The sequence below is a fragment of the Aulonocara sp. 'chitande type north' Nkhata Bay genome, linkage group LG15 (genome assembly GCF_057382095.1).
Source record: "Aulonocara sp. 'chitande type north' Nkhata Bay isolate Kocher_YH1m ecotype deep benthic linkage group LG15, A_spYH_male_GT1.1, whole genome shotgun sequence".
Classification (NCBI taxonomy): domain Eukaryota; kingdom Metazoa; phylum Chordata; class Actinopteri; order Cichliformes; family Cichlidae; genus Aulonocara; species Aulonocara sp. 'chitande type north' Nkhata Bay.
The window spans coordinates 28,652,322-28,724,410 of record NC_141358.1 but is presented as its reverse complement, the minus strand read 5'-3'; the positions used below and the strand labels follow the sequence as shown (position 1 = coordinate 28,724,410).

Genomic DNA, 72,089 nt, shown 5'->3' with positions numbered 1-72,089 from the left:
AGTGCGTTTCTCACTGTTACATGCATTTGAATGGGGAACTCGCCCGAAACAAAGTATAGGTTTTCATTATGTGTATAACTTGGAAATCTTAGCTCAAATGGCTGCAAAACCTGTTTTCTCAGCACAGGGACCTTGAGTTCTATAAGATAAAGCCATAAACATGTTTGTCTGAGTCTTCTATCTAAAGTTACAGCTATTTATATGAAGTTGTACAAAAACGCTTTCTTTTGCCAAGACAGTGCGTTTCTCACTGTTACATGCATTTGAATGGGAAACTCGCCTGAAACAAAGTATAGGTTTTCATTATGTGAATAATTTTAAAATCTTAGCTTAAACGGCTGCAAAACCTGTTTGCCCAGCACGGGGATATTGAGTTCTATAAGATAAAGCCATAAACATGTTTGTCTGAGTCTTATATCTAAAGTTACAGCTATTTATATGAAGTTGTACAAAAACACTTTATTTCGCCAAGACAGTGCGTTTCTCACTGTTACATGCATTTGAATGGGGAACTCGACCGAAACAAAGTATAGGTTTTCATTATGTGTATAACTTGAAAATCGTAGCTCAAACAGCTGCAAAACCTGATTTCCCAGCACGGTGACCTTGAGTTCTATAAGATAAAGCCATAAACATGTTTGTCTGAGTCGTATATCAAAAGTTACAGCTATTTATATGAAGTTGTACAAAAACGCTTTCTTTTGCTAAGACAGTGCGTTTCTCACTGTTACATGCATTTGAATGGGGAACTCGACCGAAACAAAGTATAGGTTTTCATTATGTGTATAACTTGAAAATCTTAGCTCAAACAGCTGCAAAACCTGATTTCCCAGCATGGGGACCTTGAGTTCTATAAGATAAAGCCATAAACATGTTTGTCTGAGTCTTCTATCAAAAGTTACAGCTATTTATATGAAGTTGTACAAAAACACTTTATTTCGCCAAGACAGTGCGTTTCTCACTGTTACATGCATTTGAATGGGGAACTCGCCCGAAACAAAGTATAGGTTTTCATTATGTGTATAACTTGAAAATCTTAGCTCAAACAGCTGCAAAACCTGTTTGCCCAGCACGGGGATATTGAGTTCTATAAAATAAAGCCATAAACATGTGTATCCGAATCTTCTATCAAAAGTTACAGCTATTTATATGAAGTTGTACAAAAACGCTTTCTTTCGCCAAGACAGTGCGTTTCTCACTGTTACATGCATTTGAATGGGGAACTCGACCGAAACAAAGTATAGGTTTTCATTATGTGTATAACTTGAAAATCTTAGCTCAAACAGCTGCAAAACCTGTTTTCCCAGCACGGGGACCTTGAGTTCTATAAGATAAAGCCATAAACATGTTTGTCTGAGTCTTCTATCAAAAGTTACAGCTATTTATATGAAGTTGTACAAAAACGCTTTCTTTCGCCAAGACAGTGCGTTTCTCACTGTTACATGCATTTGAATGGGGAACTCGCCCGAAACAAAGTATAGGTTTTCATTATGTGTATAACTTGGAAATCTTAGCTCAAACGGCTGCAAAACCTGTTTTCTCAGCACAGGGACCTTGAGTTCTATAAGATAAAGCCATAAACATGTGTATCCGAGTCTTCTATCAAAAGTTACAGCTATTTATATGAAGTTGTACAAAAACGCTTTCTTTCGCCAAGACAGTGCGTTTCTCACTGTTACATGCATTTGAATGGGGAACTCGCCTGAAACAAAGTATAGGTTTTCATTATGTGTATAACTTGGAAATCTTAGCTCAAACAGCTGCAAAACCTTTTTTCTCAACACAGGGACCTTGAGTTCTATAAGATAAAGCCATAAACATGTTTGTCTGAGTCTTCTATCTAAAGTTACAGCTATTTATATGAAGTTGTACAAAAACGCTTTCTTTTGCCAAGACAGTGCGTTTCTCACTGTTACATGCATTTGAATGGGGAACTCGACCGAAACAAAGTATAGGTTTTCATTATGTGTATAACTTGGAAATCTTAGCTCAAACAGCTGCAAAACCTGTTTTCCCAGCACGGGGACCTTGAGTTCTATAAGATAAAGCCATAAACATGTTTGTCTGAGTCTTCTATCAAAAGTTACAGCTATTTATATGAAGTTGTACAAAAACGCTTTCTTTCGCCAAGACAGTGCGTTTCTCACTGTTACATGCATTTGAATGGGGAACTCGCCCGAAACAAAGTATAGGTTTTCATTATGTGTATAACTTGAAAATCTTAGCTCAAACAGCTGCAAAACCTGTTTTCTCAGCACAGGGACCTTGAGTTCTATAAGATAAAGCCATAAACATGTTTGTCTGAGTCTTCTATCTAAAGTTACAGCTATTTATATGAAGTTGTACAAAAACGCTTTCTTTTGCCAAGACAGTGCGTTTCTCACTGTTACATGCATTTGAATGGGGAACTCGACCGAAACAAAGTATAGGTTTTCATTATGTGTATAACTTGGAAATCTTAGCTCAAATGGCTGCAAAACCTGTTTTCTCAGCACAGGGACCTTGAGTTCTATAAGATAAAGCCATAAACATGTTTGTCTGAGTCTTCTATCTAAAGTTACAGCTATTTATATGAAGTTGTACAAAAACGCTTTCTTTTGCCAAGACAGTGCGTTTCTCACTGTTACATGCATTTGAATGGGGAACTCGACCGAAACAAAGTATAGGTTTTCATTATGTGTATAACTTGGAAATCTTAGCTCAAACAGCTGCAAAACCTTTTTTCTCAGCACAGGGACCTTGAGTTATATAAGATAAAGCCATAAACATGTTTGTCTGAGTCTTATATCAAAAGTTACAGCTATTTATATGAAGTTGTACAAAAACGCTTTCTTTTGCCAAGAAAGTGCGTTTCTCACTGTTACATGCATTTGAATGGGGAACTCGCCTGAAACAAAGTATAGGTTTTCATTATGTGTATAACTTGAAAATCTTAGCTCAAACAGCTGCAAAACCTGTTTTCCCAGCACGGGGACCTTGAGTTCTATAAGATAAAGCCATAAACATGTTTGTCTGAGTCTTCTATCAAAAGTTACAGCTATTTATATGAAGTTGTACAAAAACGCTTTCTTTCGCCAAGACAGTGCGTTTCTCACTGTTACATGCATTTGAATGGGGAACTCGACCGAAACAAAGTATAGGTTTTCATTATGTGTATAACTTGAAAATCTTAGCTCAAACAGCTGCAAAACCTGTTTTCCCAGCACGGGGACCTTGAGTTCTATAAGATAAAGCCATAAACATGTTTGTCTGAGTCTTCTATCAAAAGTTACAGCTATTTATATGAAGTTGTACAAAAACGCTTTCTTTCGCCAAGACAGTGCGTTTCTCACTGTTACATGCATTTGAATGGGGAACTCGCCCGAAACAAAGTATAGGTTTTCATTATGTGTATAACTTGGAAATCTTAGCTCAAATGGCTGCAAAACCTGTTTTCTCAGCACAGGGACCTTGAGTTCTATAAGATAAAGCCATAAACATGTTTGTCTGAGTCTTCTATCTAAAGTTACAGCTATTTATATGAAGTTGTACAAAAACGCTTTCTTTTGCCAAGACAGTGCGTTTCTCACTGTTACATGCATTTGAATGGGAAACTCGCCTGAAACAAAGTATAGGTTTTCATTATGTGAATAATTTTAAAATCTTAGCTTAAACGGCTGCAAAACCTGTTTGCCCAGCACGGGGATATTGAGTTCTATAAGATAAAGCCATAAACATGTTTGTCTGAGTCTTATATCTAAAGTTACAGCTATTTATATGAAGTTGTACAAAAACACTTTATTTCGCCAAGACAGTGCGTTTCTCACTGTTACATGCATTTGAATGGGGAACTCGACCGAAACAAAGTATAGGTTTTCATTATGTGTATAACTTGAAAATCGTAGCTCAAACAGCTGCAAAACCTGATTTCCCAGCACGGTGACCTTGAGTTCTATAAGATAAAGCCATAAACATGTTTGTCTGAGTCGTATATCAAAAGTTACAGCTATTTATATGAAGTTGTACAAAAACGCTTTCTTTTGCTAAGACAGTGCGTTTCTCACTGTTACATGCATTTGAATGGGGAACTCGACCGAAACAAAGTATAGGTTTTCATTATGTGTATAACTTGAAAATCTTAGCTCAAACAGCTGCAAAACCTGATTTCCCAGCATGGGGACCTTGAGTTCTATAAGATAAAACCATAAACATGTTTGTCTGAGTCTTCTATCAAAAGTTACAGCTATTTATATGAAGTTGTACAAAAACACTTTATTTCGCCAAGACAGTGCGTTTCTCACTGTTACATGCATTTGAATGGGGAACTCGCCCGAAACAAAGTATAGGTTTTCATTATGTGTATAACTTGAAAATCTTAGCTCAAACAGCTGCAAAACCTGTTTGCCCAGCACGGGGATATTGAGTTCTATAAAATAAAGCCATAAACATGTGTATCCGAATCTTCTATCAAAAGTTACAGCTATTTATATGAAGTTGTACAAAAACGCTTTCTTTCGCCAAGACAGTGCGTTTCTCACTGTTACATGCATTTGAATGGGGAACTCGACCGAAACAAAGTATAGGTTTTCATTATGTGTATAACTTGAAAATCTTAGCTCAAACAGCTGCAAAACCTGTTTTCCCAGCACGGGGACCTTGAGTTCTATAAGATAAAGCCATAAACATGTTTGTCTGAGTCTTCTATCAAAAGTTACAGCTATTTATATGAAGTTGTACAAAAACGCTTTCTTTCGCCAAGACAGTGCGTTTCTCACTGTTACATGCATTTGAATGGGGAACTCGCCCGAAACAAAGTATAGGTTTTCATTATGTGTATAACTTGGAAATCTTAGCTCAAACGGCTGCAAAACCTGTTTTCTCAGCACAGGGACCTTGAGTTCTATAAGATAAAGCCATAAACATGTGTATCCGAGTCTTCTATCAAAAGTTACAGCTATTTATATGAAGTTGTACAAAAACGCTTTCTTTCGCCAAGACAGTGCGTTTCTCACTGTTACATGCATTTGAATGGGGAACTCGCCTGAAACAAAGTATAGGTTTTCATTATGTGTATAACTTGGAAATCTTAGCTCAAACAGCTGCAAAACCTTTTTTCTCAACACAGGGACCTTGAGTTCTATAAGATAAAGCCATAAACATGTTTGTCTGAGTCTTCTATCTAAAGTTACAGCTATTTATATGAAGTTGTACAAAAACGCTTTCTTTTGCCAAGACAGTGCGTTTCTCACTGTTACATGCATTTGAATGGGGAACTCGACCGAAACAAAGTATAGGTTTTCATTATGTGTATAACTTGGAAATCTTAGCTCAAACAGCTGCAAAACCTTTTTTCTCAGCACAGGGACCTTGAGTTATATAAGATAAAGCCATAAACATGTTTGTCTGAGTCTTATATCAAAAGTTACAGCTATTTATATGAAGTTGTACAAAAACGCTTTCTTTTGCCAAGAAAGTGCGTTTCTCACTGTTACATGCATTTGAATGGGGAACTCGCCTGAAACAAAGTATAGGTTTTCATTATGTGTATAACTTGAAAATCTTAGCTCAAACAGCTGCAAAACCTGTTTTCCCAGCACGGGGACCTTGAGTTCTATAAGATAAAGCCATAAACATGTTTGTCTGAGTCTTCTATCAAAAGTTACAGCTATTTATATGAAGTTGTACAAAAACGCTTTCTTTCGCCAAGACAGTGCGTTTCTCACTGTTACATGCATTTGAATGGGGAACTCGACCGAAACAAAGTATAGGTTTTCATTATGTGTATAACTTGAAAATCTTAGCTCAAACAGCTGCAAAACCTGTTTTCCCAGCACGGGGACCTTGAGTTCTATAAGATAAAGCCATAAACATGTTTGTCTGAGTCTTCTATCAAAAGTTACAGCTATTTATATGAAGTTGTACAAAAACGCTTTCTTTCGCCAAGACAGTGCGTTTCTCACTGTTACATGCATTTGAATGGGGAACTCGCCCGAAACAAAGTATAGGTTTTCATTATGTGTATAACTTGGAAATCTTAGCTCAAATGGCTGCAAAACCTGTTTTCTCAGCACAGGGACCTTGAGTTCTATAAGATAAAGCCATAAACATGTTTGTCTGAGTCTTCTATCTAAAGTTACAGCTATTTATATGAAGTTGTACAAAAACGCTTTCTTTTGCCAAGACAGTGCGTTTCTCACTGTTACATGCATTTGAATGGGAAACTCGCCTGAAACAAAGTATAGGTTTTCATTATGTGAATAATTTTAAAATCTTAGCTTAAACGGCTGCAAAACCTGTTTGCCCAGCACGGGGATATTGAGTTCTATAAGATAAAGCCATAAACATGTTTGTCTGAGTCTTATATCTAAAGTTACAGCTATTTATATGAAGTTGTACAAAAACACTTTATTTCGCCAAGACAGTGCGTTTCTCACTGTTACATGCATTTGAATGGGGAACTCGCCCGAAACAAAGTATAGGTTTTCATTATGTGTATAACTTGAAAATCTTAGCTCAAACAGCTGCAAAACCTGTTTGCCCAGCACGGGGATATTGAGTTCTATAAAATAAAGCCATAAACATGTGTATCCGAATCTTCTATCAAAAGTTACAGCTATTTATATGAAGTTGTACAAAAACGCTTTCTTTCGCCAAGACAGTGCGTTTCTCACTGTTACATGCATTTGAATGGGGAACTCGACCGAAACAAAGTATAGGTTTTCATTATGTGTATAACTTGAAAATCTTAGCTCAAACAGCTGCAAAACCTGTTTTCCCAGCACGGGGACCTTGAGTTCTATAAGATAAAGCCATAAACATGTTTGTCTGAGTCTTCTATCAAAAGTTACAGCTATTTATATGAAGTTGTACAAAAACGCTTTCTTTCGCCAAGACAGTGCGTTTCTCACTGTTACATGCATTTGAATGGGGAACTCGCCCGAAACAAAGTATAGGTTTTCATTATGTGTATAACTTGGAAATCTTAGCTCAAACGGCTGCAAAACCTGTTTTCTCAGCACAGGGACCTTGAGTTCTATAAGATAAAGCCATAAACATGTGTATCCGAGTCTTCTATCAAAAGTTACAGCTATTTATATGAAGTTGTACAAAAACGCTTTCTTTCGCCAAGACAGTGCGTTTCTCACTGTTACATGCATTTGAATGGGGAACTCGCCTGAAACAAAGTATAGGTTTTCATTATGTGTATAACTTGGAAATCTTAGCTCAAACAGCTGCAAAACCTTTTTTCTCAACACAGGGACCTTGAGTTCTATAAGATAAAGCCATAAACATGTTTGTCTGAGTCTTCTATCTAAAGTTACAGCTATTTATATGAAGTTGTACAAAAACGCTTTCTTTTGCCAAGACAGTGCGTTTCTCACTGTTACATGCATTTGAATGGGGAACTCGACCGAAACAAAGTATAGGTTTTCATTATGTGTATAACTTGGAAATCTTAGCTCAAACAGCTGCAAAACCTTTTTTCTCAGCACAGGGACCTTGAGTTATATAAGATAAAGCCATAAACATGTTTGTCTGAGTCTTATATCAAAAGTTACAGCTATTTATATGAAGTTGTACAAAAACGCTTTCTTTTGCCAAGAAAGTGCGTTTCTCACTGTTACATGCATTTGAATGGGGAACTCGCCTGAAACAAAGTATAGGTTTTCATTATGTGTATAACTTGAAAATCTTAGCTCAAACAGCTGCAAAACCTGTTTTCCCAGCACGGGGACCTTGAGTTCTATAAGATAAAGCCATAAACATGTTTGTCTGAGTCTTCTATCAAAAGTTACAGCTATTTATATGAAGTTGTACAAAAACGCTTTCTTTCGCCAAGACAGTGCGTTTCTCACTGTTACATGCATTTGAATGGGGAACTCGACCGAAACAAAGTATAGGTTTTCATTATGTGTATAACTTGAAAATCTTAGCTCAAACAGCTGCAAAACCTGTTTTCCCAGCACGGGGACCTTGAGTTCTATAAGATAAAGCCATAAACATGTTTGTCTGAGTCTTCTATCAAAAGTTACAGCTATTTATATGAAGTTGTACAAAAACGCTTTCTTTCGCCAAGACAGTGCGTTTCTCACTGTTACATGCATTTGAATGGGGAACTCGCCCGAAACAAAGTATAGGTTTTCATTATGTGTATAACTTGGAAATCTTAGCTCAAATGGCTGCAAAACCTGTTTTCTCAGCACAGGGACCTTGAGTTCTATAAGATAAAGCCATAAACATGTTTGTCTGAGTCTTCTATCTAAAGTTACAGCTATTTATATGAAGTTGTACAAAAACGCTTTCTTTTGCCAAGACAGTGCGTTTCTCACTGTTACATGCATTTGAATGGGAAACTCGCCTGAAACAAAGTATAGGTTTTCATTATGTGAATAATTTTAAAATCTTAGCTTAAACGGCTGCAAAACCTGTTTGCCCAGCACGGGGATATTGAGTTCTATAAGATAAAGCCATAAACATGTTTGTCTGAGTCTTATATCTAAAGTTACAGCTATTTATATGAAGTTGTACAAAAACACTTTATTTCGCCAAGACAGTGCGTTTCTCACTGTTACATGCATTTGAATGGGGAACTCGCCCGAAACAAAGTATAGGTTTTCATTATGTGTATAACTTGAAAATCTTAGCTCAAACAGCTGCAAAACCTGTTTGCCCAGCACGGGGATATTGAGTTCTATAAAATAAAGCCATAAACATGTGTATCCGAATCTTCTATCAAAAGTTACAGCTATTTATATGAAGTTGTACAAAAACGCTTTCTTTCGCCAAGACAGTGCGTTTCTCACTGTTACATGCATTTGAATGGGGAACTCGACCGAAACAAAGTATAGGTTTTCATTATGTGTATAACTTGAAAATCTTAGCTCAAACAGCTGCAAAACCTGTTTTCCCAGCACGGGGACCTTGAGTTCTATAAGATAAAGCCATAAACATGTTTGTCTGAGTCTTCTATCAAAAGTTACAGCTATTTATATGAAGTTGTACAAAAACGCTTTCTTTCGCCAAGACAGTGCGTTTCTCACTGTTACATGCATTTGAATGGGGAACTCGCCCGAAACAAAGTATAGGTTTTCATTATGTGTATAACTTGGAAATCTTAGCTCAAACGGCTGCAAAACCTGTTTTCTCAGCACAGGGACCTTGAGTTCTATAAGATAAAGCCATAAACATGTGTATCCGAGTCTTCTATCAAAAGTTACAGCTATTTATATGAAGTTGTACAAAAACGCTTTCTTTCGCCAAGACAGTGCGTTTCTCACTGTTACATGCATTTGAATGGGGAACTCGCCTGAAACAAAGTATAGGTTTTCATTATGTGTATAACTTGGAAATCTTAGCTCAAACAGCTGCAAAACCTTTTTTCTCAACACAGGGACCTTGAGTTCTATAAGATAAAGCCATAAACATGTTTGTCTGAGTCTTCTATCTAAAGTTACAGCTATTTATATGAAGTTGTACAAAAACGCTTTCTTTTGCCAAGACAGTGCGTTTCTCACTGTTACATGCATTTGAATGGGGAACTCGACCGAAACAAAGTATAGGTTTTCATTATGTGTATAACTTGGAAATCTTAGCTCAAACAGCTGAAAAACCTTTTTTCTCAGCACAGGGACCTTGAGTTCTATAAGATAAAGCCATAAACATGTGTATCCGAATCTTCTATCAAAAGTTACAGCTATTTATATGAAGTTGTACAAAAACGCTTTCTTTCGCCAAGACAGTGCGTTTCTCACTGTTACATGCATTTGAATGGGGAACTCGCCTGAAACAAAGTATAGGTTTTCATTATGTGTATAACTTGGAAATCTTAGCTCAAACAGCTGCAAAACCTTTTTTCTCAGCACAGGGACCTTGAGTTATATAAGATAAAGCCATAAACATGTTTGTCTGAGTCTTATATCAAAAGTTACAGCTATTTATATGAAGTTGTACAAAAACGCTTTCTTTTGCCAAGAAAGTGCGTTTCTCACTGTTACATGCATTTGAATGGGGAACTCGACCGAAACAAAGTATAGGTTTTCATTATGTGTATAACTTGAAAATCTTAGCTCAAATGGCTGCAAAACCTGTTTTCTCAGCACAGGGACCTTGAGTTCTATAAGATAAAGCCATAAACATGTTTGTCTGAGTCTTCTATCTAAAGTTACAGCTATTTATATGAAGTTGTACAAAAACGCTTTCTTTTGCCAAGACAGTGCGTTTCTCACTGTTACATGCATTTGAATGGGGAACTCGACCGAAACAAAGTATAGGTTTTCATTATGTGTATAAATTGGAAATCTTAGCTCAAACAGCTGAAAAACCTTTTTTCTCAGCACGGGGACCTTGAGTTCTATAAGATAAAGCCATAAACATGTGTATCCGAATCTTCTATCAAAAGTTACAGCTATTTATATGAAGTTGTACAAAAACGCTTTCTTTCGCCAAGACAGTGCGTTTCTCACTGTTACATGCATTTGAATGGGGAACTCGCCTGAAACAAAGTATAGGTTTTCATTATGTGTATAACTTGGAAATCTTAGCTCAAACGGCTGCAAAACCTGTTTTCTCAGCACAGGGACCTTGAGTTCTATAAGATAAAGCCATAAACATGTTTGTCTGAGTCGTATATCAAAAGTTACAGCGATTTATATGAAGTTGTACAAAAACGCTTTCTTTTGCTAAGACAGTGCGTTTCTCACTGTTACATGCATTTGAATGGGGAACTCGACCGAAACAAAGTATAGGTTTTCATTATGTGTATAACTTGAAAATCTTAGCTCAAACAGCTGCAAAACCTGATTTCCCAGCACGGGGACCTTGAGTTCTATAAGATAAAGCCATAAACATGTTTGTCTGAGTCTTCTATCAAAAGTTACAGCTATTTATATGAAGTTGTACAAAAACGCTTTCTTTCGCCAAGACAGTGCGTTTCTCACTGTTACATGCATTTGAATGGGGAACTCGACCGAAACAAAGTATAGGTTTTCATTATGTGTATAACTTGAAAATCTTAGCTCAAACAGCTGCAAAACCTGTTTTCTCAGCACGGGGACATTGAGTTCTATAAGATAAAGCCATAAACATGTTTGTCTGAGTCTTATATCAAAAGTTACAGCTATTTATATGAAGTTGTACAAAAACGCTTTCTTTCGCCAAGACAGTGCGTTTCTTACTGTTACATGCATTTGAATGGGGAACTCGACCGAAACAAAGTATAGGTTTTCATTATGTGTATAACTTGAAAATCTTAGCTCAAACAGCTGCAAAACCTGATTTCCCAGCACGGGAACCTCGAGTTCTATAAGATAAAGCCATAAACATGTTTGTCTGAGTCTTCTATCAAAAGTTACAGCTATTTATATGAAGTTGTACAAAAACGCTTTCTTTCGCCAAGACAGTGCGTTTCTCACTGTTACATGCATTTGAATGGGGAACTCGACCGAAACAAAGTATAGGTTTTCATTATGTGTATAACTTGAAAATCGTAGCTCAAACAGCTGCAAAACCTGATTTCCCAGCACGGGGACCTTGAGTTCTATAAGATAAAGCCATAAACATGTTTGTCTGAGTCGTATATCAAAAGTTACAGCGATTTATATGAAGTTGTACAAAAACGCTTTCTTTTGCTAAGACAGTGCGTTTCTCACTGTTACATGCATTTGAATGGGGAACTCGACCGAAACAAAGTATAGGTTTTCATTATGTGTATAACTTGAAAATCTTAGCTCAAACAGCTGCAAAACCTGATTTCCCAGCACGGGGACCTTGAGTTCTATAAGATAAAGCCATAAACATGTTTGTCTGAGTCTTCTATCAAAAGTTACAGCTATTTATATGAAGTTGTACAAAAACGCTTTCTTTCGCCAAGACAGTGCGTTTCTCACTGTTACATGCATTTGAATGGGGAACTCGACCGAAACAAAGTATAGGTTTTCATTATGTGTATAACTTGAAAATCTTAGCTCAAACAGCTGCAAAACCTGTTTTCCCAGCACGGGGACATTGAGTTCTATAAGATAAAGCCATAAACATGTTTGTCTGAGTCTTATATCAAAAGTTACAGCTATTTATATGAAGTTGTACAAAAACGCTTTCTTTCGCCAAGACAGTGCGTTTCTTACTGTTACATGCATTTGAATGGGGAACTCGACCGAAACAAAGTATAGGTTTTCATTATGTGTATAACTTGAAAATCTTAGCTCAAACAGCTGCAAAACCTGATTTCCCAGCACGGGAACCTCGAGTTCTATAAGATAAAGCCATAAACATGTTTGTCTGAGTCTTCTATCAAAAGTTACAGCTATTTATATGAAGTTGTACAAAAACGCTTTCTTTCGCCAAGACAGTGCGTTTCTCACAGTTACATGCATTTGAATGGGGAACTCGCCCGAAACAAAGTATAGGTTTTCATTATGTGTATAACTTGGAAATCTTAGCTCAAACAACTGCAAATCCTGTTTTCCCAGCACGGGGACCTTGAGTTCTATAAGATAAAGCCATAAACATGTTTGTCTGAGTCTTCTATCAAAAGTTACAGCTATTTATATGAAGTTGTACAAAAACGCTTTCTTTTGCCAAGACAGTGTGTTTCTCACTGTTACATGCATTTGAATGGGGAACTCGACCGAAACAAAGTATAGGTTTTCATTATGTGTATAACTTGAAAATCTTAGCTCAAACAGCTGCAAAACCTGATTTCCCAGCACGGGGACATTGAGTTCTATAAGATAAAGCCATAAACATGTTTGTCTGAGTCTTATATCAAAAGTTACAGCTATTTATATGAAGTTGTACAAAAACACTTTATTTCGCCAAGACAGTGCGTTTCTCACTGTTACATGCATTTGAATGGGGAACTCGACCGAAACAAAGTATAGGTTTTCATTATGTGTATAACTTGAAAATCTTAGCTCAAACAGCTGCAAAACCTGTTTTCCCAGCACGGGGACCTTGAGTTCTATAAGATAAAGCCATAAACATGTTTGTCTGAGTCTTCTATCAAAAGTTACAGCTATTTATATGAAGTTGTACAAAAACGCTTTCTTTCGCCAAGACAGTGCGTTTCTCACTGTTACATGCATTTGAATGGGGAACTCGACCGAAACAAAGTATAGGTTTTCATTATGTGTATAACTTGGAAATCTTAGCTCAAACAGCTGCAAATCCTGTTTTCCCAGCACGGGGACCTTGAGTTCTATAAGATAAAGCCATAAACATGTTTGTCTGAGTCTTCTATCAAAAGTTACAGCTATTTATATGAAGTTGTACAAAAACGCTTTCTTTTGCCAAGACAGTGCGTTTCTCACTGTTACATGCATTTGAATGGGGAACTCGACCGAAACAAAGTATAGGTTTTCATTATGTGTATAACTTGAAAATCTTAGCTCAAACAGCTGCAAAACCTGATTTCCCAGCACGGGGACCTTGAGTTCTATAAGATAAAGCCATAAACATGTTTGTCTGAGTCGTATATCAAAAGTTACAGCTATTTATATGAAGTTGTACAAAAACGCTTTCTTTCGCCAAGACAGTGCGTTTCTCACTGTTACATGCATTTGAATGGGGAACTCGACCGAAACAAAGTATAGGTTTTCATTATGTGTATAACTTGGAAATCTTAGCTCAAACAGCTGCAAAACCTTTTTTCTCAGCACAGGGACATTGAGTTCTAGAAGATAAAGCCATAAACATGTTTGTCTGAGTCTTATATCAAAAGTTACAGCTATTTATATGAAGTTGTACAAAAACGCTTTCTTTCGCCAAGACAGTGCGTTTCTCACTGTTACATGCATTTGAATGGGGAACTCGCCCGAAACAAAGTATAGGTTTTCATTATGTGTATAACTTGGAAATCTTAGCTCAAACGGCTGCAAAACCTGTTTTCTCAGCACAGGGACCTTGAGTTCTATAAGATAAAGCCATAAACATGTTTGTCTGAGTCTTCTATCAAAAGTTACAGCTATTTATATGAAGTTGTACAAAAACGCTTTCTTTTGCCAAGACAGTGCGTTTCTCACTGTTACATGCATTTGAATGGGGAACTTGACCGAAACAAAGTATAGGTTTTCATTATGTGTATAACTTGAAAATCTTAGCTCAAACAGCTGCAAAACCTGATTTCCCAGCACGGGGACCTTGAGTTCTATAAGATAAAGCCATAAACATGTTTGTCTGAGTCGTATATCAAAAGTTACAGCTATTTATATGAAGTTGTACAAAAACGCTTTCTTTTGCTAAGACAGTGCGTTTCTCACTGTTACATGCATTTGAATGGGGAACTCGACCGAAACAAAGTATAGGTTTTCATTATGTGTATAACTTGGAAATCTTAGCTCAAACAGCTGCAAAACCTGTTTTCTCAGCACAGGGACCTTGAGTTCTATAAGATAAAGCCATAAACATGTGTATCCGAGTCTTCTATCAAAAGTTACAGCTATTTATATGAAGTTGTACAAAAACGCTTTCTTTCGCCAAGACAGTGCGTTTCTCACTGTTACATGCATTTGAATGGGGAACTCGCCTGAAACAAAGTATAGGTTTTCATTATGTGTATAACTTGGAAATCTTAGCTCACACAGCTGCAAAATCTGTTTGCCCAGCACGGGGATATTGAATTATATAAGATAAAACCATAAATACGTAAATCTGAGCCTTCTATCAAAAGTTACAGCTGTCTTCATGAAGCTGTACAAAAACACTTTATTTCGCCGAGACAGTGCGTTTCTGACTATTACATGCATTTGAATGCAGTTCTCGCACGAAACAAAATATAGGTTTTCATTATGTGAATAACCCGAAAATCTTAGCTCAAACCTGTTTGCTCAACACGGGGATACTGAATATTATAAGATAAAGTCATAACTACTTAAATCTGAATCTTCTATCAAAAGTTACAGCTAACTTCATGAAGTTGTACAAAAAGGCTTTATTTTGCAAAGATAGTGCGTTTCTGACTATTACATGCCAGACATGTGTCTCTTTACTGTGTTTAAGACACTTTACAGGTCCCTCCCCTAATGAAGAGTAGTGAGCAGCTGATTGGACCATGGAACAGGTGACCACGTTCAAAAAGCCGCTCTGACAGCTCCAGAGGGGAGAGAGAGAGAGAGTGTGTGCAACGAGCGAGTAGCCTGACAGCCTTCGCGGTTCTTACCATGGTTTTCCCAGCCTGTGCTTATCTTGTGTATTTGTGTGAGGGTGAATTGTAAAAGCCGCTCCTAGTGCATTAGCTGAGAGCTTAGGCACTCGTGGGCTGAAGCGGAAGGGGTGAGCTGCCTTTTCTTTTGGAATCGTTTTCTCCTGTTTTCTTGGTCAGGGAGCGAGGGATAGCTCTGTCATTTGTTTGTTATTTTTCTTTCCTAGGGTTTAGTTAGTCTTTTCTGGTCGGTCTTAGTTGGTTTTGTTTATTATTTTGGCCTGGGCTCACCCTGGAGCTATGCTTCTTGTCCTTAAATAAAATCACCTTTTTTTACTCACAACTGGTTTGGATGTTTGGCTTGGGAACCAGGGCGGGGATTTGTCTCTCTCTCCTCCAACCTTATGTGCGTCCCTACACGCCTAGATTAGGGGCGTAACATAAATGGAGTTCAAACACGAAACAAAGTATAGCTTTTTATTTTGTGAATAACTTAAAAATCTTAGCTCACATAGCTTTAAAACTGTTTGCTCAACGGGGATATTGAATTCTATAAGATAAAGCCATAAATACGTATATCTGAGTTTCCTATCAAAAGTTACAGCTGTCTTCATGAAGTTGTAAACCCTTTATTTCGCCGAGACAGTGCGTTTCTGACTTTTACATGCATTTGAATGGAGTTCTCGCACGAAACAAAGTATAGGCTTTCATTATGTGTATAACTTGGAAATCTTAGCTCAAACAGCTGCAAATCCTGTTTTCCCAGCACGGGGACCTTGAGTTCTATAAGATAAAGCCATAAACATGTTTGTCTGAGTCTTCTATCAAAAGTTACAGCTATTTATATGAAGTTGTACAAAAACGCTTTCTTTTGCCAAGACAGTGCGTTTCTCACTGTTACATGCATTTGAATGGGGAACTCGACCGAAACAAAGTATAGGTTTTCATTATGTGTATAACTTGAAAATCTTAGCTCAAACAGCTGCAAAACCTGATTTCCCAGCACGGGGACCTTGAGTTCTATAAGATAAAGCCATAAACATGTTTGTCTGAGTCGTATATCAAAAGTTACAGCTATTTATATGAAGTTGTACAAAAACGCTTTCTTTCGCCAAGACAGTGCGTTTCTCACTGTTACATGCATTTGAATGGGGAACTCGACCGAAACAAAGTATAGGTTTTCATTATGTGTATAACTTGGAAATCTTAGCTCAAACAGCTGCAAAACCTTTTTTCTCAGCACAGGGACATTGAGTTCTAGAAGATAAAGCCATAAACATGTTTGTCTGAGTCTTATATCAAAAGTTACAGCTATTTATATGAAGTTGTACAAAAACGCTTTCTTTCGCCAAGACAGTGCGTTTCTCACTGTTACATGCATTTGAATGGGGAACTCGCCCGAAACAAAGTATAGGTTTTCATTATGTGTATAACTTGGAAATCTTAGCTCAAACGGCTGCAAAACCTGTTTTCTCAGCACAGGGACCTTGAGTTCTATAAGATAAAGCCATAAACATGTTTGTCTGAGTCTTCTATCAAAAGTTACAGCTATTTATATGAAGTTGTACAAAAACGCTTTCTTTTGCCAAGACAGTGCGTTTCTCACTGTTACATGCATTTGAATGGGGAACTTGACCGAAACAAAGTATAGGTTTTCATTATGTGTATAACTTGAAAATCTTAGCTCAAACAGCTGCAAAACCTGATTTCCCAGCACGGGGACCTTGAGTTCTATAAGATAAAGCCATAAACATGTTTGTCTGAGTCGTATATCAAAAGTTACAGCTATTTATATGAAGTTGTACAAAAACGCTTTCTTTTGCTAAGACAGTGCGTTTCTCACTGTTACATGCATTTGAATGGGGAACTCGACCGAAACAAAGTATAGGTTTTCATTATGTGTATAACTTGGAAATCTTAGCTCAAACAGCTGCAAAACCTTTTTTCTCAGCACAGGGACCTTGAGTTCTATAAGATAAAGCCATAAACATGTTTGTCTGAGTCTTATATCAAAAGTTACAGCTATTTATATGAAGTTGTACAAAAACACTTTATTTCGCCAAGACAGTGCGTTTCTCACTGTTACATGCATTTGAATGGGGAACTCGACCGAAACAAAGTATAGGTTTTCATTATGTGTATAACTTGAAAATCTTAGCTCAAACAGCTGCAAAACCTGTTTTCCCAGCACGGGGACCTTGAGTTCTATAAGATAAAGCCATAAACATGTTTGTCTGAGTCTTCTATCAAAAGTTACAGCTATTTATATGAAGTTGTACAAAAACGCTTTCTTTCGCCAAGACAGTGCGTTTCTCACTGTTACATGCATTTGAATGGGGAACTCGCCCGAAACAAAGTATAGGTTTTCATTATGTGTATAACTTGGAAATCTTAGCTCAAACGGCTGCAAAACCTGTTTTCTCAGCACAGGGACCTTGAGTTCTATAAGATAAAGCCATAAACATGTTTGTCTGAGTCTTCTATCAAAAGTTACAGCTATTTATATGAAGTTGTACAAAAACGCTTTCTTTTGCCAAGACAGTGCGTTTCTCACTGTTACATGCATTTGAATGGGGAACTTGACCGAAACAAAGTATAGGTTTTCATTATGTGTATAACTTGAAAATCTTAGCTCAAACAGCTGCAAAACCTGATTTCCCAGCACGGGGTCCTTGAGTTCTATAAGATAAAGCCATAAACATGTTTGTCTGAGTCGTATATCAAAAGTTACAGCTATTTATATGAAGTTGTACAAAAACGCTTTCTTTTGCTAAGACAGTGCGTTTCTCACTGTTACATGCATTTGAATGGGGAACTCGACCGAAACAAAGTATAGGTTTTCATTATGTGTATAACTTGAAAATCTTAGCTCAAACAGCTGCAAAACCTGATTTCCCAGCACGGGGACCTTGAGTTCTATAAGATAAAGCCATAAACATGTTTGTCTGAGTCTTCTATCAAAAGTTACAGCTATTTATATGAAGTTGTACAAAAACGCTTTCTTTCGCCAAGACAGTGCGTTTCTCACTGTTACATGCATTTGAATGGGGAACTCGACCGAAACAAAGTATAGGTTTTCATTATGTGTATAACTTGAAAATCTTAGCTCAAACAGCTGCAAAACCTGTTTTCCCAGCACGGGGACCTTGAGTTCTATAAGATAAAGCCATAAACATGTTTGTCTGAGTCTTCTATCAAAAGTTACAGCTATTTATATGAAGTTGTACAAAAACGCTTTCTTTCGCCAAGACAGTGCGTTTCTCACTGTTACATGCATTTGAATGGGGAACTCGCCCGAAACAAAGTATAGGTTTTCATTATGTGTATAACTTGGAAATCTTAGCTCAAACGGCTGCAAAACCTGTTTTCTCAGCACAGGGACCTTGAGTTCTATAAGATAAAGCCATAAACATGTGTATCCGAGTCTTCTATCAAAAGTTACAGCTATTTATATGAAGTTGTACAAAAACGCTTTCTTTCGCCAAGACAGTGCGTTTCTCACTGTTACATGCATTTGAATGGGGAACTCGCCTGAAACAAAGTATAGGTTTTCATTATGTGTATAACTTGGAAATCTTAGCTCACACAGCTGCAAAATCTGTTTGCCCAGCACGGGGATATTGAATTATATAAGATAAAACCATAAATACGTAAATCTGAGCCTTCTATCAAAAGTTACAGCTGTCTTCATGAAGCTGTACAAAAACACTTTATTTCGCCGAGACAGTGCGTTTCTGACTATTACATGCATTTGAATGCAGTTCTCGCACGAAACAAAATATAGGTTTTCATTATGTGAATAACCCGAAAATCTTAGCTCAAACCTGTTTGCTCAACACGGGGATACTGAATATTATAAGATAAAGTCATAACTACTTAAATCTGAATCTTCTATCAAAAGTTACAGCTAACTTCATGAAGTTGTACAAAAAGGCTTTATTTTGCAAAGATAGTGCGTTTCTGACTATTACATGCCAGACATGTGTCTCTTTACTGTGTTTAAGACACTTTACAGGTCCCTCCCCTAATGAAGAGTAGTGAGCAGCTGATTGGACCATGGAACAGGTGACCACGTTCAAAAAGCCGCTCTGACAGCTCCAGAGGGGAGAGAGAGAGAGAGTGTGTGCAACGAGCGAGTAGCCTGACAGCCTTCGCGGTTCTTACCATGGTTTTCCCAGCCTGTGCTTATCTTGTGTATTTGTGTGAGGGTGAATTGTAAAAGCCGCTCCTAGTGCATTAGCTGAGAGCTTAGGCACTCGTGGGCTGAAGCGGAAGGGGTGAGCTGCCTTTTCTTTTGGAATCGTTTTCTCCTGTTTTCTTGGTCAGGGAGCGAGGGATAGCTCTGTCATTTGTTTGTTATTTTTCTTTCCTAGGGTTTAGTTAGTCTTTTCTGGTCGGTCTTAGTTGGTTTTGTTTATTATTTTGGCCTGGGCTCACCCTGGAGCTATGCTTCTTGTCCTTAAATAAAATCACCTTTTTTTACTCACAACTGGTTTGGATGTTTGGCTTGGGAACCAGGGCGGGGATTTGTCTCTCTCTCCTCCAACCTTATGTGCGTCCCTACACGCCTAGATTAGGGGCGTAACATAAATGGAGTTCAAACACGAAACAAAGTATAGCTTTTTATTTTGTGAATAACTTAAAAATCTTAGCTCACATAGCTTTAAAACTGTTTGCTCAACGGGGATATTGAATTCTATAAGATAAAGCCATAAATACGTATATCTGAGTTTCCTATCAAAAGTTACAGCTGTCTTCATGAAGTTGTAAACCCTTTATTTCGCCGAGACAGTGCGTTTCTGACTTTTACATGCATTTGAATGGAGTTCTCGCACGAAACAAAGTATAGGCTTTCATTTTTTCAATAACTGGAAGCTCTTGGCTCAAACAGCTGCAAAACCTGTTTCCCCAGCACGGAGATGCTGAATTGTATAAGGCAAAGCCATATTGATGTGTGTCTGAGCCTTCTATCAAAAGTTACAGGTAACTTCATGAAGCTGTACAAAAAAACTTTATTTCGCCGAGACCGTGCGTTTCTGACTATTACATGCATTTGAATGGAGTTCTCGCACGAAACAAAGTATAGGTTTTCATCTTGTGAATAACTTGAAAATCTTAGCTCACATAGCTTTAAAACTGTTTGCTCAACACGGGGATATTGAATTCGATAAGATAAAGCCATAAATACGCATATCTGAGTCTCCTATCAAAAGTTAGAGCTGTCTTCATGAAGTTGTAAACGCTTTATTTCGCCAAGACAGTGCGTTTCTGACTATTACATGCATTTGAATGGAGTTGTCGCACGAAACAAAGCATAGGTATTCATTTTGTGAATAACTTGAAAATCTTAGATCAAACAGCTGCAAAACCTGTTTGCTCAACACGGGGATATCGAACTTTATAAGACAAAGCCATAAATATGTTTATATGCGTCTTCTATCAAAAGTTACAGCTGTCTTGAACGAAAGCATTATAGCAGCTTACCTCGATCATGTGGTAGAACAGACACATGGGCCACCTACGTGTCCTTCTATGGCAGGAGTAGTTGCCACAAACCTGCAAAACAAAAAGAAATGATCAGGTGACATGAACAGATTTATACAGCCATAAGCAAGAGATTCTTCCTGCCTGTGGGCGTCAAACTGGACCCCCCCCCCCCTCCTTACTGTAACTATCAAAACTATCATAGTCTAAAACTATCATCTCATATCAAAACTATTATAATCACATTATGACTTTATCAGTTATAACAATGAGAAACGGTAAACAATTTGGCAAATAATACTTATAATTTAAAATAAATAAAATAATAATAAATAATAATAAAAAATAATAATAAAATGAAAATAAATACTTATAATTGTGCTTACCTGGTCCAAATGATCCACAGTCCCTTTGCATTTGTTATAATCCAGGATGATGTGGGGCTTTCTCTTCCCAGAGTCCTGGACTTGTAGCTCACGGTGCCTGGTGCTCAATAAGACAACCTTTTTTCTTTGCTTGGGGATGTAGGAAACCACAGCCTTGCCCCCCCCCCTGTAGCGACCTGGACGGGAGAGACGATCATCGAATCTTACTGCCCGATTAATTTGCTCAAATCTTTTCTTTTTTTTTTTTTGACATGGTAGCATGAAACAGAAGAGCCCTGTCTCCCCATTTCACAGGCTTGTTGTCGTTTCATGTTGAGACCTGTACAGGCCAGCCAGCATCACAAGCCCCATGTAAGCCTGCAACTCCTCATCTATGTCCTTCCAGTCTTTTACTGACCTGTTGCCCCTGCAGGTTGGTGAAATGCAGGATTAGCTGCATAATGTCCTCTGCAAAAAAAAAGATGGAAAGTGCTCACAGGGCTGCTGATCCTATACGATTTGCATAATGGGTTGGTCCTGGGGTTAAAATGGGGGGAGGAAAAAATGGCAGGACCTCTTCGTGTGTGGGTTGCCACATGATTTCTCCATTTTTAGATCTCCACTGGCCATCCTCCAGTCTTGTCTCTTCCTCCTGCTCTTCTTCCTCCTTCTCCTTCTCCTCCTCCGCACATGAGCTGCAAAGCTCCTTGGTGCCTGGCAAAAATTCTTCTTCGCTGTCAGAAGTATCTCCACTGCTTGTGGAGAGTGCAAAACTGCAGCAACAGCCTCCTCTAAACTGAGTGCACGCTTCATTGTGTCTGTGCAGAAATGACCACTCAGACCAGGCTGCAAAGTATTCTCATAGACTTCAAAGGTGCACCTGAATAAACATGCTATACCATACATCCAATAAGAGAGAGGAGGCACACTCTTGATCAAGAAAAAACATAAGCGCAGGCCTTTGATCTCTTCCCCCCCCCCTCTCTTTCTCTCTCTCTCTCTCTCTCTCTCTCTCTCTCTCTCACACACACACACACACACACATGCACATACATACATACACAATACCATTTTATGGTGGTTAGCTGTTTTATTGTCATGCATTTTACAAGGTAAGATAACCATGTCCTGCATTCAAAACCACTGAAAATGTCTATGGTGGTGCTGTGCCTAATATTGTGCTGGTGTATGCTGGGTAATCGCACAGCTAGCGACTGGGTGACTTTATTCACCCGCTTCGGCTGTTATCAGTCCATATCCCCATAGATATGGACCATCTCCTGCTAGATTGTTCAGAAGGTTGTTATCATCCATCCAGATGGAGGATCACTAACAGGAGCGTGGGAAGACTCCAGAATCCACTCTGGCTGCAATGTGTGTACAGGTAAGACCGTTTAAACGGACAGCATTTATAGAATGACTATTAAAAGTCAGACCAGCGAGTGTCAATAATGTTAATGTGGTTATGTTAGTAATACACCGAGTGCTAATATAACAGCTTTAAGATGCATTTGTAGATGTTATTACGTGTTTTACCGTCTTTATGGTGCTAGCTTAAAGTTACGGTGTAAACGTTAGCTTATATTGGAGTAAAGCTGTTACTGTTTAAACGATGTTAGCACAGAAATATTAGCTTCTGTCATGACTGACGAAGTTACTAGTTAATAAAGTTTCCAGTAAAGTGTTTAATCGCAGCCACAGACTGACAGCAAATATCTCGATTAGCTTCAGTGCATCTGTAATAAATATGTGCAAGTTTCAGTGCTTCGTTTAAACTGTATGATACTTATACTGACCCAGGGTCAGTGTAAAATACAATCCTAGCTGTGTGAACAAAGCCTGGCTCCTTTAATCCTGCATGAAAAACCTCAGGATGCAGGCTATTATTACTCTTTCCTGCTGGCACACCTGTCGCACCTGAGAGTCAGCTAGAAACTTACAGTGACGTGGACATCATGCAAAGACTGCCAGACTCTGTAATACTGCAAATGATCAGTGACTCAAGTTAACACTAAACTTTAAACGGTACCTCTGTGTCTCTGTGTGCTGAACATTTAGGATTGAGTCAGGCTGCATCTGTGTTAGTCCTCTGACAGACTGGTGACCTGTCCAGGTGTGCTCTACCTATGACTACTGGGACAGGCTCTAGCTCCTGTAATAGAAATTTTATGTTATTCTCATTTAAAGCATTTAAGTGCTTATGCATATGCTTAGTTGTGACACTGTTATAGACTGTTCAATGAAAGTTTCTAAAACTAGATGAACTTACTTCAGCAGTTTGAGAAAACAACTCCCTTTACAGGTGCTGATAACGTCAAGGGCACAAAACAGCATAACCATTGATCCGTTAGGTTTCATAGCGAGACACGTGAAGTGGCAGAGCTGACATGACTGAACTGTGATGTTTGATGTGTGTTTGCTCTCCTGTGCACAGTAATAAATAGCATGATCACAGCTCTTTCTGTGTTGCAGACTTTATTTAAAAAATTCCATGACATCTACTATAACTGAACCAACCTGGTGCTCTTCATTTATGGAGGCTGTTGAGTCTGAATGTTGGATGTTGTGTATCTCGTGTTCTCTGGGCTTTGTTGTCCTCAGTCTTTTTGCAGGATCAGAAAACAAAACCGGGAGGCGCGTAAATGTTTCTTCTCCATGATGTTTCTTCAAATGTTTCTTCTGGATGATGATATGACCGTGACACGGGATGCCACCTTTGGTCTTGTGACGAAGCAAAGCTCAGGAAGAAGTGTGATTAAATGGTACCCACATGTTGAGAAGGATGTACAGGGCACCTGCAGCCAAATCCAAGCTTCAGCTTAGTTGTAGTTGCAGAATGCTATAGGACTGAGACATCTAAGGCATCAAATGTTTGATTAAATGGATGAAAAAGAGAAGTTTTTTCCCTATAATTATCACTTCTTAAAATCTGTAGCAACTTCAAGTCTGTCAGCATGCTGAGCATGCTCAGAATGTGACAATATATTTTTGTTCAATATTTAATTTCTTTCAGTTGCAATTGTTAAATGAAAAAATATATATTCTTATAATTTAGCAAACGAATTTATCAAAAAAAAAAATACATATATCTGTATTAGTTTTAGTAAATTAATTTGACACCTGTATTGAAAATACCATATTGTATTCATACAGAATCAGTATGGTATCATTGTTTGTCTGTTCACTGATTGTTGAAGCTAAGAGCTACTTTGATCTGTTTAGATCTAAAGTATCCAAAGTTGAGTTCTAATGTTTCTTCACCCCTGTGTGTGTGATATGTGATTTCCTACATGCTGGCAGAGCAGAGCAGCAGTTTGTGCTCACAGATGGTGACAGTGTGGAGAGACGGTGGTATTTCCTCAGAAGAACCAGCAGAGTCACAAAGGACACCAGTCCATCTCACCACCTTGACTTGCTGACTGATGTTCGTCTGCACTGCACAGAGGAAATCAACTGACCGAGGTTTGTCCAGTGACATGTTATGAAATGTATATTTGTTTTATGCTTACAGATATGTTTTTCTTGACAGAGGCTCTGCAGAGGTTAGACAAAGCAGAGAAAACATGTGCTTTACATTTTACTGTGATTTATTGAGATATTTGTTGCCTGATGTTCAGCAGGAATGGAGAAATAGAATCAAAGGGAGATGTTTTTCCTGTTTTTGTAATGATGTAAGTAAATCTTCAATATTATTTATTTGCTTGGTTATATTAGGAGCGTTTCTGAGTGAGGGGGAGAGGAGTCATCATCCAGGTAAAGTGACGTGGATCAGTGGATACACTTGTCTCCCCTTTAAAGGAGACGATCCAAGTCATCCTTAAATGTTAGTGCTTTCAAATACACAAACATTTTTAAAGGACAAAAATGAACATCCAACTTTGACTGTAATACAAAATAAATCTTTGCATGTGTGTTTTCAAACTCTCAGATGGGCAGTATATCAGTCTTGGACTGTCTAACCTGCCGGAGCAGCACTGAATGACCACCGCACGAGCATGTTCCTGCAACATTCAGCATCTGATCCTTCATCTGTGTGCTTCTGCTTTTGGTAAGTAGAGTTACCCAACTCCAGTAACTCTAAACACATGCCATCCATTTCTAACGGCCTGGTTACTTCCTGTCAGTTACTTTAGAAACCATGTGGTCACCTGACCTAACACTGTTTCTTCTTCTTCCCCTTAATGTTGAAGTGTCAAATGTCAAACAGCTGGAGAGGAAACTACACCAGTGTACTGGGATGTTTCAGCAACACGTGCCAGATGCTGTTCCTTCATGGTGACATCACCAGAGACAGTCCCGCCCACCTCAGGACCCATTGATTATGATGATCTGATCCATCAAACCCCCAGCAGGTGAACTTTATTCATGACATAACACCGCAACAATGTAAAAAATTAAACAGCAACAGTCTAAATGTAAAGTGCATTCTAAAGTCCTCTTCAATAAATTGTATGCAAAGAGTCATTCAGGTCACTACAGAACCCAGAGTCTTCATCATTAAATCTCTGGTTGCTTCATTTTTTCTATCCTATATCAGATATTTTAAAGGTTAGCTTAGGTAAAGTTCCATTCTCATGGTGAGGCAAAGTGCTTTATGTGTGTGTGTGCGTGTGTCATGAACGGCTATAAAAGGCCTATAATTAAAGAACAAAGTGGGGTTTGAGTTCGAGTTGCGGCAGACTGTCACTACTTGTAAATGGAACGCAGCCTTCCTACGGCGGACAGCTAATAACAGGAATCGGACGCGGTCCAGCCAAGTCCACAGCAACCACCATAGCAACCGCCTAGCATGACCTTAAAAACATATTCTGTCTTCATAACTATCAAAATCGTGAAATGATTTGCAAAGTGTGAAAGTGTTACAGCTGCAGAGAGCTATGGCGGTATCTATGGAAGCTGTTTACATAGCTAATAATATACGATGTAACCATGGAGACAGTCAGTCACTTGAGCTAGCGGTGCATGTTTACTACAGTGAATAAGGTGATTGAGTGCACAGCGTCCACACTCTGCAGGGGATAAAGACATTACTTCAATATTATTTTATATTGATATCTATTAGCCTTCTGTTGACCATCACCTCAGGTTCACCATTATAGTTTCAGCATACAAATGCACACTGTCTAAACACATTCAAAAACTCATGTCTCAGAGATAAGCACAGCTGTTCATGTTTGTCATTAGAGTTTTATTTGTAAGAAAATTATGAACTTCATATTGTGCATTAAATAAAAGAACATTTCACAACTCTGAGTCAACAGAAACAGGTAACAGAAATGTCTCTAATGTGTACAGTGTAGTGTAAGCATTAAAAGATCATAAAGGAAAAACTAACATTTATGTGAAACTAATTGTAATAAAAAATGAGCAGGTGCTTTATAGATTTAAAAGAAAGAATCTGAAAACAACACTTTTTTGGTCTAAGTGATCAAAGTAGAAAACAGAACTGATGTTCAAGAACAAACCGTAGCTGCACTAATATTACACATCTCGATCGTTGTACTGAACAGACATGTTGCTTTTAAAACCACATGCAGTGTGTGACCATGACTGTTCACTGAGACCATGAACGCCACTTCGCTGAAGCATTCTTCTTCTTCTTCTTGCCATTAAATTGAAAGCAGAAGCAGCACGAGCTGATTTGATCTACTGAAAGGAAAAAGCAGAACATCTGAGTTGAAACCAGTCAGCTGAAATCATTAAGACAGGAACAAATTCAATGCAGTGTCTCAAGTGGCTTAGCCTGTTACAACTGTTGATACAAGCTAAATACGGTTAACACACAGTGTCAGGGAGCTCCAGTGTGGGAACTAGTGGCTTTAGGTTTGTAGTCATTTAACTTTCATCCATTCATTCATTTAATTCAGGAGGAAGAAATGCCAGGTTGGTGCAGGCTGGTTACATGCATTTGGTCCCATGCTGTCTTTAATTAAATGACTTGGTTCATTTTATGGCTGGGCTGTATGTGGGGTTATATCAGGTTATTTGGGCAGGAGTACCTGTCCCCTGTTAGACTTAGAAAGTTTCTCCATAAGTAGAGTTTCTAACTCTTCTAGCACATCTGTGGCTGACAGCTTTTTGGTGGCTCTTTTTACCCCACACTGGTTGTGAGTGTGTAAATAGCCCCACTAGTTATTTTGGGTTGCAGTTAACTAGGGAGGAAGGGGTGGGTATGCCATGATTAGGTGAATAACAATTATATGTGATACATAAATTTCACAATGCATGCATATATCTCTATCAATTAAACCTGGCCTGAGGGCTGCCATTTTTTACATTCAGTTATTTATCTTAGAAATGTTGGAACTAAATAATGAATGTGTTACAGTTAAAGTGAAACACTGGTCAGTGTAAATGGCTCATTGGGACACAGAAACCTTTAAATTAAACCTGATATCTAGTGTCAAACAATATCAAAGCTGTAAAAGATGTTTACATTCAGAATTTATAAAACTATGATTGTAAATAAATTCAAACAAGTGAGCTTTTCTCTTTGTGCTGAATATCAACACTGTGGTTTCTTAGACTGTAAGCTTTACTTTAGTGCAACCAGTTGCAGAAGCTGCCACTCCAAATGTCTTTTGATAACAAGAAAAAAATACCTTTTCAGTACACGGCCTGAAGTTCTTCTCCGACATCTTCTGCAATCGGCTTTGTCTGCTGGTTTGAAGACAATAAACCACAAAAAAGATGATTTAGTCACTTTGTCTGCGTCATGCAGCTCGAATGTGTCGTGTAACGATGTTGAATAGCCGTCGTTATCCCTCTGCTTTGAGCCTTTTATCAAAAGTTACAGCTAACTTCATGAAGTTGTACAAAAAGGCTTCATTTCGCCGAGACAGTGCGTTTCTGACTATTACATGCATTTGAATGGAGTTCTTGCACGAAACAAAGTATAAGTTTTCATTATGTGAATAACTTGTATTTTACACTGACCCTGGGTCAGTATCAACTTCATGAAGACAGCTGTAACTTTTGATAGAGGACTCACACACAAACATATTTATGGCTTTGCCTTATAGAATTCAGCATCTCCGTGCTGAGGAAATAGGTTTTGCAGCTGTTTGAGCTAAGATTTTCAAGTTATTCACAAATTGAAAACCTATACTTTGTGTCGGGCGAGAACTCCATTCAAATGCATGTAATAGCGAGAAACGCACTAACGTGGTGAAATAAAGCGTTTTTCCATAAACTTCATAAAGACAGCTGTAAATTTTGAGAGAAGACTCACACACACATTGGGGGGATATTGAAGTCTATAAGATAAAGCCATGAATATGTTTGTCTGAGTCTTCTATCAAAAGTTACAGCAAGCTCTATGAAGTTGATGAGAAACGCTTTACTTCGCCAAGACAGTGCGTTTCTCACTGTTACATGCATTTGAATTTAGTTCTTGCCCGACACAAAGTATAGGTTTTAATTTGTGAATAACTTGAAAATCTTAGCTCAAACAGCTGCAAAACCTATTTCCTGAGCACTGAGATGCTGAATTCTATAAGGCAAAGCCATAAATATGTGTGTGTGATTCTTCTATCAACAGTTACAGCTGTCTTCTTGAAGTTGATACTGACCCAGGGTCAGTGTAAAATACAATCCTAGCTGTGTGAACAAAGCTTGGCTCCTTTAATCCTGCATGACAAACCTCAGGATGCAGGTTATTATTACTCTTTCCTGCTGGCACACCTGAGAGTCAGCTAGAAACTTACAGTGACGTGGACATCATGCAAAGACTGCCAGACTCTGTAATACTGTGAATGATCAGTGACTCAAGTTAACACTAAACTTTAAACGGTACCTCTGTGTCTCTGTGTGCTGAACATTTAGGACTGAGTCTGCATTGACTTTATTTATTGAGACTTTAATGTGCTAAAAGCAGGTTGAAGACAGCTCAGAAACATTTGAAGATTAAAATTTAGCATTATGGCTGCTGGTGGTTTGTAAAGCCTATACTCAGCTGTAGTTTTTGTTACTAATTTATGTTTGTTGTTGTTTAACACAGATTTCAGAAGAGCAAATATGCTTAATAGTTTAACTAGATTTCATTTGTCAGTGTGGGACTGCTGAGTCACCTGAAGAACTCATTTCATTCATTCTCCACATGATGTTCATATACAGAAATGTTTCACAGGAACTGGTTCCTCCCAAACTGTGAACTAGTGTGTTTCCATAGATTATCTCTGTATGAATGTACTTTTAAATGAAGGCAAGTGTTTGTCCTTTTTTGTTCCTCAGTTACAGTACGTGATATCTTGATATCAGGCGGTCAACACTGGGGGAAGACAAGAAGCAGACGTACTTCCAAGAGGGAGCTGCAGTGAGGACACAGCCAGGTCACTGAGGTCAGAGGTCAGAATCTGAAACAGCTCAGGTTTATATTTTAGGGGTTATAAAAAATCAAAATGTATTTATGAAGAAACCTTTAAATAATAGTCATAATTATGATTATTATAAGAAATATCAAACATTTAAGTGGATTTTCTGTTACACATATTGTATTATCCCTGCAATAAACTGGCAGCCTGTCTTTGTCCTGTATCAGCTGGGATAGGCTTCATCCTCCCGCAACCCTGAATTGGATACATTGTATGTAATCTGATCATTTACAAACTCAAGGTATCTAATCAAAATGTAAGTAATAATTATAAAATGGGAAAGCAGAAATAAGTGTGACATAAATGTAAATGTGTTAGCTGACATAGAGGACAGCTACATGTAGTCTGAAAAACCTTTGTTGTCAAGTTTGCAGGTATATCAGCACGAGACATTCTTACATAGAAGAGTCTGTTAAAGTCTCTAACTCAGCGAAGCATTATTGGTCCCGTCTGTTTGGATAAATATAGTAAGTTGATGTTTGTCCATTTATTGACACATTTTCTTAAGTGCTTATCCAGTTCAGGATCACAGTGGAGCTGCAGCTGGATATGTTCATTAAATAAACCTTACAAAAGTTAACAATAAACCTGCATCCATGTACGTTGTTGTCCACAGGATAAGAAAATCAAACTGGAACACTGTGGAACATGTTAATAAATGTTTGTGTGTTTATGCCTGTGTCTTTCACAGGAGGCGCTGGAAGGTTTCCCTAATAGTTCCTGGTGAATCAAAGCAGAACCATAAAGGTTGCTGGATTGCATGATGGCCTTACCCCTGAGCAGTCATCCTGTTAAAGGAGGAACCAGTTAGAAGCTGTTTTCAAAGTAGCTGAGCAGATTTCATCTCAAGTAAGCGATTAACTGTTTGTTCATCTGTTCTGCCACTTAAAGAGCATTTAAGGACGTCTTTCGAGTGTCCAGCTGAATTAATTCTACTGGCTCTCATGGTCATTTGCTATTATAGACATATTTTTCATGTTCATCCAGCTATTTAGTAAATTCTATCTATTTAGTAATATCCGTCAGCTATAAAATGTAATATAGATATAAAAAATATCTAAATATCTCCTGCACTTTATATTTTAATGATGTAAGTCTGTTATCGTGTTACATTAGCATTCCTCACATATCAATGAGATGCTGTACAGTACAATCCTACTGACGCAGCAGAGGGATAACGACGGCTATTCAACATCGTTACACGACACATTCGAGCTGCATGACACAGACAAAGTGACTAAATCATCTTTTTTATGGTTTATTGTCTTCAAACCAGCAGACAAAGCCGATTGCAGAAGATTTCGGAGAAGAACTTCAGGCCGTGTACTGAAAAGGTATTTTTTTCTTGTTATCAAAAGACATTTGGAGTGGCAGCTTCTGCAACTGGTTGCACTAAAGTAAAGCTTACAGTCTAAGAAACCACAGTGTTGATATTCAGCACAAAGAGAAAAGCTCACTTGTTTGAATTTATTTACAATCATAGTTTTATAAATTCTGAATGTAAACATCTTTTACAGCTTTGATATTGTTTGACACTAGATATCAGGTTTAATTTAAAGGTTTCTGTGTCCCAATGAGCCATTTACACTGACCAGTGTTTCACTTTAACTGTAACACATTCATTATTTAGTTCCAACATTTCTAAGAGAAATAACTGAATGTAAAAAATGGCAGCCCTCAGGCCAGGTTTAATTGATAGAGATATATGCATGCATTGTGAAATTTATGTATCACATATAATTGTTATTCACCTAATCATGGCATACCCACCCCTTCCTCCCCTAGTTAACTGCAACCCAAAATAACTAGTGGGGCTATTTACACACTCACAACCAGTGTGGGGTAAAAAGAGCCACCAAAAAGCTGTCAGCCACAGATGTGCTAGAAGAGTTAGAAACTCTACTTATGGAGAAACTTTCTAAGTCTAACAGGGGACAGGTACTCCTGCCCAAATAACATGATATAACCCCACATACAGCCCAGCCATAAAATGAACCAAGTCATTTAATTAAAGACAGCATGGGACCAAATGCATGTAACCAGCCTGCACCAACCTGGCATTTCTTCCTCCTGAATTAAATGAATGAATGGATGAAAGTTAAATGACTACAAACCTAAAGCCACTAGTTCCCACACTGGAGCTCCCTGACACTGTGTGTTAACCGTATTTAGCTTGTATCAACAGTTGTAACAGGCTAAGCCACTTGAGACACTGCATTGAATTTGTTCCTGTCTTAATGATTTCAGCTGACTGGTTTCAACTCAGATGTTCTGCTTTTTCCTTTCAGTAGATCAAATCAGCTCGTGCTGCTTCTGCTTCCAATTTAATGGCAAGAAGAAGAAGAAGAATGCTTCAGCGAAGTGGCGTTCATGGTCTCAGTGAACAGTCATGGTCACACACTGCATGTGGTTTTAAAAGCAACATGTCTGTTCAGTACAACGATCGAGATGTGTAATATTAGTGCAGCTACGGTTTGTTCTTGAACATCAGTTCTGTTTTCTACTTTGATCACTTAGACCAAAAAAGTGTTGTTTTCAGATTCTTTCTTTTAAATCTATAAAGCACCTGCTCATTTTTTATTACAATTAGTTTCACATAAATGTTAGTTTTTCCTTTATGATCTTTTAATGCTTACACTACACTGTACACATTAGAGACATTTCTGTTACCTGTTTCTGTTGACTCAGAGTTGTGAAATGTTCTTTTATTTAATGCACAATATGAAGTTCATAATTTTCTTACAAATAAAACTCTAATGACAAACATGAACAGCTGTGCTTATCTCTGAGACATGAGTTTTTGAATGTGTTTAGACAGTGTGCATTTGTATGCTGAAACTATAATGGTGAACCTGAGGTGATGGTCAACAGAAGGCAAATATATATCAATATAAAACAATATTGAAGTAATGTCTTTACCCCCTGCAGAGTGTGGACGCTGTGCACTCAATCACCTTATTCACTGTAGAAAACGTGACTGACTGTCTCCATGGTTACATCGTATATTATTAGCTATGTAAACAGCTTCCATAGATACCGCCATAGCTCTCTGCAGCTGTAACACTTTCACACTTTGCAAATCATTTCACGATTTTGATAGTTATGAAGACAGAATATGTTTTTAAGGTCATGCTAGGCGGTTGCTATGGTGGTTGCTGTGGACTTGGCTGGACCGCATCCGATTCCTGTTATTAGCTGTCCGCCGTAGGAAGGCTGCGTTCCATTTACAAGTAGTGACAGTCTGCCGCAACTCGAACTCAAACCCCGCTTTGTTCTTTAATTATAGGCCTTTTATAGCCGTTCATGACACGCGCACACACACACATAAAGCGCTTTGCCTCACCATGAGAATGGAACTTTACCTAAGCTAACCTTTAAAATATCTGATATAGGATAGAAAAATGAAGCAACCAGAGATTTAATGATGAAGACTCTAAAACCCACGGTCTTGACAAAATAAAGCGTTTTTGTACAACTTTATATAAATAGCTGTAACTTTTAAAATTATTCACATAATGAAAACCTATACTTTGTTTCAGGCGAGTTTCCCATTCAAATGCATGTAACAGTGAGAAACGCATTGTCTTGGCGAAATAAAGCGTTTTCGTACAACTTCATATAAATCGCTGTAACTTTTGATAGAAGACTCAGACAAACATGTTTATGGCTTTATCTTATAGAACTCAATATCCCCGTGCTGGGCAAACAGGTTTTGCAGCCGTTTGAGCTAAGATTTTAAAATTATTCACATAATGAAAACCTATACTTTGTTTCAGGCGAGTTTCCCATTCAAATGCATGTAACAGTGAGAAACGCATTGTCTTGGCGAAATAAAGCGTTTTCGTACAACTTCATATAAATCGCTGTAACTTTTGATAGAAGACTCAGACAAACATGTTTATGGCTTTATCTTATAGAACTCAATATCCCCGTGCTGGGCAAACAGGTTTTGCAGCCGTTTGAGCTAAGATTTTAAAATTATTCACATAATGAAAACCTATACTTTGTTTCAGGCGAGTTTCCCATTCAAATGCATGTAACAGTGAGAAACGCATTGTCTTGGCGAAATAAAGCGTTTTCGTACAACTTCATATAAATCGCTGTAACTTTTGATAGAAGACTCAGACAAACATGTTTATGGCTTTATCTTATAGAACTCAATATCCCCGTGCTGGGCAAACAGGTTTTGCAGCCGTTTGAGCTAAGATTTTAAAATTATTCACATAATGAAAACCTATACTTTGTTTCAGGCGAGTTTCCCATTCAAATGCATGTAACAGTGAGAAACGCATTGTCTTGGCGAAATAAAGCGTTTTCGTACAACTTCATATAAATCGCTGTAACTTTTGATAGAAGACTCAGACAAACATGTTTATGGCTTTATCTTATAGAACTCAATATCCCCGTGCTGGGCAAACAGGCTTTGCAGCCGTTTGAGCTAAGATTTTAAAAGTATTCACATAATGAAAACCTATACTTTGTTTCAGGCGAGTTTCCCATTCAAATGCATGTAACAGTGAGAAACGCATTGTCTTGGCGAAATAAAGCGTTTTCGTACAACTTCATATAAATCGCTGTAACTTTTGATAGAAGACTCAGACAAACATGTTTATGGCTTTATCTTATAGAACTCAATATCCCCGTGCTGGGCAAACAGGTTTTGCAGCCGTTTGAGCTAAGATTTTAAAATTATTCACATAATGAAAACCTATACTTTGTTTCAGGCGAGTTTCCCATTCAAATGCATGTAACAGTGAGAAACGCATTGTCTTGGCGAAATAAAGCGTTTTCGTACAACTTCATATAAATCGCTGTAACTTTTGATAGAAGACTCAGACAAACATGTTTATGGCTTTATCTTATAGAACTCAATATCCCCGTGCTGGGCAAACAGGTTTTGCAGCCGTTTGAGCTAAGATTTTAAAATTATTCACATAATGAAAACCTATACTTTGTTTCAGGCGAGTTTCCCATTCAAATGCATGTAACAGTGAGAAACGCATTGTCTTGGCGAAATAAAGCGTTTTCGTACAACTTCATATAAATCGCTGTAACTTTTGATAGAAGACTCAGACAAACATGTTTATGGCTTTATCTTATAGAACTCAATATCCCCGTGCTGGGCAAACAGGTTTTGCAGCCGTTTGAGCTAAGATTTTAAAATTATTCACATAATGAAAACCTATACTTTGTTTCAGGCGAGTTTCCCATTCAAATGCATGTAACAGTGAGAAACGCATTGTCTTGGCGAAATAAAGCGTTTTTGAACAACGTCATATAAATCGCTGTAACTTTTGATAGAAGACTCAGAAACACATGTTTATGGCTTTATCTTATAGAACTCAATATCCCCGTGCTGGGCAAACAGGTTTTGCAGCCGTTTGAGCTAAGATTTTAAAATTATTCACATAATGAAAACCTATACTTTGTTTCAGGCGAGTTTCCCATTCAAATGCATGTAACAGTGAGAAACGCATTGTCTTGGCGAAATAAAGCGTTTTTGAACAACTTCATATAAATCGCTGTAACTTTTGATATAAGACTCAGAAACACATGTTTATGGCTTTATCTTATAGAACTCAATATCCCCGTGCTGGGCAAACAGGTTTTGCAGCCGTTTGAGCTAAGATTTTAAAATTATTCACATAATGAAAACCTATACTTTGTTTCAGGCGAGTTTCCCATTCAAATGCATGTAACAGTGAGAAACGCATTGTCTTGGCGAAATAAAGCGTTTTTGAACAACTTCATATAAATCGCTGTAACTTTTGATAGAAGACTCAGAAACACATGTTTATGGCTTTATCTTATAGAACTCAATATCCCCGTGCTGGGCAAACAGGTTTTGCAGCCGTTTGAGCTAAGATTTTAAAATTATTCACATAATGAAAACCTATACTTTGTTTCAGGCGAGTTTCCCATTCAAATGCATGTAACAGTGAGAAACGCATTGTCTTGGCGAAAGAAAGCATTTTTGAACAACTTCATATAAATCGCTGTAACTTTTGATAGAAGACTCAGAAACACATGTTTATGGCTTTATCTTATAGAACTCAATATCCCCGTGCTGGGCAAACAGGTTTTGCAGCCGTTTGAGCTAAGATTTTAAAATTATTCACATAATGAAAACCTATACTTTGTTTCAGGCGAGTTTCCCATTCAAATGCATGTAACAGTGAGAAACGCATTGTCTTGGCGAAATAAAGCGTTTTTGAACAACTTCATATAAATCGCTGTAACTTTTGATAGAAGACTCAGAAACACATGTTTATGGCTTTATCTTATAGAACTCAATATCCCCGTGCTGGGCAAACAGGTTTTGCAGCCGTTTGAGCTAAGATTTTAAAATTATTCACATAATGAAAACCTATACTTTGTTTCAGGCGAGTTTCCCATTCAAATGCATGTAACAGTGAGAAACGCATTGTCTTGGCGAAAGAAAGCATTTTTGTACAACTTCATATAAATCACTGTAACTTTTGATAGAAGACTCAGAAACACATGTTTATGGCTTTATCTTATAGAACTCAATATCCCCGTGCTGGGCAAACAGGTTTTGCAGCCGTTTGAGCTAAGATTTTAAAATTATTCACATAATGAAAACCTATACTTTGTTTCAGGCGAGTTTCCCATTCAAATGCATGTAACAGTGAGAAACGCATTGTCTTGGCGAAAGAAAGCATTTTTGTACAACTTCATATAAATCACTGTAACTTTTGATAGAAGACTCAGAAACACATGTTTATGGCTTTATCTTATAGAACTCAATATCCCCGTGCTGGGCAAACAGGTTTTGCAGCCGTTTGAGCTAAGATTTTAAAATTATTCACATAATGAAAACCTATACTTTGTTTCAGGCGAGTTTCCCATTCAAATGCATGTAACAGTGAGAAACGCATTGTCTTGGCGAAAGAAAGCATTTTTGAACAACTTCATATAAATCGCTGTAACTTTTGATAGAAGACTCAGAAACACATGTTTATGGCTTTATCTTATAGAACTCAATATCCCCGTGCTGGGCAAACAGGTTTTGCAGCTGTTTGAGCTAAGATTTTAAAATTATTCACATAATGAAAACCTATACTTTGTTTCAGGCGAGTTTCCCATTCAAATGCATGTAACAGTGAGAAACGCATTGTCTTGGCGAAAGAAAGCATTTTTGTACAACTTCATATAAATCACTGTAACTTTTGATAGAAGACTCAGAAACACATGTTTATGGCTTTATCTTATAGAACTCAATATCCCCGTGCTGGGCAAACAGGTTTTGCAGCTGTTTGAGCTAAGATTTTAAAATTATTCACATAATGAAAACCTATACTTTGTTTCAGGCGAGTTTCCCATTCAAATGCATGTAACAGTGAGAAACGCATTGTCTTGGCGAAAGAAAGCATTTTTGTACAACTTCATATAAATCACTGTAACTTTTGATAGAAGACTCAGAAACACATGTTTATGGCTTTATCTTATAGAACTCAATATCCCCGTGCTGGGCAAACAGGTTTTGCAGCCGTTTGAGCTAAGATTTTAAAATTATTCACATAATGAAAACCTATACTTTGTTTCAGGCGAGTTCCCCATTCAAATGCATGTAACAGTGAGAAACGCATTGTCTTGGCGAAATAAAGCATTTTTGTACAACTTCATATAAATCGCTGTAACTTTTGATAGAAGACTCAGAAACACATGTTTATGGCTTTATCTTATAGAACTCAATATCCCCGTGCTGGGCAAACAGGTTTTGCAGCCGTTTGAGCTAAGATTTTAAAATTATTCACATAATGAAAACCTATACTTTGTTTCAGGCGAGTTTCCCATTCAAATGCATGTAACAGTGAGAAACGCATTGTCTTGGCGAAAGAAAGCGTTTTCGTACAACTTCATATAAATCGCTGTAACTTTTGATAGAAGACTCAGAAACACATGTTTATGGCTTTATCTTATAGAACTCAATATCCCGGTGCTGGGCAAACAGGTTTTGCAGCCGTTTGAGCTAAGATTTTAAAATTATTCACATAATGAAAACCTATACTTTGTTTCAGGCGAGTTTCCCATTCAAATGCATGTAACAGTGAGAAACGCATTGTCTTGGCGAAATAAATCGTTTTTGAACAACTTCATATAAATCGCTGTAACTTTTGATAGAAGACTCAGAAACACATGTTTATGGCTTTATCTTATAGAACTCAATATCCCCGTGCTGGGCAAACAGGTTTTGCAGCTGTTTGAGCTAAGATTTTAAAATTATTCACATAATGAAAACCTATACTTTGTTTCAGGCGAGTTTCCCATTCAAATGCATGTAACAGTGAGAAACGCATTGTCTTGGCGAAAGAAAGCATTTTTGTACAACTTCATATAAATCACTGTAACTTTTGATAGAAGACTCAGAAACACATGTTTATGGCTTTATCTTATAGAACTCAATATCCCCGTGCTGGGCAAACAGGTTTTGCAGCTGTTTGAGCTAAGATTTTAAAATTATTCACATAATGAAAACCTATACTTTGTTTCAGGCGAGTTTCCCATTCAAATGCATGTAACAGTGAGAAACGCATTGTCTTGGCGAAAGAAAGCATTTTTGTACAACTTCATATAAATCACTGTAACTTTTGATAGAAGACTCAGAAACACATGTTTATGGCTTTATCTTATAGAACTCAATATCCCCGTGCTGGGCAAACAGGTTTTGCAGCCGTTTGAGCTAAGATTTTAAAATTATTCACATAATGAAAACCTATACTTTGTTTCAGGCGAGTTCCCCATTCAAATGCATGTAACAGTGAGAAACGCATTGTCTTGGCGAAATAAAGCATTTTTGTACAACTTCATATAAATCGCTGTAACTTTTGATAGAAGACTCAGAAACACATGTTTATGGCTTTATCTTATAGAACTCAATATCCCCGTGCTGGGCAAACAGGTTTTGCAGCCGTTTGAGCTAAGATTTTAAAATTATTCACATAATGAAAACCTATACTTTGTTTCAGGCGAGTTTCCCATTCAAATGCATGTAACAGTGAGAAACGCATTGTCTTGGCGAAAGAAAGCGTTTTCGTACAACTTCATATAAATCGCTGTAACTTTTGATAGAAGACTCAGAAACACATGTTTATGGCTTTATCTTATAGAACTCAATATCCCGGTGCTGGGCAAACAGGTTTTGCAGCCGTTTGAGCTAAGATTTTAAAATTATTCACATAATGAAAACCTATACTTTGTTTCAGGCGAGTTTCCCATTCAAATGCATGTAACAGTGAGAAACGCATTGTCTTGGCGAAATAAAGCGTTTTTGAACAACTTCATATAAATCGCTGTAACTTTTGATAGAAGACTCAGACAAACATGTTTATGGCTTTATCTTATAGAACTCAATATCCCCGTGCTGGGCAAACAGGTTTTGCAGCCGTTTGAGCTAAGATTTTAAAATTATTCACATAATGAAAACCTATACTTTGTTTCAGGCGAGTTCCCCATTCAAATGCATGTAACAGTGAGAAACGCATTGTCTTGGCGAAATAAAGCATTTTTGAACAACTTCATATAAATCGCTGTAACTTTTGATAGAAGACTCAGACAAACATGTTTATGGCTTTATCTTATAGAACTCAATATCCCCGTGCTGGGCAAACAGGTTTTGCAGCCGTTTGAGCTAAGATTTTAAAATTATTCACATAATGAAAACCTATACTTTGTTTCAGGCGAGTTTCCCATTCAAATGCATGTAACAGTGAGAAACGCATTGTCATGGCGAAAGAAAGCATTTTTGTACAACTTCATATAAATCGCTGTAACTTTTGATAGAAGACTCAGAAACACATGTTTATGGCTTTATCTTATAGAACTCTATATCCCCGTGCTGAGCAAACAGGTTTTGCAGCCGTTTGAGCTAAGATTTTAAAATTATTCACATAATGAAAACCTATACTTTGTTTCAGGCGAGTTTCCCATTCAAATGCATGTAACAGTGAGAAACGCATTGTCTTGGCGAAATAAAGCATTTTTGAACAACTTCATATAAATCGCTGTAACTTTTGATAGAAGACTCAGAAACACATGTTTATGGCTTTATCTTATAGAACTCAATATCCCCGTGCTGGGCAAACAGGTTTTGCAGCCGTTTGAGCTAAGATTTTAAAATTATTCACATAATGAAAACCTATACTTTGTTTCAGGCGAGTTTCCCATTCAAATGCATGTAACAGTGAGAAACGCATTGTCTTGGCGAAAGAAAGCATTTTTGTACAACTTCATATAAATCGCTGTAACTTTTGATAGAAGACTCAGAAACACATGTTTATGGCTTTATCTTATAGAACTCAATATCCCCGTGCTGGGCAAACAGGTTTTGCAGCCGTTTGAGCTAAGATTTTAAAATTATTCACATAATGAAAACCTATACTTTGTTTCAGGCGAGTTTCCCATTCAAATGCATGTAACAGTGAGAAACGCATTGTCTTGGCGAAAGAAAGCATTTTTGTACAACTTCATATAAATCGCTGTAACTTTTGATAGAAGACTCAGAAACACATGTTTATGGCTTTATCTTATAGAACTCAATATCCCCGTGCTGGGCAAACAGGTTTTGCAGCCGTTTGAGCTAAGATTTTAAAATTATTCACATAATGAAAACCTATACTTTGTTTCAGGCGAGTTTCCCATTCAAATGCATGTAACAGTGAGAAACGCATTGTCTTGGCGAAAGAAAGCATTTTTGTACAACTTCATATAAATCGCTGTAACTTTTGATAGAAGACTCAGAAACACATGTTTATGGCTTTATCTTATAGAACTCAATATCCCCGTGCTGGGCAAACAGGTTTTGCAGCCGTTTGAGCTAAGATTTTAAAATTATTCACATAATGAAAACCTATACTTTGTTTCAGGCGAGTTTCCCATTCAAATGCATGTAACAGTGAGAAACGCATTGTCTTGGCGAAAGAAAGCATTTTCGTACAACTTCATATAAATCGCTGTAACTTTTGATAGAAGACTCAGAAACACATGTTTATGGCTTTATCTTATAGAACTCAATATCCCCGTGCTGGGCAAACAGGTTTTGCAGCCGTTTGAGCTAAGATTTTAAAATTATTCACATAATGAAAACCTATACTTTGTTTCAGGCGAGTTTCCCATTCAAATGCATGTAACAGTGAGAAACGCATTGTCTTGGCGAAAGAAAGCATTTTTGTACAACTTCATATAAATCGCTGTAACTTTTGATAGAAGACTCAGAAACACATGTTTATGGCTTTATCTTATAGAACTCAATATCCCCGTGCTGGGCAAACAGGTTTTGCAGCCGTTTGAGCTAAGATTTTAAAATTATTCACATAATGAAAACCTATACTTTGTTTCAGGCGAGTTTCCCATTCAAATGCATGTAACAGTGAGAAACGCATTGTCTTGGCGAAATAAAGCGTTTTTGAACAACTTCATATAAATCGCTGTAACTTTTGATAGAAGACTCAGAAACACATGTTTATGGCTTTATCTTATAGAACTCAATATCCCCGTGCTGGGCAAACAGGTTTTGCAGCCGTTTGAGCTAAGATTTTAAAATTATTCACATAATGAAAACCTATACTTTGTTTCAGGCGAGTTTCCCATTCAAATGCATGTAACAGTGAGAAACGCATTGTCTTGGCGAAAGAAAGCATTTTTGTACAACTTCATATAAATCACTGTAACTTTTGATAGAAGACTCAGAAACACATGTTTATGGCTTTATCTTATAGAACTCAATATCCCCGTGCTGGGCAAACAGGTTTTGCAGCCGTTTGAGCTAAGATTTTAAAATTATTCACATAATGAAAACCTATACTTTGTTTCAGGCGAGTTTCCCATTCAAATGCATGTAACAGTGAGAAACGCATTGTCTTGGCGAAATAAAGCGTTTTTGAACAACTTCATATAAATCGCTGTAACTTTTGATAGAAGACTCAGAAACACATGTTTATGGCTTTATCTTATAGAACTCAATATCCCCGTGCTGGGCAAACAGGTTTTGCAGCCGTTTGAGCTAAGATTTTAAAATTATTCACATAATGAAAACCTATACTTTGTTTCAGGCGAGTTTCCCATTCAAATGCATGTAACAGTGAGAAACGCATTGTCTTGGCGAAATAAAGCGTTTTTGAACAACTTCATATAAATCGCTGTAACTTTTGATAGAAGACTCAGAAACACATGTTTATGGCTTTATCTTATAGAACTCAATATCCCCGTGCTGGGCAAACAGGTTTTGCAGCCGTTTGAGCTAAGATTTTAAAATTATTCACATAATGAAAACCTATACTTTGTTTCAGGCGAGTTTCCCATTCAAATGCATGTAACAGTGAGAAACGCATTGTCTTGGCGAAAGAAAGCATTTTCGTACAACTTCATATAAATCGCTGTAACTTTTGATAGAAGACTCAGAAACACATGTTTATGGCTTTATCTTATAGAACTCAATATCCCCGTGCTGGGCAAACAGGCTTTGCAGCCGTTTGAGCTAAGATTTTAAAATTATTCACATAATGAAAACCTATACTTTGTTTCAGGCGAGTTTCCCATTCAAATGCATGTAACAGTGAGAAACGCATTGTCTTGGCGAAATAAAGCGTTTTTGAACAACTTCATATAAATCGCTGTAACTTTTGATAGAAGACTCAGAAACACATGTTTATGGCTTTATCTTATAGAACTCAATATCCCCGTGCTGGGCAAACAGGTTTTGCAGCCGTTTGAGCTAAGATTTTAAAATTATTCACATAATGAAAACCTATACTTTGTTTCAGGCGAGTTTCCCATTCAAATGCATGTAACAGTGAGAAACGCATTGTCTTGGCGAAAGAAAGCATTTTTGTACAACTTCATATAAATCGCTGTAACTTTTGATAGAAGACTCAGAAACACATGTTTATGGCTTTATCTTATAGAACTCAATATCCCCGTGCTGGGCAAACAGGTTTTGCAGCCGTTTGAGCTAAGATTTTAAAATTATTCACATAATGAAAACCTATACTTTGTTTCAGGCGAGTTTCCCATTCAAATGCATGTAACAGTGAGAAACGCATTGTCTTGGCGAAAGAAAGCATTTTTGTACAACTTCATATAAATCACTGTAACTTTTGATAGAAGACTCAGAAACACATGTTTATGGCTTTATCTTATAGAACTCAATATCCCCGTGCTGGGCAAACAGGTTTTGCAGCCGTTTGAGCTAAGATTTTAAAATTATTCACATAATGAAAACCTATACTTTGTTTCAGGCGAGTTTCCCATTCAAATGCATGTAACAGTGAGAAACGCATTGTCTTGGCGAAATAAAGCGTTTTTGAACAACTTCATATAAATCGCTGTAACTTTTGATAGAAGACTCAGAAACACATGTTTATGGCTTTATCTTATAGAACTCAATATCCCCGTGCTGGGCAAACAGGTTTTGCAGCCGTTTGAGCTAAGATTTTAAAATTATTCACATAATGAAAACCTATACTTTGTTTCAGGCGAGTTTCCCATTCAAATGCATGTAACAGTGAGAAACGCATTGTCTTGGCGAAAGAAAGCATTTTTGTACAACTTCATATAAATCGCTGTAACTTTTGATAGAAGACTCAGAAACACATGTTTATGGCTTTATCTTATAGAACTCAATATCCCCGTGCTGGGCAAACAGGTTTTGCAGCCGTTTGAGCTAAGATTTTAAAATTATTCACATAATGAAAACCTATACTTTGTTTCAGGCGAGTTTCCCATTCAAATGCATGTAACAGTGAGAAACGCATTGTCTTGGCGAAATAAAGCGTTTTTGAACAACTTCATATAAATCGCTGTAACTTTTGATAGAAGACTCAGAAACACATGTTTATGGCTTTATCTTATAGAACTCAATATCCCCGTGCTGGGCAAACAGGTTTTGCAGCCGTTTGAGCTAAGATTTTAAAATTATTCACATAATGAAAACCTATACTTTGTTTCAGGCGAGTTTCCCATTCAAATGCATGTAACAGTGAGAAACGCATTGTCTTGGCGAAAGAAAGCATTTTTGTACAACTTCATATAAATCACTGTAACTTTTGATAGAAGACTCAGAAACACATGTTTATGGCTTTATCTTATAGAACTCAATATCCCCGTGCTGGGCAAACAGGTTTTGCAGCCGTTTGAGCTAAGATTTTAAAATTATTCACATAATGAAAACCTATACTTTGTTTCAGGCGAGTTTCCCATTCAAATGCATGTAACAGTGAGAAACGCATTGTCTTGGCGAAAGAAAGCATTTTTGTACAACTTCATATAAATCGCTGTAACTTTTGATAGAAGACTCAGAAACACATGTTTATGGCTTTATCTTATAGAACTCAATATCCCCGTGCTGGGCAAACAGGTTTTGCAGCCGTTTGAGCTAAGATTTTAAAATTATTCACATAATGAAAACCTATACTTTGTTTCAGGCGAGTTTCCCATTCAAATGCATGTAACAGTGAGAAACGCATTGTCTTGGCGAAAGAAAGCATTTTCGTACAACTTCATATAAATCGCTGTAACTTTTGATAGAAGACTCAGAAACACATGTTTATGGCTTTATCTTATAGAACTCAATATCCCCGTGCTGGGCAAACAGGTTTTGCAGCCGTTTGAGCTAAGATTTTAAAATTATTCACATAATGAAAACCTATACTTTGTTTCAGGCGAGTTTCCCATTCAAATGCATGTAACAGTGAGAAACGCATTGTCTTGGCGAAAGAAAGCATTTTTGTACAACTTCATATAAATCGCTGTAACTTTTGATAGAAGACTCAGAAACACATGTTTATGGCTTTATCTTATAGAACTCAATATCCCCGTGCTGGGCAAACAGGTTTTGCAGCCGTTTGAGCTAAGATTTTAAAATTATTCACATAATGAAAACCTATACTTTGTTTCAGGCGAGTTTCCCATTCAAATGCATGTAACAGTGAGAAACGCATTGTCTTGGCGAAAGAAAGCATTTTTGTACAACTTCATATAAATCACTGTAACTTTTGATAGAAGACTCAGAAACACATGTTTATGGCTTTATCTTATAGAACTCAATATCCCCGTGCTGGGCAAACAGGTTTTGCAGCCGTTTGAGCTAAGATTTTAAAATTATTCACATAATGAAAACCTATACTTTGTTTCAGGCGAGTTTCCCATTCAAATGCATGTAACAGTGAGAAACGCATTGTCTTGGCGAAATAAAGCGTTTTTGAACAACTTCATATAAATCGCTGTAACTTTTGATAGAAGACTCAGAAACACATGTTTATGGCTTTATCTTATAGAACTCAATATCCCCGTGCTGGGCAAACAGGTTTTGCAGCCGTTTGAGCTAAGATTTTAAAATTATTCACATAATGAAAACCTATACTTTGTTTCAGGCGAGTTTCCCATTCAAATGCATGTAACAGTGAGAAACGCATTGTCTTGGCGAAAGAAAGCATTTTTGTACAACTTCATATAAATCGCTGTAACTTTTGATAGAAGACTCAGAAACACATGTTTATGGCTTTATCTTATAGAACTCAATATCCCCGTGCTGGGCAAACAGGTTTTGCAGCCGTTTGAGCTAAGATTTTAAAATTATTCACATAATGAAAACCTATACTTTGTTTCAGGCGAGTTTCCCATTCAAATGCATGTAACAGTGAGAAACGCATTGTCTTGGCGAAAGAAAGCATTTTTGTACAACTTCATATAAATCACTGTAACTTTTGATAGAAGACTCAGAAACACATGTTTATGGCTTTATCTTATAGAACTCAATATCCCCGTGCTGGGCAAACAGGTTTTGCAGCCGTTTGAGCTAAGATTTTAAAATTATTCACATAATGAAAACCTATACTTTGTTTCAGGCGAGTTTCCCATTCAAATGCATGTAACAGTGAGAAACGCATTGTCTTGGCGAAATAAAGCGTTTTTGAACAACTTCATATAAATCGCTGTAACTTTTGATAGAAGACTCAGAAACACATGTTTATGGCTTTATCTTATAGAACTCAATATCCCCGTGCTGGGCAAACAGGTTTTGCAGCCGTTTGAGCTAAGATTTTAAAATTATTCACATAATGAAAACCTATACTTTGTTTCAGGCGAGTTTCCCATTCAAATGCATGTAACAGTGAGAAACGCATTGTCTTGGCGAAAGAAAGCATTTTTGTACAACTTCATATAAATCACTGTAACTTTTGATAGAAGACTCAGAAACACATGTTTATGGCTTTATCTTATAGAACTCAATATCCCCGTGCTGGGCAAACAGGTTTTGCAGCCGTTTGAGCTAAGATTTTAAAATTATTCACATAATGAAAACCTATACTTTGTTTCAGGCGAGTTTCCCATTCAAATGCATGTAACAGTGAGAAACGCATTGTCTTGGCGAAATAAAGCGTTTTTGAACAACTTCATATAAATCGCTGTAACTTTTGATAGAAGACTCAGAAACACATGTTTATGGCTTTATCTTATAGAACTCAATATCCCCGTGCTGGGCAAACAGGTTTTGCAGCCGTTTGAGCTAAGATTTTAAAATTATTCACATAATGAAAACCTATACTTTGTTTCAGGCGAGTTTCCCATTCAAATGCATGTAACAGTGAGAAACGCATTGTCTTGGCGAAAGAAAGCATTTTTGTACAACTTCATATAAATCGCTGTAACTTTTGATAGAAGACTCAGAAACACATGTTTATGGCTTTATCTTATAGAACTCAATATCCCCGTGCTGGGCAAACAGGTTTTGCAGCCGTTTGAGCTAAGATTTTAAAATTATTCACATAATGAAAACCTATACTTTGTTTCAGGCGAGTTTCCCATTCAAATGCATGTAACAGTGAGAAACGCATTGTCTTGGCGAAATAAAGCGTTTTTGAACAACTTCATATAAATCGCTGTAACTTTTGATAGAAGACTCAGAAACACATGTTTATGGCTTTATCTTATAGAACTCAATATCCCCGTGCTGGGCAAACAGGTTTTGCAGCCGTTTGAGCTAAGATTTTAAAATTATTCACATAATGAAAACCTATACTTTGTTTCAGGCGAGTTTCCCATTCAAATGCATGTAACAGTGAGAAACGCATTGTCTTGGCGAAAGAAAGCATTTTCGTACAACTTCATATAAATCGCTGTAACTTTTGATAGAAGACTCAGAAACACATGTTTATGGCTTTATCTTATAGAACTCAATATCCCCGTGCTGGGCAAACAGGTTTTGCAGCCGTTTGAGCTAAGATTTTAAAATTATTCACATAATGAAAACCTATACTTTGTTTCAGGCGAGTTTCCCATTCAAATGCATGTAACAGTGAGAAACGCATTGTCTTGGCGAAAGAAAGCATTTTTGTACAACTTCATATAAATCGCTGTAACTTTTGATAGAAGACTCAGAAACACATGTTTATGGCTTTATCTTATAGAACTCAATATCCCCGTGCTGGGCAAACAGGTTTTGCAGCCGTTTGAGCTAAGATTTTAAAATTATTCACATAATGAAAACCTATACTTTGTTTCAGGCGAGTTTCCCATTCAAATGCATGTAACAGTGAGAAACGCATTGTCTTGGCGAAAGAAAGCATTTTTGTACAACTTCATATAAATCACTGTAACTTTTGATAGAAGACTCAGAAACACATGTTTATGGCTTTATCTTATAGAACTCAATATCCCCGTGCTGGGCAAACAGGTTTTGCAGCCGTTTGAGCTAAGATTTTAAAATTATTCACATAATGAAAACCTATACTTTGTTTCAGGCGAGTTTCCCATTCAAATGCATGTAACAGTGAGAAACGCATTGTCTTGGCGAAATAAAGCGTTTTTGAACAACTTCATATAAATCGCTGTAACTTTTGATAGAAGACTCAGAAACACATGTTTATGGCTTTATCTTATAGAACTCAATATCCCCGTGCTGGGCAAACAGGTTTTGCAGCCGTTTGAGCTAAGATTTTAAAATTATTCACATAATGAAAACCTATACTTTGTTTCAGGCGAGTTTCCCATTCAAATGCATGTAACAGTGAGAAACGCATTGTCTTGGCGAAAGAAAGCATTTTTGTACAACTTCATATAAATCGCTGTAACTTTTGATAGAAGACTCAGAAACACATGTTTATGGCTTTATCTTATAGAACTCAATATCCCCGTGCTGGGCAAACAGGTTTTGCAGCCGTTTGAGCTAAGATTTTAAAATTATTCACATAATGAAAACCTATACTTTGTTTCAGGCGAGTTTCCCATTCAAATGCATGTAACAGTGAGAAACGCATTGTCTTGGCGAAAGAAAGCATTTTTGTACAACTTCATATAAATCACTGTAACTTTTGATAGAAGACTCAGAAACACATGTTTATGGCTTTATCTTATAGAACTCAATATCCCCGTGCTGGGCAAACAGGTTTTGCAGCCGTTTGAGCTAAGATTTTAAAATTATTCACATAATGAAAACCTATACTTTGTTTCAGGCGAGTTTCCCATTCAAATGCATGTAACAGTGAGAAACGCATTGTCTTGGCGAAATAAAGCGTTTTTGAACAACTTCATATAAATCGCTGTAACTTTTGATAGAAGACTCAGAAACACATGTTTATGGCTTTATCTTATAGAACTCAATATCCCCGTGCTGGGCAAACAGGTTTTGCAGCCGTTTGAGCTAAGATTTTAAAATTATTCACATAATGAAAACCTATACTTTGTTTCAGGCGAGTTTCCCATTCAAATGCATGTAACAGTGAGAAACGCATTGTCTTGGCGAAAGAAAGCATTTTTGTACAACTTCATATAAATCACTGTAACTTTTGATAGAAGACTCAGAAACACATGTTTATGGCTTTATCTTATAGAACTCAATATCCCCGTGCTGGGCAAACAGGTTTTGCAGCCGTTTGAGCTAAGATTTTAAAATTATTCACATAATGAAAACCTATACTTTGTTTCAGGCGAGTTTCCCATTCAAATGCATGTAACAGTGAGAAACGCATTGTCTTGGCGAAATAAAGCGTTTTTGAACAACTTCATATAAATCGCTGTAACTTTTGATAGAAGACTCAGAAACACATGTTTATGGCTTTATCTTATAGAACTCAATATCCCCGTGCTGGGCAAACAGGTTTTGCAGCCGTTTGAGCTAAGATTTTAAAATTATTCACATAATGAAAACCTATACTTTGTTTCAGGCGAGTTTCCCATTCAAATGCATGTAACAGTGAGAAACGCATTGTCTTGGCGAAAGAAAGCATTTTTGTACAACTTCATATAAATCACTGTAACTTTTGATAGAAGACTCAGAAACACATGTTTATGGCTTTATCTTATAGAACTCAATATCCCCGTGCTGGGCAAACAGGTTTTGCAGCCGTTTGAGCTAAGATTTTAAAATTATTCACATAATGAAAACCTATACTTTGTTTCAGGCGAGTTTCCCATTCAAATGCATGTAACAGTGAGAAACGCATTGTCTTGGCGAAAGAAAGCATTTTTGTACAACTTCATATAAATCGCTGTAACTTTTGATAGAAGACTCAGAAACACATGTTTATGGCTTTATCTTATAGAACTCAATATCCCCGTGCTGGGCAAACAGGTTTTGCAGCCGTTTGAGCTAAGATTTTAAAATTATTCACATAATGAAAACCTATACTTTGTTTCAGGCGAGTTTCCCATTCAAATGCATGTAACAGTGAGAAACGCATTGTCTTGGCGAAAGAAAGCATTTTCGTACAACTTCATATAAATCGCTGTAACTTTTGATAGAAGACTCAGAAACACATGTTTATGGCTTTATCTTATAGAACTCAATATCCCCGTGCTGGGCAAACAGGTTTTGCAGCCGTTTGAGCTAAGATTTTAAAATTATTCACATAATGAAAACCTATACTTTGTTTCAGGCGAGTTTCCCATTCAAATGCATGTAACAGTGAGAAACGCATTGTCTTGGCGAAATAAAGCGTTTTTGAACAACTTCATATAAATCGCTGTAACTTTTGATAGAAGACTCAGAAACACATGTTTATGGCTTTATCTTATAGAACTCAATATCCCCGTGCTGGGCAAACAGGTTTTGCAGCCGTTTGAGCTAAGATTTTAAAATTATTCACATAATGAAAACCTATACTTTGTTTCAGGCGAGTTTCCCATTCAAATGCATGTAACAGTGAGAAACGCATTGTCTTGGCGAAAGAAAGCATTTTTGTACAACTTCATATAAATCACTGTAACTTTTGATAGAAGACTCAGAAACACATGTTTATGGCTTTATCTTATAGAACTCAATATCCCCGTGCTGGGCAAACAGGTTTTGCAGCCGTTTGAGCTAAGATTTTAAAATTATTCACATAATGAAAACCTATACTTTGTTTCAGGCGAGTTTCCCATTCAAATGCATGTAACAGTGAGAAACGCATTGTCTTGGCGAAATAAAGCGTTTTTGAACAACTTCATATAAATCGCTGTAACTTTTGATAGAAGACTCAGAAACACATGTTTATGGCTTTATCTTATAGAACTCTATATCCCCGTGCTGGGCAAACAGGTTTTGCAGCCGTTTGAGCTAAGATTTTAAAATTATTCACATAATGAAAACCTATACTTTGTTTCAGGCGAGTTTCCCATTCAAATGCATGTAACAGTGAGAAACGCATTGTCTTGGCGAAATAAAGCGTTTTTGAACAACTTCATATAAATCGCTGTAACTTTTGATAGAAGACTCAGAAACACATGTTTATGGCTTTATCTTATAGAACTCAATATCCCCGTGCTGGGCAAACAGGTTTTGCAGCCGTTTGAGCTAAGATTTTAAAATTATTCACATAATGAAAACCTATACTTTGTTTCAGGCGAGTTTCCCATTCAAATGCATGTAACAGTGAGAAACGCATTGTCTTGGCGAAAGAAAGCATTTTTGTACAACTTCATATAAATCACTGTAACTTTTGATAGAAGACTCAGAAACACATGTTTATGGCTTTATCTTATAGAACTCAATATCCCCGTGCTGGGCAAACAGGTTTTGCAGCCGTTTGAGCTAAGATTTTAAAATTATTCACATAATGAAAACCTATACTTTGTTTCAGGCGAGTTTCCCATTCAAATGCATGTAACAGTGAGAAACGCATTGTCTTGGCGAAATAAAGCGTTTTTGAACAACTTCATATAAATCGCTGTAACTTTTGATAGAAGACTCAGAAACACATGTTTATGGCTTTATCTTATAGAACTCTATATCCCCGTGCTGGGCAAACAGGTTTTGCAGCCGTTTGAGCTAAGATTTTAAAATTATTCACATAATGAAAACCTATACTTTGTTTCAGGCGAGTTTCCCATTCAAATGCATGTAACAGTGAGAAACGCATTGTCTTGGCGAAAGAAAGCATTTTCGTACAACTTCATATAAATCGCTGTAACTTTTGATAGAAGACTCAGAAACACATGTTTATGGCTTTATCTTATAGAACTCAATATCCCCGTGCTGGGCAAACAGGTTTTGCAGCCGTTTGAGCTAAGATTTTAAAATTATTCACATAATGAAAACCTATACTTTGTTTCAGGCGAGTTTCCCATTCAAATGCATGTAACAGTGAGAAACGCATTGTCTTGGCGAAAGAAAGCATTTTTGTACAACTTCATATAAATCGCTGTAACTTTTGATAGAAGACTCAGAAACACATGTTTATGGCTTTATCTTATAGAACTCAATATCCCCGTGCTGGGCAAACAGGTTTTGCAGCCGTTTGAGCTAAGATTTTAAAATTATTCACATAATGAAAACCTATACTTTGTTTCAGGCGAGTTTCCCATTCAAATGCATGTAACAGTGAGAAACGCATTGTCTTGGCGAAAGAAAGCATTTTTGTACAACTTCATATAAATCACTGTAACTTTTGATAGAAGACTCAGAAACACATGTTTATGGCTTTATCTTATAGAACTCAATATCCCCGTGCTGGGCAAACAGGTTTTGCAGCCGTTTGAGCTAAGATTTTAAAATTATTCACATAATGAAAACCTATACTTTGTTTCAGGCGAGTTTCCCATTCAAATGCATGTAACAGTGAGAAACGCATTGTCTTGGCGAAATAAAGCGTTTTTGAACAACTTCATATAAATCGCTGTAACTTTTGATAGAAGACTCAGAAACACATGTTTATGGCTTTATCTTATAGAACTCAATATCCCCGTGCTGGGCAAACAGGTTTTGCAGCCGTTTGAGCTAAGATTTTAAAATTATTCACATAATGAAAACCTATACTTTGTTTCAGGCGAGTTTCCCATTCAAATGCATGTAACAGTGAGAAACGCATTGTCTTGGCGAAATAAAGCGTTTTTGAACAACTTCATATAAATCGCTGTAACTTTTGATAGAAGACTCAGAAACACATGTTTATGGCTTTATCTTATAGAACTCAATATCCCCGTGCTGGGCAAACAGGTTTTGCAGCCGTTTGAGCTAAGATTTTAAAATTATTCACATAATGAAAACCTATACTTTGTTTCAGGCGAGTTTCCCATTCAAATGCATGTAACAGTGAGAAACGCATTGTCTTGGCGAAAGAAAGCATTTTTGTACAACTTCATATAAATCGCTGTAACTTTTGATAGAAGACTCAGAAACACATGTTTATGGCTTTATCTTATAGAACTCAATATCCCCGTGCTGGGCAAACAGGTTTTGCAGCCGTTTGAGCTAAGATTTTAAAATTATTCACATAATGAAAACCTATACTTTGTTTCAGGCGAGTTTCCCATTCAAATGCATGTAACAGTGAGAAACGCATTGTCTTGGCGAAAGAAAGCATTTTTGTACAACTTCATATAAATCACTGTAACTTTTGATAGAAGACTCAGAAACACATGTTTATGGCTTTATCTTATAGAACTCAATATCCCCGTGCTGGGCAAACAGGTTTTGCAGCCGTTTGAGCTAAGATTTTAAAATTATTCACATAATGAAAACCTATACTTTGTTTCAGGCGAGTTTCCCATTCAAATGCATGTAACAGTGAGAAACGCATTGTCTTGGCGAAATAAAGCGTTTTTGAACAACTTCATATAAATCGCTGTAACTTTTGATAGAAGACTCAGAAACACATGTTTATGGCTTTATCTTATAGAACTCAATATCCCCGTGCTGGGCAAACAGGTTTTGCAGCCGTTTGAGCTAAGATTTTAAAATTATTCACATAATGAAAACCTATACTTTGTTTCAGGCGAGTTTCCCATTCAAATGCATGTAACAGTGAGAAACGCATTGTCTTGGCGAAAGAAAGCATTTTTGTACAACTTCATATAAATCACTGTAACTTTTGATAGAAGACTCAGAAACACATGTTTATGGCTTTATCTTATAGAACTCAATATCCCCGTGCTGGGCAAACAGGTTTTGCAGCCGTTTGAGCTAAGATTTTAAAATTATTCACATAATGAAAACCTATACTTTGTTTCAGGCGAGTTTCCCATTCAAATGCATGTAACAGTGAGAAACGCATTGTCTTGGCGAAATAAAGCGTTTTTGAACAACTTCATATAAATCGCTGTAACTTTTGATAGAAGACTCAGAAACACATGTTTATGGCTTTATCTTATAGAACTCAATATCCCCGTGCTGGGCAAACAGGTTTTGCAGCCGTTTGAGCTAAGATTTTAAAATTATTCACATAATGAAAACCTATACTTTGTTTCAGGCGAGTTTCCCATTCAAATGCATGTAACAGTGAGAAACGCATTGTCTTGGCGAAAGAAAGCATTTTTGTACAACTTCATATAAATCACTGTAACTTTTGATAGAAGACTCAGAAACACATGTTTATGGCTTTATCTTATAGAACTCAATATCCCCGTGCTGGGCAAACAGGTTTTGCAGCCGTTTGAGCTAAGATTTTAAAATTATTCACATAATGAAAACCTATACTTTGTTTCAGGCGAGTTTCCCATTCAAATGCATGTAACAGTGAGAAACGCATTGTCTTGGCGAAAGAAAGCATTTTTGTACAACTTCATATAAATCGCTGTAACTTTTGATAGAAGACTCAGAAACACATGTTTATGGCTTTATCTTATAGAACTCAATATCCCCGTGCTGGGCAAACAGGTTTTGCAGCCGTTTGAGCTAAGATTTTAAAATTATTCACATAATGAAAACCTATACTTTGTTTCAGGCGAGTTTCCCATTCAAATGCATGTAACAGTGAGAAACGCATTGTCTTGGCGAAAGAAAGCATTTTCGTACAACTTCATATAAATCGCTGTAACTTTTGATAGAAGACTCAGAAACACATGTTTATGGCTTTATCTTATAGAACTCAATATCCCCGTGCTGGGCAAACAGGTTTTGCAGCCGTTTGAGCTAAGATTTTAAAATTATTCACATAATGAAAACCTATACTTTGTTTCAGGCGAGTTTCCCATTCAAATGCATGTAACAGTGAGAAACGCATTGTCTTGGCGAAATAAAGCGTTTTTGAACAACTTCATATAAATCGCTGTAACTTTTGATAGAAGACTCAGAAACACATGTTTATGGCTTTATCTTATAGAACTCAATATCCCCGTGCTGGGCAAACAGGTTTTGCAGCCGTTTGAGCTAAGATTTTAAAATTATTCACATAATGAAAACCTATACTTTGTTTCAGGCGAGTTTCCCATTCAAATGCATGTAACAGTGAGAAACGCATTGTCTTGGCGAAAGAAAGCATTTTTGTACAACTTCATATAAATCACTGTAACTTTTGATAGAAGACTCAGAAACACATGTTTATGGCTTTATCTTATAGAACTCAATATCCCCGTGCTGGGCAAACAGGTTTTGCAGCCGTTTGAGCTAAGATTTTAAAATTATTCACATAATGAAAACCTATACTTTGTTTCAGGCGAGTTTCCCATTCAAATGCATGTAACAGTGAGAAACGCATTGTCTTGGCGAAATAAAGCGTTTTTGAACAACTTCATATAAATCGCTGTAACTTTTGATAGAAGACTCAGAAACACATGTTTATGGCTTTATCTTATAGAACTCTATATCCCCGTGCTGGGCAAACAGGTTTTGCAGCCGTTTGAGCTAAGATTTTAAAATTATTCACATAATGAAAACCTATACTTTGTTTCAGGCGAGTTTCCCATTCAAATGCATGTAACAGTGAGAAACGCATTGTCTTGGCGAAATAAAGCGTTTTTGAACAACTTCATATAAATCGCTGTAACTTTTGATAGAAGACTCAGAAACACATGTTTATGGCTTTATCTTATAGAACTCAATATCCCCGTGCTGGGCAAACAGGTTTTGCAGCCGTTTGAGCTAAGATTTTAAAATTATTCACATAATGAAAACCTATACTTTGTTTCAGGCGAGTTTCCCATTCAAATGCATGTAACAGTGAGAAACGCATTGTCTTGGCGAAAGAAAGCATTTTTGTACAACTTCATATAAATCACTGTAACTTTTGATAGAAGACTCAGAAACACATGTTTATGGCTTTATCTTATAGAACTCAATATCCCCGTGCTGGGCAAACAGGTTTTGCAGCCGTTTGAGCTAAGATTTTAAAATTATTCACATAATGAAAACCTATACTTTGTTTCAGGCGAGTTTCCCATTCAAATGCATGTAACAGTGAGAAACGCATTGTCTTGGCGAAAGAAAGCATTTTTGTACAACTTCATATAAATCGCTGTAACTTTTGATAGAAGACTCAGAAACACATGTTTATGGCTTTATCTTATAGAACTCTATATCCCCGTGCTGGGCAAACAGGTTTTGCAGCCGTTTGAGCTAAGATTTTAAAATTATTCACATAATGAAAACCTATACTTTGTTTCAGGCGAGTTTCCCATTCAAATGCATGTAACAGTGAGAAACGCATTGTCTTGGCGAAATAAAGCGTTTTTGAACAACTTCATATAAATCGCTGTAACTTTTGATAGAAGACTCAGAAACACATGTTTATGGCTTTATCTTATAGAACTCAATATCCCCGTGCTGGGCAAACAGGTTTTGCAGCCGTTTGAGCTAAGATTTTAAAATTATTCACATAATGAAAACCTATACTTTGTTTCAGGCGAGTTTCCCATTCAAATGCATGTAACAGTGAGAAACGCATTGTCTTGGCGAAAGAAAGCATTTTTGTACAACTTCATATAAATCGCTGTAACTTTTGATAGAAGACTCAGAAACACATGTTTATGGCTTTATCTTATAGAACTCAATATCCCCGTGCTGGGCAAACAGGTTTTGCAGCCGTTTGAGCTAAGATTTTAAAATTATTCACATAATGAAAACCTATACTTTGTTTCAGGCGAGTTTCCCATTCAAATGCATGTAACAGTGAGAAACGCATTGTCTTGGCGAAAGAAAGCATTTTTGTACAACTTCATATAAATCGCTGTAACTTTTGATAGAAGACTCAGAAACACATGTTTATGGCTTTATCTTATAGAACTCAATATCCCCGTGCTGGGCAAACAGGTTTTGCAGCCGTTTGAGCTAAGATTTTAAAATTATTCACATAATGAAAACCTATACTTTGTTTCAGGCGAGTTTCCCATTCAAATGCATGTAACAGTGAGAAACGCATTGTCTTGGCGAAAGAAAGCATTTTTGTACAACTTCATATAAATCACTGTAACTTTTGATAGAAGACTCAGAAACACATGTTTATGGCTTTATCTTATAGAACTCAATATCCCCGTGCTGGGCAAACAGGTTTTGCAGCCGTTTGAGCTAAGATTTTAAAATTATTCACATAATGAAAACCTATACTTTGTTTCAGGCGAGTTTCCCATTCAAATGCATGTAACAGTGAGAAACGCATTGTCTTGGCGAAAGAAAGCATTTTTGTACAACTTCATATAAATCGCTGTAACTTTTGATAGAAGACTCAGAAACACATGTTTATGGCTTTATCTTATAGAACTCAATATCCCCGTGCTGGGCAAACAGGTTTTGCAGCTGTTTGAGCTAAGATTTTAAAATTATTCACATAATGAAAACCTATACTTTGTTTCAGGCGAGTTTCCCATTCAAATGCATGTAACAGTGAGAAACGCATTGTCTTGGCGAAAGAAAGCGTTTTCGTACAACTTCATATAAATCGCTGTAACTTTTGATAGAAGACTCAGAAACACATGTTTATGGCTTTATCTTATAGAACTCAATATCCCCGTGCTGGGCAAACAGGTTTTGCAGCCGTTTGAGCTAAGATTTTAAAATTATTCACATAATGAAAACCTATACTTTGTTTCAGGCGAGTTTCCCATTCAAATGCATGTAACAGTGAGAAACGCATTGTCTTGGCGAAATAAAGCGTTTTTGAACAACTTCATATAAATCGCTGTAACTTTTGATAGAAGACTCAGAAACACATGTTTATGGCTTTATCTTATAGAACTCAATATCCCCGTGCTGGGCAAACAGGTTTTGCAGCCGTTTGAGCTAAGATTTTAAAATTATTCACATAATGAAAACCTATACTTTGTTTCAGGCGAGTTTCCCATTCAAATGCATGTAACAGTGAGAAACGCATTGTCTTGGCGAAAGAAAGCATTTTTGTACAACTTCATATAAATCGCTGTAACTTTTGATAGAAGACTCAGAAACACATGTTTATGGCTTTATCTTATAGAACTCAATATCCCCGTGCTGGGCAAACAGGTTTTGCAGCCGTTTGAGCTAAGATTTTAAAATTATTCACATAATGAAAACCTATACTTTGTTTCAGGCGAGTTTCCCATTCAAATGCATGTAACAGTGAGAAACGCATTGTCTTGGCGAAAGAAAGCATTTTTGTACAACTTCATATAAATCGCTGTAACTTTTGATAGAAGACTCAGAAACACATGTTTATGGCTTTATCTTATAGAACTCAATATCCCCGTGCTGGGCAAACAGGTTTTGCAGCCGTTTGAGCTAAGATTTTAAAATTATTCACATAATGAAAACCTATACTTTGTTTCAGGCGAGTTTCCCATTCAAATGCATGTAACAGTGAGAAACGCATTGTCTTGGCGAAAGAAAGCATTTTTGTACAACTTCATATAAATCACTGTAACTTTTGATAGAAGACTCAGAAACACATGTTTATGGCTTTATCTTATAGAACTCAATATCCCCGTGCTGGGCAAACAGGTTTTGCAGCCGTTTGAGCTAAGATTTTAAAATTATTCACATAATGAAAACCTATACTTTGTTTCAGGCGAGTTTCCCATTCAAATGCATGTAACAGTGAGAAACGCATTGTCTTGGCGAAAGAAAGCATTTTTGTACAACTTCATATAAATCGCTGTAACTTTTGATAGAAGACTCAGAAACACATGTTTATGGCTTTATCTTATAGAACTCAATATCCCCGTGCTGGGCAAACAGGTTTTGCAGCTGTTTGAGCTAAGATTTTAAAATTATTCACATAATGAAAACCTATACTTTGTTTCAGGCGAGTTTCCCATTCAAATGCATGTAACAGTGAGAAACGCATTGTCTTGGCGAAAGAAAGCGTTTTCGTACAACTTCATATAAATCGCTGTAACTTTTGATAGAAGACTCAGAAACACATGTTTATGGCTTTATCTTATAGAACTCAATATCCCCGTGCTGGGCAAACAGGTTTTGCAGCCGTTTGAGCTAAGATTTTAAAATTATTCACATAATGAAAACCTATACTTTGTTTCAGGCGAGTTTCCCATTCAAATGCATGTAACAGTGAGAAACGCATTGTCTTGGCGAAATAAAGCGTTTTTGAACAACTTCATATAAATCGCTGTAACTTTTGATAGAAGACTCAGAAACACATGTTTATGGCTTTATCTTATAGAACTCAATATCCCCGTGCTGGGCAAACAGGTTTTGCAGCCGTTTGAGCTAAGATTTTAAAATTATTCACATAATGAAAACCTATACTTTGTTTCAGGCGAGTTTCCCATTCAAATGCATGTAACAGTGAGAAACGCATTGTCTTGGCGAAATAAAGCGTTTTTGAACAACTTCATATAAATCGCTGTAACTTTTGATAGAAGACTCAGAAACACATGTTTATGGCTTTATCTTATAGAACTCAATATCCCCGTGCTGGGCAAACAGGTTTTGCAGCCGTTTGAGCTAAGATTTTAAAATTATTCACATAATGAAAACCTATACTTTGTTTCAGGCGAGTTTCCCATTCAAATGCATGTAACAGTGAGAAACGCATTGTCTTGGCGAAAGAAAGCATTTTTGTACAACTTCATATAAATCGCTGTAACTTTTGATAGAAGACTCAGAAACACATGTTTATGGCTTTATCTTATAGAACTCAATATCCCCGTGCTGGGCAAACAGGTTTTGCAGCCGTTTGAGCTAAGATTTAAAAATTATTCACATAATGAAAACCTATACTTTGTTTCAGGCGAGTTTCCCATTCAAATGCATGTAACAGTGAGAAACGCATTGTCTTGGCGAAAGAAAGCATTTTTGTACAACTTCATATAAATCACTGTAACTTTTGATAGAAGACTCAGAAACACATGTTTATGGCTTTATCTTATAGAACTCAATATCCCCGTGCTGGGCAAACAGGTTTTGCAGCCGTTTGAGCTAAGATTTTAAAATTATTCACATAATGAAAACCTATACTTTGTTTCAGGCGAGTTTCCCATTCAAATGCATGTAACAGTGAGAAACGCATTGTCTTGGCGAAATAAAGCGTTTTTGAACAACTTCATATAAATCGCTGTAACTTTTGATAGAAGACTCAGAAACACATGTTTATGGCTTTATCTTATAGAACTCAATATCCCCGTGCTGGGCAAACAGGTTTTGCAGCCGTTTGAGCTAAGATTTTAAAATTATTCACATAATGAAAACCTATACTTTGTTTCAGGCGAGTTTCCCATTCAAATGCATGTAACAGTGAGAAACGCATTGTCTTGGCGAAATAAAGCGTTTTTGAACAACTTCATATAAATCGCTGTAACTTTTGATAGAAGACTCAGAAACACATGTTTATGGCTTTATCTTATAGAACTCAATATCCCCGTGCTGGGCAAACAGGTTTTGCAGCCGTTTGAGCTAAGATTTTAAAATTATTCACATAATGAAAACCTATACTTTGTTTCAGGCGAGTTTCCCATTCAAATGCATGTAACAGTGAGAAACGCATTGTCTTGGCGAAAGAAAGCATTTTTGTACAACTTCATATAAATCGCTGTAACTTTTGATAGAAGACTCAGAAACACATGTTTATGGCTTTATCTTATAGAACTCAATATCCCCGTGCTGGGCAAACAGGTTTTGCAGCCGTTTGAGCTAAGATTTTAAAATTATTCACATAATGAAAACCTATACTTTGTTTCAGGCGAGTTTCCCATTCAAATGCATGTAACAGTGAGAAACGCATTGTCTTGGCGAAAGAAAGCATTTTTGTACAACTTCATATAAATCACTGTAACTTTTGATAGAAGACTCAGAAACACATGTTTATGGCTTTATCTTATAGAACTCAATATCCCCGTGCTGGGCAAACAGGTTTTGCAGCCGTTTGAGCTAAGATTTTAAAATTATTCACATAATGAAAACCTATACTTTGTTTCAGGCGAGTTTCCCATTCAAATGCATGTAACAGTGAGAAACGCATTGTCTTGGCGAAATAAAGCGTTTTTGAACAACTTCATATAAATCGCTGTAACTTTTGATAGAAGACTCAGAAACACATGTTTATGGCTTTATCTTATAGAACTCAATATCCCCGTGCTGGGCAAACAGGTTTTGCAGCCGTTTGAGCTAAGATTTTAAAATTATTCACATAATGAAAACCTATACTTTGTTTCAGGCGAGTTTCCCATTCAAATGCATGTAACAGTGAGAAACGCATTGTCTTGGCGAAATAAAGCGTTTTTGAACAACTTCATATAAATCGCTGTAACTTTTGATAGAAGACTCAGAAACACATGTTTATGGCTTTATCTTATAGAACTCAATATCCCCGTGCTGGGCAAACAGGTTTTGCAGCCGTTTGAGCTAAGATTTTAAAATTATTCACATAATGAAAACCTATACTTTGTTTCAGGCGAGTTTCCCATTCAAATGCATGTAACAGTGAGAAACGCATTGTCTTGGCGAAATAAAGCGTTTTTGAACAACTTCATATAAATCGCTGTAACTTTTGATAGAAGACTCAGAAACACATGTTTATGGCTTTATCTTATAGAACTCAATATCCCCGTGCTGGGCAAACAGGTTTTGCAGCCGTTTGAGCTAAGATTTTAAAATTATTCACATAATGAAAACCTATACTTTGTTTCAGGCGAGTTTCCCATTCAAATGCATGTAACAGTGAGAAACGCATTGTCTTGGCGAAAGAAAGCATTTTTGTACAACTTCATATAAATCGCTGTAACTTTTGATAGAAGACTCAGAAACACATGTTTATGGCTTTATCTTATAGAACTCAATATCCCCGTGCTGGGCAAACAGGTTTTGCAGCCGTTTGAGCTAAGATTTAAAAATTATTCACATAATGAAAACCTATACTTTGTTTCAGGCGAGTTTCCCATTCAAATGCATGTAACAGTGAGAAACGCATTGTCTTGGCGAAAGAAAGCATTTTTGTACAACTTCATATAAATCACTGTAACTTTTGATAGAAGACTCAGAAACACATGTTTATGGCTTTATCTTATAGAACTCAATATCCCCGTGCTGGGCAAACAGGTTTTGCAGCCGTTTGAGCTAAGATTTTAAAATTATTCACATAATGAAAACCTATACTTTGTTTCAGGCGAGTTTCCCATTCAAATGCATGTAACAGTGAGAAACGCATTGTCTTGGCGAAATAAAGCGTTTTTGAACAACTTCATATAAATCGCTGTAACTTTTGATAGAAGACTCAGAAACACATGTTTATGGCTTTATCTTATAGAACTCAATATCCCCGTGCTGGGCAAACAGGTTTTGCAGCCGTTTGAGCTAAGATTTTAAAATTATTCACATAATGAAAACCTATACTTTGTTTCAGGCGAGTTTCCCATTCAAATGCATGTAACAGTGAGAAACGCATTGTCTTGGCGAAATAAAGCGTTTTTGAACAACTTCATATAAATCGCTGTAACTTTTGATAGAAGACTCAGAAACACATGTTTATGGCTTTATCTTATAGAACTCAATATCCCCGTGCTGGGCAAACAGGTTTTGCAGCCGTTTGAGCTAAGATTTTAAAATTATTCACATAATGAAAACCTATACTTTGTTTCAGGCGAGTTTCCCATTCAAATGCATGTAACAGTGAGAAACGCATTGTCTTGGCGAAAGAAAGCATTTTTGTACAACTTCATATAAATCGCTGTAACTTTTGATAGAAGACTCAGAAACACATGTTTATGGCTTTATCTTATAGAACTCAATATCCCCGTGCTGGGCAAACAGGTTTTGCAGCCGTTTGAGCTAAGATTTTAAAATTATTCACATAATGAAAACCTATACTTTGTTTCAGGCGAGTTTCCCATTCAAATGCATGTAACAGTGAGAAACGCATTGTCTTGGCGAAAGAAAGCATTTTTGTACAACTTCATATAAATCACTGTAACTTTTGATAGAAGACTCAGAAACACATGTTTATGGCTTTATCTTATAGAACTCAATATCCCCGTGCTGGGCAAACAGGTTTTGCAGCCGTTTGAGCTAAGATTTTAAAATTATTCACATAATGAAAACCTATACTTTGTTTCAGGCGAGTTTCCCATTCAAATGCATGTAACAGTGAGAAACGCATTGTCTTGGCGAAAGAAAGCATTTTTGTACAACTTCATATAAATCGCTGTAACTTTTGATAGAAGACTCAGAAACACATGTTTATGGCTTTATCTTATAGAACTCAATATCCCCGTGCTGGGCAAACAGGTTTTGCAGCCGTTTGAGCTAAGATTTTAAAATTATTCACATAATGAAAACCTATACTTTGTTTCAGGCGAGTTTCCCATTCAAATGCATGTAACAGTGAGAAACGCATTGTCTTGGCGAAATAAAGCGTTTTTGAACAACTTCATATAAATCGCTGTAACTTTTGATAGAAGACTCAGAAACACATGTTTATGGCTTTATCTTATAGAACTCAATATCCCCGTGCTGGGCAAACAGGTTTTGCAGCCGTTTGAGCTAAGATTTTAAAATTATTCACATAATGAAAACCTATACTTTGTTTCAGGCGAGTTTCCCATTCAAATGCATGTAACAGTGAGAAACGCATTGTCTTGGCGAAATAAAGCGTTTTTGAACAACTTCATATAAATCGCTGTAACTTTTGATAGAAGACTCAGAAACACATGTTTATGGCTTTATCTTATAGAACTCAATATCCCCGTGCTGGGCAAACAGGTTTTGCAGCCGTTTGAGCTAAGATTTTAAAATTATTCACATAATGAAAACCTATACTTTGTTTCAGGCGAGTTTCCCATTCAAATGCATGTAACAGTGAGAAACGCATTGTCTTGGCGAAATAAAGCGTTTTTGAACAACTTCATATAAATCGCTGTAACTTTTGATAGAAGACTCAGAAACACATGTTTATGGCTTTATCTTATAGAACTCAATATCCCCGTGCTGGGCAAACAGGTTTTGCAGCCGTTTGAGCTAAGATTTTAAAATTATTCACATAATGAAAACCTATACTTTGTTTCAGGCGAGTTTCCCATTCAAATGCATGTAACAGTGAGAAACGCATTGTCTTGGCGAAAGAAAGCATTTTTGTACAACTTCATATAAATCGCTGTAACTTTTGATAGAAGACTCAGAAACACATGTTTATGGCTTTATCTTATAGAACTCAATATCCCCGTGCTGGGCAAACAGGTTTTGCAGCCGTTTGAGCTAAGATTTTAAAATTATTCACATAATGAAAACCTATACTTTGTTTCAGGCGAGTTTCCCATTCAAATGCATGTAACAGTGAGAAACGCATTGTCTTGGCGAAAGAAAGCATTTTTGTACAACTTCATATAAATCACTGTAACTTTTGATAGAAGACTCAGAAACACATGTTTATGGCTTTATCTTATAGAACTCAATATCCCCGTGCTGGGCAAACAGGTTTTGCAGCCGTTTGAGCTAAGATTTTAAAATTATTCACATAATGAAAACCTATACTTTGTTTCAGGCGAGTTTCCCATTCAAATGCATGTAACAGTGAGAAACGCATTGTCTTGGCGAAAGAAAGCATTTTTGTACAACTTCATATAAATCGCTGTAACTTTTGATAGAAGACTCAGAAACACATGTTTATGGCTTTATCTTATAGAACTCAATATCCCCGTGCTGGGCAAACAGGTTTTGCAGCCGTTTGAGCTAAGATTTTAAAATTATTCACATAATGAAAACCTATACTTTGTTTCAGGCGAGTTTCCCATTCAAATGCATGTAACAGTGAGAAACGCATTGTCTTGGCGAAAGAAAGCATTTTTGTACAACTTCATATAAATCGCTGTAACTTTTGATAGAAGACTCAGAAACACATGTTTATGGCTTTATCTTATAGAACTCAATATCCCCGTGCTGGGCAAACAGGTTTTGCAGCCGTTTGAGCTAAGATTTTAAAATTATTCACATAATGAAAACCTATACTTTGTTTCAGGCGAGTTTCCCATTCAAATGCATGTAACAGTGAGAAACGCATTGTCTTGGCGAAAGAAAGCATTTTTGTACAACTTCATATAAATCACTGTAACTTTTGATAGAAGACTCAGAAACACATGTTTATGGCTTTATCTTATAGAACTCAATATCCCCGTGCTGGGCAAACAGGTTTTGCAGCCGTTTGAGCTAAGATTTTAAAATTATTCACATAATGAAAACCTATACTTTGTTTCAGGCGAGTTTCCCATTCAAATGCATGTAACAGTGAGAAACGCATTGTCTTGGCGAAATAAAGCGTTTTTGAACAACTTCATATAAATCGCTGTAACTTTTGATAGAAGACTCAGAAACACATGTTTATGGCTTTATCTTATAGAACTCAATATCCCCGTGCTGGGCAAACAGGTTTTGCAGCCGTTTGAGCTAAGATTTTAAAATTATTCACATAATGAAAACCTATACTTTGTTTCAGGCGAGTTTCCCATTCAAATGCATGTAACAGTGAGAAACGCATTGTCTTGGCGAAAGAAAGCATTTTTGTACAACTTCATATAAATCGCTGTAACTTTTGATAGAAGACTCAGAAACACATGTTTATGGCTTTATCTTATAGAACTCAATATCCCCGTGCTGGGCAAACAGGTTTTGCAGCCGTTTGAGCTAAGATTTTAAAATTATTCACATAATGAAAACCTATACTTTGTTTCAGGCGAGTTTCCCATTCAAATGCATGTAACAGTGAGAAACGCATTGTCTTGGCGAAAGAAAGCATTTTTGTACAACTTCATATAAATCACTGTAACTTTTGATAGAAGACTCAGAAACACATGTTTATGGCTTTATCTTATAGAACTCAATATCCCCGTGCTGGGCAAACAGGTTTTGCAGCCGTTTGAGCTAAGATTTTAAAATTATTCACATAATGAAAACCTATACTTTGTTTCAGGCGAGTTTCCCATTCAAATGCATGTAACAGTGAGAAACGCATTGTCTTGGCGAAAGAAAGCATTTTTGTACAACTTCATATAAATCGCTGTAACTTTTGATAGAAGACTCAGAAACACATGTTTATGGCTTTATCTTATAGAACTCAATATCCCCGTGCTGGGCAAACAGGTTTTGCAGCCGTTTGAGCTAAGATTTTAAAATTATTCACATAATGAAAACCTATACTTTGTTTCAGGCGAGTTTCCCATTCAAATGCATGTAACAGTGAGAAACGCATTGTCTTGGCGAAAGAAAGCATTTTTGTACAACTTCATATAAATCACTGTAACTTTTGATAGAAGACTCAGAAACACATGTTTATGGCTTTATCTTATAGAACTCAATATCCCCGTGCTGGGCAAACAGGTTTTGCAGCCGTTTGAGCTAAGATTTTAAAATTATTCACATAATGAAAACCTATACTTTGTTTCAGGCGAGTTTCCCATTCAAATGCATGTAACAGTGAGAAACGCATTGTCTTGGCGAAATAAAGCGTTTTTGAACAACTTCATATAAATCGCTGTAACTTTTGATAGAAGACTCAGAAACACATGTTTATGGCTTTATCTTATAGAACTCAATATCCCCGTGCTGGGCAAACAGGTTTTGCAGCCGTTTGAGCTAAGATTTTAAAATTATTCACATAATGAAAACCTATACTTTGTTTCAGGCGAGTTTCCCATTCAAATGCATGTAACAGTGAGAAACGCATTGTCTTGGCGAAAGAAAGCATTTTTGTACAACTTCATATAAATCACTGTAACTTTTGATAGAAGACTCAGAAACACATGTTTATGGCTTTATCTTATAGAACTCAATATCCCCGTGCTGGGCAAACAGGTTTTGCAGCCGTTTGAGCTAAGATTTTAAAATTATTCACATAATGAAAACCTATACTTTGTTTCAGGCGAGTTTCCCATTCAAATGCATGTAACAGTGAGAAACGCATTGTCTTGGCGAAATAAAGCGTTTTTGAACAACTTCATATAAATCGCTGTAACTTTTGATAGAAGACTCAGAAACACATGTTTATGGCTTTATCTTATAGAACTCAATATCCCCGTGCTGGGCAAACAGGTTTTGCAGCCGTTTGAGCTAAGATTTTAAAATTATTCACATAATGAAAACCTATACTTTGTTTCAGGCGAGTTTCCCATTCAAATGCATGTAACAGTGAGAAACGCATTGTCTTGGCGAAAGAAAGCATTTTTGTACAACTTCATATAAATCGCTGTAACTTTTGATAGAAGACTCAGAAACACATGTTTATGGCTTTATCTTATAGAACTCAATATCCCCGTGCTGGGCAAACAGGTTTTGCAGCCGTTTGAGCTAAGATTTTAAAATTATTCACATAATGAAAACCTATACTTTGTTTCAGGCGAGTTTCCCATTCAAATGCATGTAACAGTGAGAAACGCATTGTCTTGGCGAAATAAAGCGTTTTTGAACAACTTCATATAAATCGCTGTAACTTTTGATAGAAGACTCAGAAACACATGTTTATGGCTTTATCTTATAGAACTCAATATCCCCGTGCTGGGCAAACAGGTTTTGCAGCCGTTTGAGCTAAGATTTTAAAATTATTCACATAATGAAAACCTATACTTTGTTTCAGGCGAGTTTCCCATTCAAATGCATGTAACAGTGAGAAACGCATTGTCTTGGCGAAAGAAAGCATTTTTGTACAACTTCATATAAATCGCTGTAACTTTTGATAGAAGACTCAGAAACACATGTTTATGGCTTTATCTTATAGAACTCAATATCCCCGTGCTGGGCAAACAGGTTTTGCAGCTGTTTGAGCTAAGATTTTAAAATTATTCACATAATGAAAACCTATACTTTGTTTCAGGCGAGTTTCCCATTCAAATGCATGTAACAGTGAGAAACGCATTGTCTTGGCGAAAGAAAGCGTTTTCGTACAACTTCATATAAATCGCTGTAACTTTTGATAGAAGACTCAGAAACACATGTTTATGGCTTTATCTTATAGAACTCAATATCCCCGTGCTGGGCAAACAGGTTTTGCAGCCGTTTGAGCTAAGATTTTAAAATTATTCACATAATGAAAACCTATACTTTGTTTCAGGCGAGTTTCCCATTCAAATGCATGTAACAGTGAGAAACGCATTGTCTTGGCGAAATAAAGCGTTTTTGAACAACTTCATATAAATCGCTGTAACTTTTGATAGAAGACTCAGAAACACATGTTTATGGCTTTATCTTATAGAACTCAATATCCCCGTGCTGGGCAAACAGGTTTTGCAGCCGTTTGAGCTAAGATTTTAAAATTATTCACATAATGAAAACCTATACTTTGTTTCAGGCGAGTTTCCCATTCAAATGCATGTAACAGTGAGAAACGCATTGTCTTGGCGAAAGAAAGCATTTTTGTACAACTTCATATAAATCGCTGTAACTTTTGATAGAAGACTCAGAAACACATGTTTATGGCTTTATCTTATAGAACTCAATATCCCCGTGCTGGGCAAACAGGTTTTGCAGCCGTTTGAGCTAAGATTTAAAAATTATTCACATAATGAAAACCTATACTTTGTTTCAGGCGAGTTTCCCATTCAAATGCATGTAACAGTGAGAAACGCATTGTCTTGGCGAAAGAAAGCATTTTTGTACAACTTCATATAAATCACTGTAACTTTTGATAGAAGACTCAGAAACACATGTTTATGGCTTTATCTTATAGAACTCAATATCCCCGTGCTGGGCAAACAGGTTTTGCAGCCGTTTGAGCTAAGATTTTAAAATTATTCACATAATGAAAACCTATACTTTGTTTCAGGCGAGTTTCCCATTCAAATGCATGTAACAGTGAGAAACGCATTGTCTTGGCGAAATAAAGCGTTTTTGAACAACTTCATATAAATCGCTGTAACTTTTGATAGAAGACTCAGAAACACATGTTTATGGCTTTATCTTATAGAACTCAATATCCCCGTGCTGGGCAAACAGGTTTTGCAGCCGTTTGAGCTAAGATTTTAAAATTATTCACATAATGAAAACCTATACTTTGTTTCAGGCGAGTTTCCCATTCAAATGCATGTAACAGTGAGAAACGCATTGTCTTGGCGAAATAAAGCGTTTTTGAACAACTTCATATAAATCGCTGTAACTTTTGATAGAAGACTCAGAAACACATGTTTATGGCTTTATCTTATAGAACTCAATATCCCCGTGCTGGGCAAACAGGTTTTGCAGCCGTTTGAGCTAAGATTTTAAAATTATTCACATAATGAAAACCTATACTTTGTTTCAGGCGAGTTTCCCATTCAAATGCATGTAACAGTGAGAAACGCATTGTCTTGGCGAAAGAAAGCATTTTTGTACAACTTCATATAAATCGCTGTAACTTTTGATAGAAGACTCAGAAACACATGTTTATGGCTTTATCTTATAGAACTCAATATCCCCGTGCTGGGCAAACAGGTTTTGCAGCCGTTTGAGCTAAGATTTTAAAATTATTCACATAATGAAAACCTATACTTTGTTTCAGGCGAGTTTCCCATTCAAATGCATGTAACAGTGAGAAACGCATTGTCTTGGCGAAAGAAAGCATTTTTGTACAACTTCATATAAATCACTGTAACTTTTGATAGAAGACTCAGAAACACATGTTTATGGCTTTATCTTATAGAACTCAATATCCCCGTGCTGGGCAAACAGGTTTTGCAGCCGTTTGAGCTAAGATTTTAAAATTATTCACATAATGAAAACCTATACTTTGTTTCAGGCGAGTTTCCCATTCAAATGCATGTAACAGTGAGAAACGCATTGTCTTGGCGAAATAAAGCGTTTTTGAACAACTTCATATAAATCGCTGTAACTTTTGATAGAAGACTCAGAAACACATGTTTATGGCTTTATCTTATAGAACTCAATATCCCCGTGCTGGGCAAACAGGTTTTGCAGCCGTTTGAGCTAAGATTTTAAAATTATTCACATAATGAAAACCTATACTTTGTTTCAGGCGAGTTTCCCATTCAAATGCATGTAACAGTGAGAAACGCATTGTCTTGGCGAAAGAAAGCATTTTTGTACAACTTCATATAAATCACTGTAACTTTTGATAGAAGACTCAGAAACACATGTTTATGGCTTTATCTTATAGAACTCAATATCCCCGTGCTGGGCAAACAGGTTTTGCAGCCGTTTGAGCTAAGATTTTAAAATTATTCACATAATGAAAACCTATACTTTGTTTCAGGCGAGTTTCCCATTCAAATGCATGTAACAGTGAGAAACGCATTGTCTTGGCGAAATAAAGCGTTTTTGAACAACTTCATATAAATCGCTGTAACTTTTGATAGAAGACTCAGAAACACATGTTTATGGCTTTATCTTATAGAACTCAATATCCCCGTGCTGGGCAAACAGGTTTTGCAGCCGTTTGAGCTAAGATTTTAAAATTATTCACATAATGAAAACCTATACTTTGTTTCAGGCGAGTTTCCCATTCAAATGCATGTAACAGTGAGAAACGCATTGTCTTGGCGAAAGAAAGCATTTTTGTACAACTTCATATAAATCACTGTAACTTTTGATAGAAGACTCAGAAACACATGTTTATGGCTTTATCTTATAGAACTCAATATCCCCGTGCTGGGCAAACAGGTTTTGCAGCCGTTTGAGCTAAGATTTTAAAATTATTCACATAATGAAAACCTATACTTTGTTTCAGGCGAGTTTCCCATTCAAATGCATGTAACAGTGAGAAACGCATTGTCTTGGCGAAAGAAAGCATTTTTGTACAACTTCATATAAATCGCTGTAACTTTTGATAGAAGACTCAGAAACACATGTTTATGGCTTTATCTTATAGAACTCAATATCCCCGTGCTGGGCAAACAGGTTTTGCAGCCGTTTGAGCTAAGATTTTAAAATTATTCACATAATGAAAACCTATACTTTGTTTCAGGCGAGTTTCCCATTCAAATGCATGTAACAGTGAGAAACGCATTGTCTTGGCGAAAGAAAGCATTTTCGTACAACTTCATATAAATCGCTGTAACTTTTGATAGAAGACTCAGAAACACATGTTTATGGCTTTATCTTATAGAACTCAATATCCCCGTGCTGGGCAAACAGGTTTTGCAGCCGTTTGAGCTAAGATTTTAAAATTATTCACATAATGAAAACCTATACTTTGTTTCAGGCGAGTTTCCCATTCAAATGCATGTAACAGTGAGAAACGCATTGTCTTGGCGAAATAAAGCGTTTTTGAACAACTTCATATAAATCGCTGTAACTTTTGATAGAAGACTCAGAAACACATGTTTATGGCTTTATCTTATAGAACTCAATATCCCCGTGCTGGGCAAACAGGTTTTGCAGCCGTTTGAGCTAAGATTTTAAAATTATTCACATAATGAAAACCTATACTTTGTTTCAGGCGAGTTTCCCATTCAAATGCATGTAACAGTGAGAAACGCATTGTCTTGGCGAAATAAAGCGTTTTTGAACAACTTCATATAAATCGCTGTAACTTTTGATAGAAGACTCAGAAACACATGTTTATGGCTTTATCTTATAGAACTCAATATCCCCGTGCTGGGCAAACAGGTTTTGCAGCCGTTTGAGCTAAGATTTTAAAATTATTCACATAATGAAAACCTATACTTTGTTTCAGGCGAGTTTCCCATTCAAATGCATGTAACAGTGAGAAACGCATTGTCTTGGCGAAAGAAAGCATTTTTGTACAACTTCATATAAATCACTGTAACTTTTGATAGAAGACTCAGAAACACATGTTTATGGCTTTATCTTATAGAACTCAATATCCCCGTGCTGGGCAAACAGGTTTTGCAGCCGTTTGAGCTAAGATTTTAAAATTATTCACATAATGAAAACCTATACTTTGTTTCAGGCGAGTTTCCCATTCAAATGCATGTAACAGTGAGAAACGCATTGTCTTGGCGAAAGAAAGCATTTTTGTACAACTTCATATAAATCGCTGTAACTTTTGATAGAAGACTCAGAAACACATGTTTATGGCTTTATCTTATAGAACTCAATATCCCCGTGCTGGGCAAACAGGTTTTGCAGCCGTTTGAGCTAAGATTTTAAAATTATTCACATAATGAAAACCTATACTTTGTTTCAGGCGAGTTTCCCATTCAAATGCATGTAACAGTGAGAAACGCATTGTCTTGGCGAAAGAAAGCATTTTCGTACAACTTCATATAAATCGCTGTAACTTTTGATAGAAGACTCAGAAACACATGTTTATGGCTTTATCTTATAGAACTCAATATCCCCGTGCTGGGCAAACAGGTTTTGCAGCCGTTTGAGCTAAGATTTTAAAATTATTCACATAATGAAAACCTATACTTTGTTTCAGGCGAGTTTCCCATTCAAATGCATGTAACAGTGAGAAACGCATTGTCTTGGCGAAAGAAAGCATTTTTGTACAACTTCATATAAATCGCTGTAACTTTTGATAGAAGACTCAGAAACACATGTTTATGGCTTTATCTTATAGAACTCAATATCCCCGTGCTGGGCAAACAGGTTTTGCAGCCGTTTGAGCTAAGATTTTAAAATTATTCACATAATGAAAACCTATACTTTGTTTCAGGCGAGTTTCCCATTCAAATGCATGTAACAGTGAGAAACGCATTGTCTTGGCGAAATAAAGCGTTTTTGAACAACTTCATATAAATCGCTGTAACTTTTGATAGAAGACTCAGAAACACATGTTTATGGCTTTATCTTATAGAACTCAATATCCCCGTGCTGGGCAAACAGGTTTTGCAGCCGTTTGAGCTAAGATTTTAAAATTATTCACATAATGAAAACCTATACTTTGTTTCAGGCGAGTTTCCCATTCAAATGCATGTAACAGTGAGAAACGCATTGTCTTGGCGAAAGAAAGCATTTTTGTACAACTTCATATAAATCACTGTAACTTTTGATAGAAGACTCAGAAACACATGTTTATGGCTTTATCTTATAGAACTCAATATCCCCGTGCTGGGCAAACAGGTTTTGCAGCCGTTTGAGCTAAGATTTTAAAATTATTCACATAATGAAAACCTATACTTTGTTTCAGGCGAGTTTCCCATTCAAATGCATGTAACAGTGAGAAACGCATTGTCTTGGCGAAATAAAGCGTTTTTGAACAACTTCATATAAATCGCTGTAACTTTTGATAGAAGACT

At 36.8% G+C, this 72,089-nt stretch overlaps 1 long non-coding RNA gene across 7 annotated transcripts; it reads left to right on the top strand.

Annotated features, from left to right (window-relative positions):
- Positions 1-21,992: 21,992 nt before the first annotated feature.
- LOC147313328 (uncharacterized) lies at positions 21,993-32,041 on the top strand. Of its 7 annotated transcripts, XR_015125196.1 has the most exons (10): positions 21,993-22,076; positions 22,283-23,726; positions 24,265-24,426; positions 24,679-24,787; positions 24,893-25,012; positions 25,155-25,316; positions 29,197-29,310; positions 30,028-30,185; positions 30,613-30,670; positions 31,625-32,041. It is a non-coding gene; the product is annotated as an uncharacterized LOC147313328 (long non-coding RNA). The 7 variants fall into 7 exon arrangements; XR_015125200.1 differs by having other exon boundaries at positions 21,996-23,726; positions 29,197-29,303; positions 31,625-32,036; XR_015125201.1 differs by having other exon boundaries at positions 21,998-23,726; positions 31,628-32,033.
- Positions 32,042-72,089: the final 40,048 nt, after the last annotated feature.